Source organism: Protopterus annectens, chromosome 2.part2, assembly GCF_019279795.1.
Source record: "Protopterus annectens isolate FY-2018-M chromosome 2.part2, PAN1.0, whole genome shotgun sequence".
Taxonomy (NCBI): domain Eukaryota; kingdom Metazoa; phylum Chordata; order Ceratodontiformes; family Protopteridae; genus Protopterus; species Protopterus annectens.
In genome coordinates, this window is record NC_056730.1 from 416,795,474 (window position 1) to 416,867,562 (window position 72,089).

Consider the following 72,089-nt stretch of genomic DNA (forward strand, 5'->3'; position numbering starts at 1 on the left):
TTCATGAATCCATCCCTGAGTCCTCCCTGATCCAGTACGCAGATGACTCTACTATCATCTGCACGTCTGACCTGCAACTAAAGACCCAATCTGCTTTCACTAAAACAGAAAATTGGATGCAGAACAACCATCTTGTCCTGAATGCAAATAAAACAAAACTAATGATCTTTACTCCATCCAGACACTCAGCAATTGATAACACCTCCTTTTCAATAATTAGCCAAAATAACACCCCCATTGAGGCTGTGCCACACACCAAACTCCTTGGTATCATCATTGATGAACATCTGAAATTTTACATCCATATTCAAACTGCCATTAAAAAAAAAAAACATCAAAAGCTAGGACTCCTATACCGACACAACCGCTACCTGACTCCCTCCACCAGAAAGACCTTAGCCTCCACCTTCCTTCTCCCCTCTTTAATATATGGCACCCCCTTACTCACCAACCTCCATCTTGGCTTACAATCCAAACTGGACTCCTGCTACAATAAAATCTGCTAATTCGCCACCAACTCTAAAAACTCATCCCACCATTGCAACTCCCTCCAATCTCTACAGTGGCTAAAACTTCCTAACTACCTGGACTTTCTTAAGCTCACCACTGCCCATAAACTCGTGCTCAAGCCATCCTGTTGCCCCACTCTCTCCTCCTCCTTAACCCCCTACATACCTAACCACTCACTCCGATCAGGAAATCAAAATCTCCTACAAATCCACAAACCTTCCCAGCCCCCTGGACAACTTCTGCTATCATACTCCACAACCAAACTATGGAACTCCCTCCACTTTGTAATACCCCTAACCACACCAACTTCAAATCCCATCCACACTCCTACCTGTCCTCAAATTGGATATACTCCTGTTCATCTCCTACTTGAGTCCCCCCTCTACCATCCATTCAGCAGCCCTACCTCATCTCACCACCTAGCAACCTTCCACTCAACTTAACCACTAACTCCACTGCTAAACTACTATTTCTATTTTCCATTTATCCTTTTCCCATATTACACCTTCTTAGACAGTTGTACTTCGGAAATGGTTACTACCACATTTCTGTAAATAACAACTAGCCTTATTGCCACTCTAAAGCATACTTAAAGCCACTCTGTAACACAATAATTTCATCCTACATGCTTACCTACTATCTACTAGACATACTTATCTCCTGCTAAATCTTCCTCTGCTTCAATCTACTTCTGAAATGTTGAAATCCAAATGTTTAATTAGATACAGACTGAATGTGTAATGTTTTGCCGCTACAGCTACTCTGTATTCAATTGTAATTATTTTCACTCTTTTTCTCTGCATCTTACTATGTGTATATTGTATATACCATGCTTGATAGGGTCTATATTATATAGTCGAAGCTTTAGGTAATGGAATACCTAAAGCTCGACACCTAAACAGTGAAAGCTGTAAACATCGAATGACTACTTCTGCAAATGTTTTCGTAGGGAAAAAATTTGTTTGGCAGGAGAAAAAAAAATTCAAACCCTAATCGAGTGGGGGACTTCGCCCCACACACCCCCATGTGGAGAGCCGTGCCCTCCTAACTAAATATACCAACTCCAAGATTGCTCTACAGTGGAGAAAAGGGCAGATTCCAGATAACGGCCAAGCAAATTTTTTCCTGACGAAAAAAATTGCAGAAGTGGCCGTTCACTGTTTCGGTGTCGAGCTTTAGGTATTCGATTATCTAAAGTTTCGATTACCTAATATAGCTAAAAAAAGTTCAAAGCATATGCTGTGAAGCAGTAGGAAACACTTTCAGTCAGCCAAACTCTTCAGTCCAAGCTGTTTTTATTCTTCCAACATACAAAAACACAGATTGAGCGCTTTCATCCCCTGAAAGTGGGGACTTCATCAGAATCTAACTGCACTCCATAGTACAGCCTTTAAATACTGTTAAAAATGAGTGATGTCATCACCCTTCACAATCCTTTAAAGATGCAACTACCTTAATGCTCAAATGAAATGCACTACAAACACCTTTTGACACAAGAACATTTTAACAAACATCATTTATAAAAACGAACTTTTCAAATTCCAAGACATTCATCAAATGTAAACTTAAAAATTGTTTAAGAGAAAAAAGCAACCACATTTTATCCACTGACTTACTTTAAAACATATACATATCGTGTAGTTGAACTAATCCCCCCCCCCCACACACGCACACGCACAGACTAAAATACACAGTACTTATGAGGTAGCTTTCCTCACTAATACTGGTTTTAAGGATACCATTTCATTAAGACTTGGTGCATGGGTCGCAGCTAGTTTTATTTGCCACTTAATTTCCCTTTCCTCTATATAATTTCTGTAATCTCCCCCTCTAGGATTTGATCTTACTTGCTCCACAATACCAAAGAAAAACTGAACAAAATTTGCACATACTTCTGAATGTTTATATAGGGCATTATTTATATTTCTTGTAGCAATCTGGTACTGGTGCTCGTATATTCTGTCCCTAAGATGCCTTTCTGTCTTGCTTATGTAGTAAGGTGGACAGGTTTCACAAGCTGCCAAATACATCACCCCTGATGTTTGGCAGTTTTCTTTTTCAAAGAAAACCTTAGACTTCAACATGTTTTGCAGGGTTACCATGTTCTTAGCTTGTATGAACTTACATTGCGTACAAGCACCACATCTTGTTGTACCACTATTACCCACCACCTGACTTTTGTTAATAAGTTCAAATGCCCCTTTTAGATTGAGCCCAGTTTTATATACAAAAGTGGGTTCCTTCCCAACAACTGAAAATATTCTAGGGTTATTTTCAAGAATGGACCAATTGTTCTCAAAAATCTTTTTCATTTGTTTAACTTGTCCAAAAAAAGGAATAACCATACTCCGATGAAACTGTTTCTCCTCTTTTAAATTTTCTTTTTCCTGTAATACATCACCTAACAGTGGTTTACATTTTTTTACCACACTCACTTTTAACATATTCTACATTTTTCTCCACTATGTTAGCTCGATACCCTCTTTCATAAAATAGTTGTGCTACTTTTTGCAACTCTCTATGTACGGCTGCCTCATCAGAAGTCATATGGGCAACTCTAACTAGTTGACCTCTGACTATATTATTTTTCTGATGGTGGGGGTGATTACTAGTATACTCTAAATAGGAATTACTAAATGTGGGTTTTCTATAAACATTGGACTTAAATCTTTTACTGATTTTTTTTATAAATGTATCCAAATAGTTAATGCTTTCTACACTACTAGTGTATGTGAATTTCAAAAAAACTAGATGAATAATTCAAAAATTCCACAAATTCTCTCTTATTTTCTTCTATTCCTGTCCACAAAATTAATACATCATCCAAAATATGCACATACATTTTAATATATCTAAACCACTCACTAGGGAAAATTATAGTTTCTTCCCATTCTAAAAGCACCATATTAGTATAAATGGAGGCGCATGATGCCCCCATCACTACACACTTATTCTGTTTAAAATATTCTCCCTCATAATAAATGTAATTGTAATCTAATACAAGTTCCATAAATTCAGAAATCAAACTTATTTTGTTATCAGAAAGGTCTGTATGTTTTTTCATACTTTCTAAAAGAGCTCTATCCCTTCACCTTTTAGAATGGATGTATATAAGTCCACTACATCCACAGTAAGGAAATGTTTTCTTTCCAGGGATTATTTTGAAGCCTACCCAGGAAGTCCCAAGAATCTTTCAAAAGGTGGTCTACCTTGTTGTAAACATGTTTAAGCCACTTGTCTATTACCACCCCAAAAGGGTAGGTTTTAGAACCATGTCCTGCCACTATGGGCCTAAACTTAAGATGTTCCAAACCTTTATGAGTTTTGGGAATCCCAAAAATAGTTGCTGTCACTGGATGTCTAACTTTCAAAAAATTATAAATCTCTGGTGAAATTCTTTCATCTATCAAATATTCTTCAAAAAATAGTCAATGCGGCGGTGTGCTATATTTATTTCATTAAGGGAGGCATTGGAATATGCTTCTGTGTCATAAAACATCTCAAATATTTTCTGAGAATATTGCAATGCCCCATATAACACTATCTCCCCTCCCTTGTCTGGCAGCATGCCTCTGATAGAATGATCATTTCTCATCTGTTCTAATAATTCTTGTTCTTTTTTGGTCAAATTATGTGACATACTCTGTCTTTCTTTTTTACTTTTCAGTGCATATATATAATCTGTAATAGTTTTTTCTAGTACACTTAAAGTAGGTTCTAACGGTGGGTTAAAGGAACTTCTCATCTTGACTTCCTTTTCCTTTCTTCCATTTGTATTTTGGTTCTGAAAAATATATGCTAAAATGAGTTTCCTCATAAATATTTTTAACTCTAAAATAACATCAGTATAATTAAACTTTCTTGTTGGAACATATTTTAAACCTTTCATAAAAAGGGAAAAGTGCTCTTTAGTAAGCACAGTGTCGGTATAATTATAAATATGATATCCTTTACATGTTTATTATCCCTTCTTGGTGCATCTCATCTAAAACATCAGGGTGGTTCATCTTTACCAGTGTTCTCTGTCCCTGGTTCTCCACTGCTGTTGAGTCCTCTCTCCCGCTATCTTGTCTCCTATTTCCCCTTCGCCCCACTGATTCATTAAATAATTCGAATATAGACCCGCTTGATATTCATGACTATAATTGTCTATGAACTTATGTATTGTATTGTATTGTCTATGGAGCTTTTCTCCCTGGGCCGCCACTGAAAATGGGCTCTTCTTGGCCAAGTGGACTTCCCTGGTCATCAAACTTAAATAAATAAATAAATAAATAAAATACAGTGATTTTAAAGTGTTCTTGTACTACAAAGACTTATTTTGCAACGTGCAGCTGTTTCAAAGAGTCTGTTGTGCTATTACGCATAGTTACAAGTTCTGTCATAAACTTCTGGCAATATATGTGCGTATATTCGTACAATGATTTCAATGGTCTTTACTACTGTGCATTGATATAGTAGAGGCATTTTGCAGCCCAAGTCCACTTGTGTTTGATCATAATATTGCAGGAAATTGGAGAGTATTTGAGCAGGAATATGACATTTTCATACAAGCAGCTTTTTCTGACAAAGATGCACATACCAGGGCATTCATTTTGCTTAACTTAGCGGGGTCAGAGGCCATTGAAAGAGAGCATTTATTTGTGTATGCACCAGCAGTATATGTAGAAGAGGGGGAAACTGTAATTTTGTTGTACTGGCTGAATCAAAAGAGGATCCTGAGTGTTTGAAATGCAAATTAAGAGAAATGTGTACCCTCAGACAAATGTTACATTGGAGAGGCATCTGTTTTATACAAGACACCAAAAGCCAGGATAAAGCTTTGCAGCTTATATCACTAACTTGAGAAATTAAGCTAAAATGTGCAGCTATGGTGATTTGAAAGACTAGCTGATAAAGGACAGGCTTGTATGTGGTGTTAATAATGCTGCAGTGAGAAAGATTTTGTTTTGTGACAGTGATTTAACATTGAGCCAAGTTATAGAGATTTGTCAAATTCACAAGCTTACAGAAAGGCAGACAAGTATGCTTGCAAGTAATGAGCATGGTTTCAGCAGCCTCTAGAGCAAATGTAGACAGCATGCAGCATGTGGCTAGCAGAAATAGGCCTAAGCACATGGCAGCTGCAGCCCATGCGGGTCTTCCAGGGAGATCTCATAGGGTGGCCTAATGGTTAAGGTGTTTGCCTTAGAAACACAAGGTGCAGGGTTTGAATCTCACAAGGGATAATTGGCTAGGCTTAAAATGGCTCGCAAGGGCAGTTAGCTTAATACTAATCTATGAACCTATGTATATATTGTTGGGAGGGTGCCTAATGGTTAAGGTGTTTGCCTTACAAACACAAGGTGCAGGGTTTGAGTCTCACAAGGGATAATTGGCAAAGCTTAAAATTGCTCACAAGGGCAGTTAGCTTAGTAAGAATCTATCTATGAATCTATGAATCTTTCCAGCAAGTTTTAAGACTAGCTCAGTAAAACGGACATGCTCAGTGTAGTACAAGGGTGAGTCAGCAAAACCCAAGTCAAGTTTTATTGTTAACTGTCATAATTGTGGTACCAATCATGAGCCTAAAAGAGAGAAGTGCTTAGCATTTGGTCAGCAATGCCAGAAGTGTAAAAATGGAACCACTTTCAGTAGTGCTTTAATACTATTTGGCTGGGAAACAGTTACAGCTTGCAGTCCTATGTATTTACAAGATCTGTGCAGACATTATTAGGTCTCAGAGAAAGTCTAAGAATGAAACTGCTTTCTTTTACCAAAGAAGTCCATCATGTAAGCACATGCCCTAGCTCCAACTTCACTGATGCTATTTTCTCAGAGTATGCTGATGTTTTCGACAAGCTAGGCAAACTTCCAGTTGTATACTCCATGGAAAAAGACCCAGAGGTTAGCCCAGTGGTCAAACCAGTGAGGAAAGTTCCGATAGCTATGCAGGACAAATTCAAGGTCCAAATAAATAAGATGGTACAGCAAGCTGTGATTTGTCCAGTCACAGAACCAACTGAATGGGTGTCTTCAATGATATTTGCTCATAAGAAATACTCAGATGAACTCCAAAAATGTATTGACTCAAGAGACTTGAACAAAGCATTAAAGAGGCCGTATCATCCTATGCATACAGTTGAGGAAGTTGCTACCCTTATGCCAAATGCCACTGTTTTTTCTCAACTGGATCCAAAGAGTTCATTTTGGCAAGGAATGCTTGATCACAAATCTTCACTACTGTCTACATTCAGTACTCCATTTGGTAGATGCAGATTTCTCAGAATGCCTTTTGGAATAAATTCTGCCAGTGAAATCTTTCAGCGTGCAATGGAACAAATTTTTTCGGGTTATCCGTGTACTATAATAGTGGGTGATTTACTGGTTGGAGGTAATGGAGAAGCAGAGCATGACAGAAACCTCAAGAAAGTTCTGGACAGATGGGGTGAAGTGAACTTGAAGTTCAATCCTCTGAAATTTAAATTCAGGCTAACAGAAGTTACTTATGTAAGTCATTTATTTACCATTACAGGCTTATGACCAGACCTGTCCAAACAAGCAGCCATTCTTGAGATCCTAGCTCCAGACAATGTCCAAGCCCTACAGCATTTCCTTTGTATGGTTAAATATTTGGGCAAGTTTATAGCTGACTTCAGTGAGTTATCAGTGCTTTTAAGAGAGCTGACACACAAAAATGTTGCCTGGTCATGGTTGGAACAGCACCGGAGAGCATTTGATAACCTTAAGCAGAAAATTGCTGATCCACCTATATTGAGATACTATGATGTCCACAAACCAGTAATTCTTTCCTGTGATGCTTCAAAGTTCGGTCTAGGTACAGTTATTCTTCAAGAGGGCAGACCTGTAGCCTATGAGTCTAGAATTCTTACTCAACTGAAATGCATTATGCTCAGATTGAGAAGGAATATTTGGCAATTGTCCAACAGCAACAGACAGGAACCACAAGAAGAAACTAAAAAAAAATTTACTGTCTCTCTAGGGCTTCGGCAAGGCCTTCAAGGAGTATAACAACAGTCAATTGTGTTCGCATGTTTGAAGTTGCATGACTATATTTATGGTTGCACTATCTAGATCAAGACTGATCATCAACCTCTAGTCAGTATTTTAAAGAAGCCTATGCATACAGCTCTAGCAAGACTACAAAGAATGATGCTCAAATTACAAAAATACAACTTCAAAATGGTCTAGACAAAAGGCAAACTTCTTTATCTGGTTGATACCTTATCCAGATCACCTAGAAATACAACAGAATAGCTTGATGCAGAGAATTCTGACATCAATGTCATGGAGGTGTGTAATTTTTCCACCACGAGACTTGATGAGCTAAGAGATCATACAAAGACTGATCCAATTTTGCAAAAGCTGAAGCACTTCCTCAATGCTGGATGGCTGTCAAAGCAACCTTATGTACCACCAGAAGTGCAACCTTATTTTCCTTACAGAGATGAGATGCTGATGGAAGATGGTATCATTTTCAAAGGTATTAAAGTTGTTTTTCCTACTTCTTTACTACAGGAATATATTCAGATTTTGTATTGTGACCATCCAGGTTCAGAATCCACCAAAAGAAGGGCAAGAGGACTAGTGTTTTGGCCTTCTCTGTCAAAAGACATTGATAAAGTGCTTTCATCTTGTTCAGTATACAATGGTACTAAACCGCATCTGCAAAAAGAGCCGCTTCAGTTGAGCCAGATTCCTGAACTACCTTGGTCAACAGTAGCCACTGACATATTTGAGTGGAACAATCAGCATTACTTAGTGTTGGTAAACTCTTATTCAAATTGGTTTGAGATCGACTTGCTATCTAACCTAACATCCAGTACTGTTATTATTAAGCTGAAATGTCATTCTCAGTCCATGGTAGTCCACACAAAGTTATCTCTGACAACGGTACCCAGTTTATCAGTCAATTATTTCAGAAATTTGAAAAAGAGTAGAACTTTATCATTATTACTAGCAGTTCAGAATACCCACAGTCAAACAGCCTGGCTGAATGTGCAGTACAGAGTGCAAAGCAATTGCTAGAGATGTCAAAGAGTGACAATACTGATATCTTCTTGAATTTACTCAATCTCAGAGATATACCCGTGACAACTTACTTAGCTTGCTGCTCAAAAACCTCTATCTAGGCAAACCAGAACAACCTTGCCTATCAGTTCTAGCTTGTTGGTGCCTAATGCTAAAAACACCTGAGCAATCAAAGCTCAGCTATTTAAGAAGCGTTCCTTTTAGAAGTCTAGCTATGACAAAATGAGCAGATTTCTTCATCCGTTGAAAGAAGGAGAGACAGCAAGGATGCAAACAGTGAAAGGCTTTGATCGAATTGTTCAAGTAAGAGGTATATGTGCCAAGCCAAGATCCTACTTAGTGGAATCTGAGAGTATAGAATGCAGGAAAAACTGCAGGCATCTTCTTCCTTCAGAATCGATATCGCAGCATCATACCTGTGATTCAGACTTTAGATCTCAGAGCAACCCAGACAATGTTCCTGTTAAAGAACATGTCTCAGTACCTATTCCCATTCCTGATGATGTCCTAGATGTCCCTAAAGCTGAACATTCCTTAAAGACAGTCCCCATTGCTAGACCGAGTTCTAATTTTTATGTCATATGATCAGGTTATATATCTAGACCGAGTGTAAAATACACAGCAACCTGGACATGATTTTATCCTTTGTGTTTAGTTTTGTGTAATTGCATGTCAAAGAATTAGTTTTGTATAATTGCATGTGAAAAGATACTTTCTGTACAATTGCATGTCAATCAGTGTTGTCAGTTTGTGCATGAGCTATTTCTCAAAGATGGAGGATGTAGAACAGAGCATGTGTTGTATCTTTAAGAAGTATTTCCAAGTGTAGACACGTGCATATAAATAGTGAGCACGTGCAGGCAGCAGTGCCATTTTGAGAGAACAGTCAGCGGGTTAACATGTATGAGTGCAGTAGTCAGTCTGTCTGTAAGTTTATTTAAGTTACTAAGTCCTACTCCTAATGTGTTTGTATACAATAAAGCTGCTGGAACTGAACCCACAACTGTTTGTCTGTTTTATCCTGACCGAACAAGTGACAGTAAGGTATATTGTAGAAAATTAGTACTGAAAACAGCGCTGACATGTAGGGATAAAGTCCAAGCTATAAACCAATTTGCTCTTCCTGTCCTAACTTTCAGTTTTGGAGTGACTGACTGGCCCCCAAAGGTGCTGGATAGGTTGGACAGGAAAACAAGCAGGATGCTTCATGCTCATCAGATGATTTATAAAAATCAGTGTGTATACCAAGACTATATATTCCCCATTCTGAAGGAGGTATGGGCTTCCTTGAAATTGATTTCATGTACAGATGTGCAATCGTGGGACTGCAAACATATCTGCTCACCTCACAAGATCCAAATGTAGTGAAAGGTTTGAAATATGAGGAAAATACGTCTAAGATGACGTCCTTGCTTAGGTTAGCAGAAGCATATTGGCATCAAGTGGGAATGGAAATCAAACCAGAAGTAGATAAAAATCAGGCAGCAACTGAATTTGCCAAAAAACAAAAGAAAGAATATAAGGTGAATGATCAGATGAGAAGGCAAGAAATGTGGAAAATGCAAAAGTACAGTTGCAAGTACAGAAAACTGTTGGAACAACCTCATGTTGATCAGGACTGAACACAGGAATGGTTAACGGGAGGTGAATTAAAACCAAAAGACAAAAGGTTAATATTGGCAGCACAAGACAGTGGACTACATACATGTTGGTTTACAAAGCCCATTGTACATGTAGGAGAAACAGACAACTGTAGGTTTTGTAAAACAGAATTGGAAATGGTTGCACACCTTGTTGCTGGCTGTGACATACTAATGGCAGAAGGATTGTATACTGAAAGGCATAATAATGTGGGAAGACTGTTAAACTGGGGATTATGCAAACATAATATTGAAATAACTGAAAAACACTGGAAACATGAGCCACAAAGCATTATAGAAAATGATGAAGTTTATATCACACGGGATCGCCCATTACCAACAGTTCAAAAAATAGATGCGAGAAAGTCAGATATAGTGCTCCATGAAAAGAAGACAAAAGTAGCATTGATCAATGAAATTGCTCCACCCAGTGACTACAGTGTCTTATGTACAGGGAAACACAAAGTCATAAAATACTGGGATTTGCAGGCAGAAATGAGGGCAGTGTGGAAGAATACCCAGTCAGTTCCAACGGTAGTAGGAGCAATGGGTCGTATAAAAAATAATTTACGATCATACTTAGATATGTTACCGATACATGTAACTCCATATGAATTGCAGAAAGAGTCATTACTAGGCACATTGCAGATGCTGTGAAGAGCACTTTTAGCTAACATCAAAGATTGAAAATTCATGAACTTTAATCATACTTTGACTTAGGAATGGAGTCCATTCCTCTCATGGTATTAGACACCCAAAAGACATGGAGAAATTAAAAAAAAAGGAATGAATCAATCACCCAATGTACCATGTACACCAAAACCCAATAAACTTCAGATGAAGATGAGAGTGGAAGAGAGTGTGAAGGCCTGTCTTGCTGCTACTGAAAAGGATGGAACTAGGGAAGGCAGACCCAAAAATAAAATGAAACTAATGAAAGGGGTTTTATGCAAATGTGCATGCCTCACCTGAAGCACTGGCCTTATATACCGTAACTTGTCATTTTGGATGGGTAAACCAGTAAGGTCACAAATGGCTGATTTGATTCATATTTTGAGACTATGGTTATAACCAGATTTGAACAATGTAAAAAAATTTGTAAATTTCAAAATTCCAGTTGTAGATAAATTTAATAGGACACTTCCTATTATTTACAAGTGACCCTGAGTCTTCTGAAGAGATGCTTGTCTTAGTAAAATGTTTACTATTAATTGAAAGTGCAACCTTGATTTTCTTGCACTTAGGTCCAGTAATAAATCCTTGCATGTGTCAGTGCATGGAAACAAACAAACAAAATGTATCGTGATTTGAACTGTACAGCTAATGGTAGTGATGCAGTCAGCAAGCTGTTAAACAAAGTTTGTCTGAAATGATGTAAGTGGAATGTGATAATCCTGAGCTACTATCTTCTAGGAATGTACAGCCTGCATTTTGCCATTGTGCTGTCACCAAACCTATTAAGTGCACTACTGTAGTGGAAGGGAAAGAACTGCTAGGTTTGTTAGACTCAGGAAGCACGATTAATGATTAAACTGTTTAAATCAGAAAGCATAAAGCCATGAGAAAACTGAAGAAGTGAGTGCACATGTTAACAAAACTATAACTCAAGTACAAATACACTGTTATCAGCAAAGTACTACACTCCGCAACTTTAGTGCCTAATTTAACACATAACGTGATAACTGGTCAGGATTTTTCACATAATTGTTAATGTCTTCACCTCACAGACACACACTGCAGAGTTTGAGTCTGCCTTTGGGTTAATGGTTAGGCTTAAAATGGTTCTTTAGGACAGCTAGCATAGTATTCACCTATGAATCTATGGACCTTTGGAAGATATGTTGGGAGGAAGGGTACAACCTTAGGAGTTGTCAGAAAGGCACAAGTCCAACAAAGGCTAACCATGGAACTAGAATTCATTTATTTATTTGACATTTGTTGATGGGGAATGTCCGACTGAGCTAGAGCCCCTTTTCAGTGGAGTCCCAGGGAGAAATGCTCCACAAAAGTACATACATTGTTTACAAAAGTAGCATTTTATGAGAACATTACAGAGAAGATAGAGAGTGGTACACACTTGGTTACAAAAAGTTTGCTATTTGTTGAGAAGTGCAGAAGATGAAGAAAGCAGTTGTCAAACTATTTACAAGATACAATCATATATACAATAAAGGAAGAGAAGGTAAGATATGAAACTCATATTCAGGGGGGATAAAGAGTAAGTACTCAAGTTTGGAGAAGAAATTGAGAGAGAAGAAGTTAGGAGAAGAGAAACAAGGTGGGAAAGTGAGAGAGAACCAGAAGTAGTGCAGTTTAGTAGTTAGTGAGGTCCGAGGGAGAGAGGGATTGTAGGGTGTTGTTTGGGGAAGGAAGTTCAGATTGGGTTTTTACAGTGACATGTCCAGGTATTAAAGCTTTTTTGAATTCACATGCACGAGTTAATTTTCTGACTGCCAGTGGAAACTTGTTCCAGAATAGGGCAGGAGAGTAGCTGTATAGGTGTTGGCCTATAGATCTTTTGGCCTTATATATATAGGTTCATAGTTTGGTACTAGGCTATTGGCCCTAGGGCGTATACAAGCCTAGCCATAACAATTCCCTGGATATTTCTTCCCAAAATATTTACTTCCCTGGACCCCTGTCTAGCAGGGCGACTGATGTGATCCCCAGGGTGAATTTCCTATCTCCCATCCAATCGTCAAGGTTTTTGGTCAGAGTTCCTAAAGTTTATAGCTGGAGTATAAAGAGAGATAAGAGAGGAGATCTCTGAGCAGGAGGAGGGCTTATAGAGGATGGAATGAATGATATAACTGAGAGAATAGAAGTTGGTGGGGGAACTCTAACCAGTTTAAAGCCTTGAGTAAAAGACAGTGATGAGACTTCGAGGTCTTGTTAGCTGCAAACCTGGCTATTGTGTTGTAGGTGGTTTTGAGTTTAGTCAGTAGAGAGGACTGTAGCTTGGTTAAGATTTGTAAGCTGTAGGGGATGCTGGGGAGAAGGTAGGCATAGGCAAGAAAAATTCGAGAGCCCTTTGTAAGGATCTTTTTATTTCTGTAGAGTGATCCAAGTTTTTGTTGGCTTTTCTTTATGTAGTGGTGGACATGAAGGTCAGATTTGAGTTGATAAACTATGATGGCCCCAAGATGTTTAGTGTGAGTGTCAACATTGAATGACAGTGTTGTTAAGTGATGTTATAGAGAAGGTGGGTTTGAGGTGGGTGAGAGATTTTGGGAGAAATAGAAGTTTGGTCTTTTTGGGATTGAGTATAAGTTGGTTGTTAGAGAGCCAAGTTTTAATAGAGTTGAAAGAGTTTTAGGTGAGGGGGTGCAGGTCAGAGAGGGTATCAGCAGTGGAGATAATAGTAGAGTCATTGGCGTATTGAATGATAGAAGAGGGAGGATAAGATGTGCAGAGTTGATTAGTGAAGATGTTAAACAATAAGGGACCAAGAATTGACCCTTGAGGAACTCCAATCTTGATGGGGAGGATGGGAGATGGTATGGAAAGCCATTTAACATATTGCTGTCTGTTGAAGACGTAGCTGGTAAACCAGGAGATGTTTTAATTAGAGAGGGAGAAGTCGGAGAGTTTGGAAAGGAGAATGGGGTGAAAGACACTGTTGAAAGCTTTAGAGAGTTCTAGAAAGAGACAGAAAATGAGTCTGTTGTTATCTTTGGCTAGGGAGATAGACTAGGTAAAAGAAATGAGGGCAGTTGGGTTACTGTGATTTGGATGGAAATCATGTTGGGGAGTTGAGTAGATTTTCTATAAGTAGATAGTCCAGTATTTGCTTATGTACACATTTTTTTAGTATTTTAGAAAGGGGGCAGTATTGCTATAGGCTGGTAGTTAGATAGTTTAGTGGAGTTGTCACCTTTGTGGATAAGTATTGTAAAGAATGGGGACTGTGGATTCTGATACAGAGTGGTTAATGAGGATGGAAATGGGGTGTGCTGTGGAGTTTGCAGCTAGCTTAAGGAAGAGTGGAGCTAGGTTATCAAAAAAAGAGGACCATGGCTTGAGCTTGTGGAGGAGACATTTTATATAGCTAGTGCGAACAGGTTCAGAGAGAAGAAGTTGTTTTGGTTAGAGGTGGTGGTGGGGTAGATGGAGTTAGTGGAGTTAGAAGTCAGGTTTAGTTTACTGATAGTGTCAATAAGGTAGGAGTTAAATATGGTGACTGTTTCTTGGGAAGTCTGTTTGGACAGGGGTTTGGAGTTAAGGGGTTGCCAGGGTGGAGGATTTAGTTGATGGTGTTCCAGAATTTTTGGGTGTTGTTGAGATGAGTTGTCTGGTGGCTTAGGTAAATGTTTTTTCTTGTCATTGTTGACTTGCTTTTTGGTGAGGTTACAAAGTAGTTTATAGGTTTGATGGTGGGTGGAGGATTTAGTCTTAGTCCAGAATTTCCAGGCATTGTCTCTTTTGTGCATGAGAGAGCATGTAGACTAGGATAGCCAGGGGGAGCAGAGAGATTTAACTCTTATTGTTTGGAAGGGGATAAGAGAGTTGAGTATGTTTAGAAATATGGAGTTACATTTTTATACAGCTTCATCTAAAGGAAGGTAAGATAGGAAGCACCAGTTAATAGAGGAGAGCATGTTATTGAATAGGTCAGGGTGAAAGTTTGAGAGGCTATGGCAGTCTTTGAATTTGTGTGGCCTATGATCGTGAGTGGCAAATGTTTGTATGCACATTAGAGAGTGGTCACTAATAGAGTCTGGTAGAGTATCTGGGTGATGACATAGGTCAGGACTGGAATCTAATATCCTGTCAGTGATAGAACTGGAGTTAGTTGGCTTGTTGAAGTGGGTGTGAGTGGAGATTAGTTGTGTGAAGCCATGTAAGTTTATGAAGGAGCTGGGTGAATTGGAGATTAGGGATAACCAGTTGATGTAGACATCTCCTAGGAGAGTGGTTTCATTGGGTATGTTATGGTGAGCAAGGAGAGGGTTTGTTCTAATACAGGAATATTGTCACCAGGGGGTGTATATATTGCAGCTGTTGATAGTGTTTTATGGTCATTAACTTTGCAGTTAACGGCTAAGAGTTCTTCAGGGTGAAACATAGCGGGAGGGTTGATTAAAGGGGACAGGTTCAGGCAATCAGAGTATATTATGGCAACACCTCTACTTTTTTGTTAGATCAGCCTAGATGAAGGATATTGTAGCCAGAGAAGAGGAATTCATTGCTGGAAATGTGAGGTTTGAGCCAAGTTTCTGTGATAGTTATTATGTCAGGAGAATATTGGGCCATCAAAGCATGTAATTCACTTATATTGATTAAGTACAAGGTTAAATACTTAGTGGGTAGGTTTGAATGATGTGGTGCAGGTTGTATGGTTAGTTTTGTAGTGGAGGGGTTGGAGATTGTCCCTGGTTGGGGTGTATGTCACCAGAAAGGAGCAAGATATTATGGGGATAGAGTAAATTTGGGTGTGAAAGGTGATGGAAGTGATATGCTTAGTAATTAGGGAGAATGGGATGGGGGATGTTTTGATTTTGGGAAAGAGTGAGTTAGTAATAAGAAATAGTGGGGAGATATGGTGAATGAGTGATGTGTTTGAATGTCTAAGATAATTGGTAGAAGGTGCAGTGAGAGCAAATATCTTGACCTTTCCAAGGTGAGTGTTAGAAGAGATAGCTTAGGGTATTTTAGAGGAATTGTTTGATGAGGGAGACCTTGCCAAAGATAGTGATGAGAGAGGGGTTGTGTTCTTAAGTTCCTGCATCAAGTCCAAGTTTGTTTTAGTGCAGGAGAGCTGATGCAACTAGGGAGGAGTATAGCTTGGTAGTTAGACAAGATGGGGGTTGAGAAGGGTGGGAGAATAGAATGAGGAGACCGAGATTAGTGTGCACTCCACAACCAAGTTTAAACCTTAGACAGAAAACTTGATTACACTAATTGAGGATTATAATAGAAGGAGACATATGTTGAACATTCAGTGGTTTTAAGCACCACTCCTTGGGTCACTTGCTTGTCTAGATTATGATTTTTCAGCCAAAAACAATTCAATTTGGGTTTGGGTAAAAGAAATAGACCTAATTCTGAGACACTAACAGTAAAAATGTTGAAATACTTCAAAACAACAACTGCTATAGAAGGGCCTATAGTTAAATAAAGAAATAGGTGTAAGAACTCAGGAAACTGAAGATGGTCTTAAGCGTTTATCTGCTACACCAGAGCAGAAAGCTGAACAGATGCCAAAGTAAAAGTAAAAGGCTAGAACAATTAGGAATAATATTGAACTGGACAAAAAGAAAAGGCCGGTACCTTAAGTAGATTACTTTCATGAATTAACCATTTTAGACAATGAGTTAGATGAAGGGATAAAGCTGTAACTGTCTTTGTGGAAGAACAGGCTACACCGTCCAATTCACATCAGGATGTTGAGGAAAGGCACATTTACCTGGTAGATTTTCAGATCATATTCATTTTAAGAAAACTCAGTGCGACACTGATAAAAGAAACATTGATCTGAAAGACTTCCAGAAAAACTCATATTAATTTTGAGAAGGTCCTGTGAGAGAACAATATGCATGTGTTGACTGTGGAAGCCTGTCTGGGCACAAAGGTCACTTTTCACAGGAGACCCTGGGAGAAAAGCTCCAGTAAATGCAGTACAATCAAAATCTTTTAAGTTATATAATATCAACAATGCCGGGTACAGTACAATTAAAACAAATTTTATAATGTCAGAATAGATAAGTACATACAGTAGTATGGCTTCTTACACTAATTATATTCTGTACAGATATAGTTAAATAAATACAAATATAGCTAAATAAATAGGTATGCAGTAGGGTGATGTCACAGTACAGAGTACTGAGTTATTTACAAATATCGGATATCAAAAGGCTGATTTAATTGTGAGATATAAACACAATTAGCAGTAAAAGAGTTAAGACAGGCATAGATAAAAGGTGAGGGAGGTGAAGACGGAGTGATCGCTGGTAACAGAGTAGAGGAGAGCAGAAGTGTAGTAGAAGAGAAGGAGAAAAGCAAAGATATTATACTTACCCTGGAGAGGTGCAGCTACAGAACCAGGATATTGAGAGGTGTTTTCATAGATCTTTGGAATGCCTGTTGGTTTTCTAGAAGCCAAAGAGCAAGTGGGAGGGCATTCCAGGGAGTATCTACAAAGTTTGAGTATAAGGAGGCTCTCTATGCATTTTGGGCTTTAGTGAAGGAGAAGATGATTTTGTCTTTAGACTGAGGCGCTTTGGCAGTGTAGCAGTGTTGAAACATGCCTTTTAGTATGGGATACTTGTCAAAGTAGTATATTAACAGCATGTGCTAGTAGTAGCTGACTATAGTGGAGGTGGTGTGGCAGTTCAGTCCAGTTTAGTTGATTAGGTGCAGACCAGTGATGAATTCTGAAGGGTCAGTTTGTAACAAAGCAAGCTATTTTATTTTAACATTGTACTAGCTTTCTTTATGTGGAAGTTTGTAGTTTACTAAAGAATGGGAAGGCATACAGTAGGGTAGATGGTAGGTAGGATTTAACTATGGTTTCTCTAGTTCTGTCTGTTAGGTAGAGTTTTATTCTATATAACATGCTGAAATTCATGATGCTTGTTTTTTTAATAACAGTTTGAAAGTGTAGGTCAAATTTCAAGTTGTCATCAGTGGTGACTGCTAAGAGTTTGGTGTTAAGGACCTGTTCAAGCAGGGTGTTATTTAATGATTCTGACAAGAGTTTTTACTTTGGAAGAATGTTTTAGGCAGGGGCAGCTGGTGACTTCAAATCAAAGTGGGGCTGCAAGAGGCAGCTGAATGGGTGGGGGCCAATGGGAAGGGGGTGTGGCCAACTAGAAAGGGGCAGAGCTATGCTCAAAACCCAACAACTGGAACTTTAATTAAATACGCTGCCCTGGGTGCCAAACCGTCATTACAAGAGTCCAATAAAGACAAAATGAAGTGTAGAAGAAAAAAATATTTCAATGCATTGGCTACATGACAGCTTACTTAATATCTAGATCAAAGTACCATGCTGAAAGTAGCAATCTCTGTGATACCTCCACTTGTAAAAATGTTTCTTATCCAAAAAAAGGCCTGCTGCCTGACAACAACTATCTACTTGTTTCATGGGAAAAACATGATCAAAGTAAAAAAAACTGAACAGCAAACAAGAAACAAGCTCAAGATACATTGCTTAAAGGATTACTGCACAGATTATACACCACATGATAGACTGGCATTCTATTTAGTTTACAGGTAAAGCCTGCAAAGATGACTGCAACAAATGTAATGAGCTTCGGAAAATACTGTAATCCTGTCCTTTATTACAAATACTGTCATATGCATTTCAATACCTAAGGCTTATACGTTATCTAGTTATGTAAATATTCTCTGCATGGCAACAACAAAAAGGCTTTTTCAGTGTTGGTAATTCTTTAACAGTATGTGTATTAAAGCTTACTTGCATCTTACAAACTCAGACAAGCTTACCTGATAATCATTAAAGAATTACTACTTAAACAGGGCACTGTGACAGCATGCATTTTCTGAATAATGAGAAGCATAAATCAACAGTATAAAAATATGACAGAAAACCAGAATATTTTGCAAAATCAAGGACAGATGAAAAGCCACTGTCGTACTTGTGTCTACCTTGGACGGGGGAATACTCTGCACACTTACACTGCATAACTGCTCCTTGCCTTGCTTGGACACATCCAGAGTCACTGCATGGGGGAGTGGGGTGCAACAAGTATATCACAATTTGAAATGTCTCTGGCTGACAGTGATGGCTCTGACACATTTGTCATACCTTTCAACCTTAGAGCAAGAAATCTAGACAAAGCCATACATAGAAGTGGGACAAAGGCCCCAAAATAAGGACAATTGTTAAATATTGCTCTTATAAACTTAGAAAGATAATAGAATTGTAGTAGGTCCTGCATTAGTATGAATTTTCTGAAGGGTATGAAATCTGAAACTCAAATGTCTGTCATTAGTTTCTAACTTCAGTCTTTAATGATTTGCTACTAAATTGCCAGAAAACCTCAATTTTATGAATAACAGACCAAAAATGTGATGCAAAAATATAAAATTGCCACACAATACAGCTGGGACCCGTCAAAGGGACACTTTTTTTTAATATTAGTACTGTTAACTTGAACAGCTGACAAAATAAGAGAATCTACATGCATTTCTGAAATAAAAGTAATCTATAACTCTGATCACTACAGTTATTTATAATTGCAAACCCACCAAGTTTTCTTCCAAAATTGCTATTTTGCGGAGAGATTATTAGGTGGAGAGCAACATTTTGAGCCAAAATTGGGGACAGTTGCGAGGTCTGGATCTTCCTAATTATATAAAGTGATTTATTTGCACGTACCTTTCAACCTCTTAATGCAGGAAATCTGGACAAGGCCAAATATATTGGTGGAACATACAAACAGTACTAAAAATTTCTCTTGTATAAACTTAGTTGATAGAATAACAGGTCTTGGTTTAGCATGCATTTTTTGAAGGTTATCAAGTATGAAACTCAATGTCTGTCATTATTTAGTGACTTCATTCTTAAATGATTTGGCAGAAAACCACAAATTTTATGAGGAACAAACCAAAAATAAGCAAAAATCTATTCATTCTGCTGTCTTTGAGTTTGCCGCCCTTCCCCCCCCTCACAAAATCTTGGTCGAATGGAGCCTCCCCCCTGCAGCCATTCCAATGTCCCATTACTTGGCTATTTCACCCCATTTACTATAAACACTGTCATGTGCATACTGCTTTACTTCTGTGATGATTTGGATTTAATTTAAAAGTTTTATTTTGCATTTTACAGTACAAACACTAATAGACCTGCAAAACAAAGCAATGCAGTTTCACAATGAAAATAGACTTAGCATTAAAACTTCTCTGCCCTTGAAACTCACATTCATTGAAACAGCATTGAAACCCACATTCAAAGAAAATACATTTTGCCAGTAGCAGATAAAGATTAACTTTGGTCTGTTTTCAAATCATAGGCCCCTTGCACACGAAACATACATGTGTTCTTTGATACACCTTCCTGATTGTATTAAATAATATTCCTTGTATAATACAGTACAGTTGTTAGAGGGCATTTTAAATTTATTGTTTTGAACATTTTTCCAGTAAACAATGAAACAAAATGCATGCACCAATAATGACAAAACTGCCTAATTTAGAACATTTCCATCATAAAAGTGTACTCAAACTTCAACAATCCACCAGTGTCAGTAAATATGCACAATCTCTGAAGAAGTAAATGTCATCTAAATAATTCCACATTAAAGAAATCTGTAACTAATGAAAAGGCTGCTGCTAGCAAACAACTTTATATTTCATTGTTTCATCTACGAATAAAGTGCCTGTTGCCCTTGAATAAATTGCCTATGTTACATTAAAAAATGATAAGCTAGTAATATTGCAATAGGGAATTGATGGCAAACTGATAACAGCTTCATAGTTACTAGGTATCTTCACCAAACATGACTGCACCATCCACCCCCTTTACAACACAGTATCAGCAATGCATCTACATATTGTGGGAGTAAAACCCACAGTCTTCTGCAGCAAAAGCAAGTACACTACCTGTTGTGCTATTAAAGGACAACAATGAGATATTAAAGCAGACTGCTCAATCTGCTGTCTCTTTTAGTCCCTGTTCATTGATATAGCCTCAGAAAATCACCCATGCAGCTTTAAAAACTAATCCACTCAACTGTTTTCCCTGTTAGGCTTCCTACCTTTCCATACTGTTTTACATTCACTTTGAAAACCAAGTTGAAAAACCTCTAGCTGGCTCTGAAATGATGATGTCACATCTGCCAGAGCTCTTGCTCTAGCTACCGGGACGTTTCCTCCCCCAAAGTGATGTAATCTCCGCCTGATTTGCATGCTGTATAGAAGAACCAGTGGACCTCCCACATTGTGATGTCAGAGCTGCCTTGCCCAGCCCACTCTTAACCTAGCAAAAATGTCAAACTGTAATCTCACTTTTCTGAAGAGCCCTACCAATATGTGACAAAGTACAGGCAGAAGCACAGTAACAGCTGCAAAAACTAAGCACATAAATTTGCAATGACCATGCGTAGACATTAATTGCATGTTTTTACATAAGAAGCAGATGTCTGTCACAATTAATCGACAACACTACATCAGATTACAAGTAGTATGCAATACTGTAATTTTCTTAAATTACCACTTAAAAAAGCATGTGGGTGCTGTCATGCAAGTCTGTGAAATATTTTGTGTTTATAGTGCATCATTTGTTAGCTATTTAACCAAACAAGAAGGAAAAATAAGTGGGAGTTTGATGCTTTGCAAAAGAGTGATTATTCCCAGTGTTATGGAGCTTGGTTGTAAATTTGACAGGAGGAGTGCAACAAAAAAAGTCTCCCACTGTAAGGAAGGAAAGGCTGACAAGAAAACAGTGCATTAGTCTGGTCACCTGTTTTGAGCTGTCAATTACATGCAGATAATTGGTCAAATTACCCTTAGCTCTTTGACAGCTAGGGAAGGTAGGTGTGAAGGGGGAGGGGAGATACCTTGAAGAACTAGATTTCAGCCTTCACAAGAGAAATCAAGTTAGCATTTTTAAGAAGAAAGAACAATAAAATGCACTTTTCAGTTCTGTTCTGTAGCATTTGCACTACTTGTGTTTGAAGTAGTCATTGAAAAAGGATAACATTTTAACCAAAAGTAGGTGACTATAACACAGCAGTGAATGCCTGTAAAATCAGTGCACTGACAGGAGCTTTAGGGAAAACATGGCAGATCTGATGCAATGTTTTTGGAGACAAACAATGCATTCTGGGATACTTAGAGGCAGACTAAACAGTCAAAATTTCAAGATGCCAGACCCCATGTGGTCAGAGTCAGAAATTGCGTATAAAAATATCTAAAAAGCTCTAAATAGTCCCAGAGTGGTGTTAAAATGTAGGAAACACCAAACCATGATGAAATAAACATGTTTTTTGAGTCTGTGTGTGCGGTTGTCCTTTAACATTGCAAGCAGACTCACCATAAGCAGCACTAAACTTTTCTTCCCCTGCAGCTATCAGCCCCTTGTAAAATCTACTAGACACTCAGCTGTATCTCTCAACTTTGCAGCACAAGAAATCTGGAAAAAGCCAAAATTTATTGGGGGGTGGGGACAAAAGTGCAAAACCCGGGGACATATTTTAAACATTCCATGTATAATCTTGGAAAGTTGCTAGAATAAAACGCTGTGTTACTACCATGCATTTCACTGCCAAGTCTTGAACCCATTACCCTGTGCAAAACAGTCAGAGCAACATACCACTATGCCAAATCAGATGTTTTGTGAAAGAGAGAAAGACTGAAACTTAAATGGCTACCATTTGGTGAATTCAGTTCTCACTATAACTGTCAACCTCTTAGCAAAAAACATCTGGACAAAGCCAATAATGGGGGAATACAGCCCCCAAACATATTCACTGAATTCAGTTCTCACCATAGCTCTCAACCTTAGCACAAAAAACCTGGACGAAGCTAATAATGGGGGAATACAGTTTCAAAAATAGAGACAAATTTCAAATGTTCATCTTATAAACTTAGAAAATTGCTAGAATAAAAGGTTTTGTGTTACCATGTACTTTCTGAATAATATGAAGTCTGAAATTCAAATGCCTGTCATTTGTATTTCTTTAACATTTGTTAACCAGGAAAGTCTGACTTGGAACAAAATCCAATTTACAGTAGAGGCCCAGGGAGAAACACTCCAGACACATGCCTTTCTAACATGGGAGGACACCAGAACACCCAGAGGAAACCCACACAAACACAGGGAGGACATGCATACTCCACATAGAAGGCACCCCAGCCAGGAATCAAACCAGAGAACCTCTAGCTGTGAGGCACCAATGCAACTGCACCATCAACTATGTACTGAATTCAAAATCCACATATTTTATGAGGAACAGAACAGAACAAAAATATGAGGCAAAAATCTGCAAAGTTTTCACAGATGGTGGTGGGTAGGGAATTCAGGCTCTTACAGGGTTCAAGCCTGAGCCACCCTCTCTAGCCACCAGTATATATCAAGTGGGGCATTTTACACACACAGACACACACACACACACACACACACACACACACACACACACACACACACACACACACACACACACACACACACACACACACACACACACACACACACACACACACACACACTTCAATAGCACCTGGTGTCCCATGCTGTTCATCTGCATCAGCCAATAACACCTTCTGCCAGTAGCAGCAGCTTTAAGTCTGGTAAACAGCTGCAGCAACTTCATTAACACGTCCTTCCCTCAGAAGCAGCTTCAGGTCCGGTAAACACATCCTTCTCCCAAGTCTTGCATAAGCACGTCCTCCTTCCCTGTGAGAGAGCATGCATCAGGGCATCAGAGTACTGAGATGCCTTCTTCCTACTCCGGACTGCTGTTGCAGCAGTCTGGATCCTCTTTGAGTTACGCGATTGCCGAGTGTGCATGTGTGAAAGTTTGGAGATGTTCCGAGACTCACAGATTTCCACAGCTAGGGAGGCTGGAGTCCTATAGCATGAGCCGCCCCCTGGTTTTAGGGGTGAAAAGTAGTAGTTTCATTTTCTGGGGGTTAAGTAGGAGTTGTGAGTTGTCTGGCCACGATTCCACGGACATGAAAGTTTCTTGAGTAATTTCTTGAACTTGTTGAAGGTTAGAGGCTGTGCAAATGAGTGTAGAGTCATCTGCATATCTTACAAGAGTGGCATGTTTAGAGGCAGGTGTAGATAATTTATAAATATGTTCAACAGGAGGGGTACAAGTATGGAACCTTGTAGCACTCCTACAGTAATGGGTAGAAATGATGAGTATTCTTACTGCCATGTGACTGCTTGGAATCTATCTGTTAGGTAGGTAGCTAGTGTTAAACCTGGAGAGGGAAGAAGGGAAAGACCCAAGGAGGAGAGTTTTAGTAATAGTTTATGGTGAGAGATGGGGTCAAATGCTTTGGACAGGTCTAGGAATGAGGACGATACTAGGTTTCCGGTATTTCTATTTTTATTAATGGTGTCAGCAAAGTGAAGTGGGCAGTAATGGTGCTATTGTTGGGATGAAAACTACATTGTGTGGGGGAGAGATGATTGCTTATGGTTAGGTATTGCAGTAATTGGGAATGGAAATGCTTTTCTATTATGTTAGAAGATGGTGATGTAATAGCAATTGGTCTGAAGTTGGAGTAGTCAGCAGAGCGCCCTCCTTTATAAAAAGGAAATATGTATGCCTTCTTTTAAATGGCTGGGACATGAGATTCTGGAATGGATCTCTTATAGTTATTGGATATGACAGACCTTCATTATATCAATAATGGAAGGGGAAACAACTAACCAGAACAACCTCATTGCATATCCCTACTTTGAACTAAGAAATAATTTGCTGTACAAGGTGGCCAAAGAAAGGGGACAAATACTAAGCCAGTTGTTTGTATCAAAGTCTTGCAGAATAATTGTAATGAACCTGACAAAAAATTACACTCAGGGGTGGACAAGACAAAGGTTAGAATTCTAGACAGATTGTACTGACCTAATACTATGAAGAAAGTAGAAAATAGTTGTGCTGCCTGCCCATAATGTCAAAAGACAGCACCTAATTCAGGCTTTAGGAACCCTTTGATACCTCTCCCTATAACAAACATCCCAGTCAAGTGAATAGCAATGGGCATTATAGGTCCATTTCAAAGCCCAATAATGGTCACCTGCATATACTAGTCATCACAGGCTCTACAACCAAATTTCCTGGAGGAGTATCCCACCATACACAGAGTATATGCCAATGCGCTAGCAAAAGAAGTAATACTTCTATTTTCTGGGGTAGGAGTACCTCAAAGATGTTACTGATGAAGGTACCCCATTCATTTTTAAAGTAATGCATGAGCTGTACCAATTCTTCAAGGTGAAATGGCTGAGTACTTCATATGTTATTCTCTGAGAGATGAAATAGCTGAATGTTTTAATAAAACCTTAAATCTGTGTTGAAAAAAGCTATAGAACAGAATGGGAAAAGGATTGCAACCAACTGCTTTCCTGTCTTATTTTTGCTGTAAGTGAAGTATCACAAGTCTCAGGTTGATTCACTCCATATGAATTGGGGCATGGCAGACACCCCCAAGGCTTGCTAGTTATAATGAAAGAAACATGTAAAACACCCCCTGTGATAGAACACATAACTGACCTGCAGGAAGGGTTAAACACAACATTGGCTGTAATAAAGTATTACAATGAAAAAGCACAGGAGGCACAGCAGAAGGCATATAACAGAAATGCTGTTCTTAGTCATTTCACAGCAGGAGACAAAGTACTTTTCTTGGTGCCTACTGGTGGGAACAAGTTTCGAGCAAAGTGGGAAGGACTTGTCAGACAAGATAAGCTATGAATATAAAATGAGATAAAGTGGAAGAAGGCATTCAGAACAGGTTTACTACAAAAGTATTCTAAAGCCTTGGAAAGGAAATTAGATCTTTGCAGTAAGTTTTTCAACATGGATTTAAGGTTTTATTAAAACATTCAGCTATTCCATCTCTCAGCTGAGGCAGACACCAGAGCTCTGGATGAGGCAAGGCAGTTCATACAGCCTACCTCAATCTGGCCAAGGCCTTTGATACCATTCCCCACTCAGGAATAATTGATAGACTCACCAGACTAGGCATCAACCCTTATATCCCTAGGTGGGTTGCGAACTGGCTCACAGATAGAACTCACAGTGTGAAAGTAGCAGACTCCAAGTCAGACTGCTGACCAGTCATGAGTGGAGTCCCACAGGGTACAGTCCTGGATCCTCTCCTGTTTGGCATCTACTTCTCAGAAGTCCAGGCCAGCACGGAGGGACTCTGGCTGACAAAGTTTACTGACGATTGCAAGCTGGGTGCCATTATTAACTCCCCAAGTCATGCAGACATCCTACAGAAAGGCCTCACTGAGACCAGCAACTGGTGTCGAAACCATGGCCTTAAGCTTAATGCCAAAAAATGCGTTGTCATTCCTTTTGGGAAAAACTCAGTTCCCACTAATTACCACATTGATGATAGCCCATTGAACACTGAAGGCGTTATAAGAGATCTGGGGACACAGGTTGACAGCAACCTCTCTTTGACCACCATATTGCCACTGTGGTCAGAAAGTCCTTCTATGTGGCACATCTCATTACCAAGGGTTTTGCATCCAGGAAGAAAGAGGTCATCATCTCTCTCTACTCTTCCCTCACTAGACCAATCATCGAGTATAATGCCCCATTTGGCATGTACCTCACTAGACACCTGCAAGAGCTGGAAAGGCCAGAATAGTACCTCATGAAGAGAATTCTAGGCCTTAAACACATGCCCTACATGGACAGACTCAAAAAACCTCATCTTTTCTCTGTCTCATATCGTCTATTAAGAGGTGATCTCTACTTGACTTACAAAGCTATGTCTGACCCAGCCCTGTTAGAAATGTTACACCTAAAGAAATCCCAATCCCTCCACACCACACGTTCCAGAGACCTCAACCTCATTACCACAATCAACAGAACATGCTGAAGGGACAGGTTCATAACCCAGAGACTGCTCATGCTCTGGAATAGACTTCCCATACATGTCAAGCAGAGCACCTCACTGGCCCTTTTCAAGAGAAATCTTGATGAATGGATGGGAAATAGAAAGTTCACTCTGGGGATCACTCCAGTGCCTCTACTTGATAGAGGCACCGGGAACTAAAGGAGGCATGATGCCAGGGCACTTCTATGGGCTACAATTGTAAAGGCTCCAGGGCCATTGGCCTAGTACACACCTATGAACCTAGTATGCTTAGAGAAAAAGTAAAGGCTCCAGCAGCATGATTCAGAGTCAAAATAGGTAAAATCTTTTCAGTATAGCAAAAACAAGAAGTTAAAGAATTTGTACTTAAATACAAAGATATTTTATCTGCATACCACTAAACTGTCCCGATTTTTGCTTCATATTTTGGTCTGTTCCTCATAAAATTTGTGTTTTTCTGGATTTCTGTAGTAAATCACTGAGAATTGAATCCAGCCTTCATATCCTTCAGAAATTGCTTGGTAACACAAGACGCTTTATTGTAAGAACTTTCTAAGTTTCTGAAAGCAATATTTACAATTTGTCCCTACCCCCCATTATTTTTAGCTTTTTCCAGATGTTTTGTGCTAAGAGATTGAGAGGTATGTTTACCTGAGTTACTTGGCAGGAACAATTCAGTTCAGTATAATACTGGAACTCTGCCTGGTGAAAAAAGCAAATCTAAAGGCATGCAGTATACCAGAGCTGCAGTACTGAGCAGTTAAGGAAGAGGTACAGAAAAGGCTTGCATTCAGAATTAAACAAGAAGCATGGAGTGAGAAGAGTAACTCCATCCTGCTGGTCCTCAAGTGTGATGTGTAAGTGAGGTTTTGTAATGACTTCTGAAAACTCAGTAGCATTTTCAAATTTGACTCTTACCCTTTGCCTTGATTGGATGGACTAGTTGAAAGATTAGGTTTATTAAGATTTTTGTCTACTTTGGATTTAACAAAGGGCTATTGTCAAATCCCATCAGCTCTTGAAGCCAAGGAGAAAACAGCAATATCTACACAGCGTAGCCTTTTTCACTACTAAGTTATGCCATTTGGACTTCAGGGAGCACCGGTGACCTAACAGAGGCTAAAGGGTCCTTAAATTACACACCACTAGCTTCACTTCAGGGCACCAGATTGTGCCACAATGCAAATCACATAGCCTACCTTGATAGAAAAGATATCTTCTCAGAGGACTGGAATAGCCAACCCTTTGGGAAACTGGTGAAAAAGTAAATCTAATCCAGGCCATGTTGGGCTTATTACATAAGCCTTGACTGATGACCAACCTAGTCAAATATCTGGGTAACATAATACACAGAAGGATAGTAAATCACAGGCAGAGAAGATGGAAGTGGTACATAACTGCTAAGTACTACTACCAAGAGACAGGTCAAGACTTTGCTAAGATTAGCCATTCACTATCACATGGTTATCTCAGACTTTATCACCATAGCTTACCCCAGTGCATTTCACCAAGTGTGGGGTTCTGCTAAATGTCAAGTGGACAGATGCCACCATAGTAGCAAACTTTTAAGAAATTAAATTACTTATGGTATGAGCCAATATTAAAAGCCCTAGACTCTACTAAGCCATTTATTGTCATCACTTATGCCACAGAAGTGGGCATTGGTGCAGTTTTGTCACAAATTTTTGAGGGAGATGAACAGCCCATTTGTTAATTTAGTTATAAACATAGCAATGCTGAGAAGAAATGCTCTGTGACAGACAAGGAATGGCTAACAGTCAAGTGTGATCCCACGATGTTAAAATATTATCTGTTGGGCATAAATTTCACATATGTCATATACCATACCCCACTGCAATACTTACAAAGCTACACTTTTTAGATTGGCCTTTTCTATCCAAACCTTTAAAGTTACGTTTGTTCACCATCTTTGGCACAACCAGCTCATTGCAGCCTATACACCTTTCACGGAAACTGGTAGCTCTGTTCTGCTGGGCACGTAACCTGGGGACCTCACCTGGATGAAAACTAGTGATGATATTCAAAGCCTACAGAGTAACTAGGGTGGTGTTTTCCAGAATATATGTTACTGAAGAGAAATACAGAGCACATCCTACAGAAAGGATAGATCAGAAGGATTCAGGTCTCCCAGTTAACTAATTGAAAGACGTCAGAAGAAGCCAGATGTCTCAGCAGGGCCAGAGGAATAACTAACGACTGTATTCACCCTGCATACAGTCTGTTCCTGCATCTATCATCTGGAAAGTGCTTCCAATGCATACATTGCAGAACTCCGAGATTCAGGAACAGCTTCTTCCCTAATGCCATCAGGCTGCTGAACTCTAATAACCACTACCCTCCATGATGTCCAACTGGGTTAGTAGAAACTGTAGAAGTTTGTCTCAAATTGTGCATTAACCTGGTTACTAGTCTCATCTAATACTTAGTACAATATTCATCATGACTGTAACTTATACGCCATCTAGGGCAGTAGCAATACAGTAAAATCTCTCTTCTTTCAGTGTAATACATGTTGTGGATTTGTAAATTAACCACAGTGCAATAATCTAAGGTCCATAGTGCAATACACTAATGTTCACAGCAATACTCAAATGTCTCTTTCTGTGCAAGGATCAATGCAATGTCTTAACCAAGTACCTGTGCCATTCTAAAGTCTCATGCAAGTAAGTGTTCACTGCGAAAAGTGTTAAAATGTGTTTCTAATTATGTGCAGTATTAGTCTGTCTACCTGTATGTCCGTAATGTAATAGCTAGGTGAAACTAGTTTATATGTTGTCTGCACATTGAGTCTGGAGACATGGAATTTCATGCAGTTTTTGCACTTGTGTGATTTCTGAATGACAGTAAAGTTTACTTTGACCTTGCCATAATTATAATTTTTAGTGACTCAATAAATATTGTGTTTACCAGTGCAAATTTTAATCTGCTACTATGAAAATGAGTTTTTGTATACCAAACAGGGGACTGCAAATTGTGGACAGCAAAACCAACCAGATGAAATAATACTTGTTTAATGGTAAAGCTTTTTTTTCTTGCCACAAAGGGCATACTTCATTTCTTGGCAAAATGACTTGCAGTTTTAGGAGATGAAAAAGACACACTTGTGTTTTTCTATCTATTTACACTAGGGGGCAGCAAAATATTAATAATCAGCTTTGCACTCGCTATTGAACAAATTTACAGATAGTATTCTATTAGTGCATATCTAAGGGTAGTTTATATTAAAGTTGCAGCTGAGATTCTGAGTTTATAAAGGTACCATTGAAATGGATTACATTTCTTAAAGGGTCAACAGAAATTTGGACAAAGCCTAAAATAATGGGGGGGCAAAGGCTGAAAAATAGGGACACATTTTAAATATTACTCTTATAAACTTAGAGACTTGTTAGAATAATATGATTTGAGTTAGCATGCATCTTCTGAAGGATATGAAGTGTGACACTCAAATGTATGTTATTATTTAGTGACTTCAGGGATTTCACAGAAAAACACACATTTTATAAGGAACAGATCAAAATTATGAGGCAAACATCTGGACATTCTGTGAAGATCTGGTCAGTTGAGAGGCATCCCTGGACAAAAAGGGCAAGGGTAAATACAATGCACAGAACTTGTGGCATAATCATTCCTTGCCACTCAACATCTACTTATTTCATTAGCCACACTCTAGATTATATAATTAACAGCCTGTGTACAGAAGGCAATAGAGTCTGTTTAAATGTATGTCACAAGATCAGCAAGAAAGTGACATATGTTCTTTTATAGGGTTGTTGGAGTCTTAATTTCACCAGAAAAAGGAACTAAAAGCTGATAATCACTACAGTTATTTGGTGTCCCACGCAGGAGGAGTAGCCCCTCCCTATGACACTGTTCATAACTATCAGCTGTGATTTGTGCAGAGTGGATCAGTTCAGTATTTAATAAATACTACTTTGAATCAACTGCAGTGGCTGTCACTAATATGTAATTAAATCAAGATCACAACACTTACTAAAGCACGTGTAAGGCACTGTTCCAGTTCAGATGTATTGTAAATAGGGTTGCCACCTTCGTTCATGGCTAAAACCGGAGCAAAGCCACGCCCCTCGCGTCACCAGTAACCCCGCCCACCCCACCCCCTCTTCTGCCAACATACCGCCTGTTTTGTGATGTCACGACAGCATCACTCAACGGGAATGCCCTCTTTTTTCGTTCCCGCCGCCTGCTTTTGGCTGATTTGCTATGCTTTTCTGTAAAAAAAGCATAGTAAATCAGCCGATCAATGGGAACGCCCCCTTTTTTTGTTCCCGCCGCCTGCTTTTGGCTGATTTGCTATGCTTTTCTGTAAAAAAAGCATAGTAAATCAGCCGATTTACAAACTCCAATAGTCTGTTGTCCGGACTACCGGAGAATCAGTTTGATTTCCTGATAGTCCGGAAAAAAAACGGAGGGGTGGCAAGCCTAATTGTAAATATTTAGCAAACATCAGCAAAGCTGTTGCTATCAATGTGTTCTTGGAGTGCACCTGTGCTAGCAAAACATTCAAGGCAGCAAAGAATGATCCTCAAGAACAGAAAGAGCATATGCCAGGGTTCTTCATCATAGTTATTTATAGTCTTGAATCAGATTTCTGTTACATTTCTGTCCTTCTCTGCCTCCTTGCCTTATTCATCATGTATTCTTATTTCATAGTTTAGCTTCCTAGAGAGTGCATAAATACAAAATGTTTACTCAAAAGACTTACATTTTCTTACAGCTGAATGTTAAACCATCACATCTGTCCATTGCAAGAGTTCATTTATTCATCAAGTCTCTGATAACTCACTTAGTCTAGTTGAGGGCTGCAGGAGAACTTGAACTTGTCTCAGCACATAGTGAGAGCAAGGCAGTGAAACTAATCTTGAACAAGGTGCTAACTGATCACAACACATATGTACGCAGACCGACACACACACATACACATACACACGGTCATAAGTACAGACGTGCACACACACACACACACACACACACACACACACACACACACACACACACACACACACACACACACACACACACATGCACACGCAAACACACGCACATGTTTGGGAAGATTACAAGTACACCTGTCACACATCTTTGAGATGGAGGAAACCAGGAGAAGGAAAACTCATGCAGACACAGGATGAATGTGCAAAGTGCACATAGAAGGCACCCAGCCAAGAACTGAAATGGAAAACCAGCTGTGACGTAGCAATGCTAACTACTGTACCACTGTGACGACCAGAACTTAAACAGTCGAAGAGCTACCTGTCAAGTAGAATGGTGTTACTAGAGATCAGACAGGGCCAAGCATCTTATTTTCTGATTAAGACTCTAGCAACATTTGACTTGGTGCTACTTCTCAGGAAGCATCTTGGGATTAGTGCTACTTCTCATGAAGCATCTTGGGATTAGTGCTACTTCTCAGGAAGCAGTTTGGGATTAGTGCTACTTCTCAGGAAGCAGCTTGGGATTAGTGCTACTTCTCATGAAGCATCTTGGGATTAGTGCTATTTCTCAGGAAGCATTTTGGGATTAGTGCTACTTCTCAGGAAGCAGCTTGGGATTAGTGCTACTTTTTTGCAAGGAATGAAGAATCATTGATGTCTAGCTGCGTGCAGCTGTGTTGAGACCAGCACAGTCTCCATTACCAGACAGATAGCACCTCTGGTAATTAGAGAACACCTCCAGTAATCAACTCCAAACATTGTAGGGACTACTTCCCCTTCAGTCCACATTAGTATGCACCTGGGTCCATGGTTTTGCACTTTTTAACTATCTCTTTAGTCAGCTTGATTGAAATGAGCATTGTGAAACAATGTAGCAATTGTCTCAAGTTTACTGACAGCTTTCTACTACTTAACCTGACACAGTGTGTGACAAATGTGGTCATATGATGTTATTAGATGCAAAGCTCTTAGACAAAGCAACAACAAATAACGTACAGGTTGTCAGTACCACACAACACAACATTAAACCAATCACACAGGGTAGACCAAACACACAGACCTACATATATTGAGACTCTTAAGGTTAACTTACCTAAACTACAAACTCCTCCTAAATATAACCAAATAAAAAAAGTACTCTCACCAGCCTCACAAACACACACCACAGGCAGCACCCACCATGAAATATGCAAATAGGAGTCACACTGCATCAGTCCAAAAGCCCATAAGGCAAACATCCACAAATTCTTATATCCTAGACATAGGCAATTCCTAGTGTGACTCACTGATGCATCACTCACTAGGCTGTGCAAAAAGAGGGTCATGATCAGTTGTTTATCAGGTACCAGGATTAACCACATCATGCATGCACTCAAGTCCTTGCACTACAGGTACACATATGACACAGTCATAGTGCATTTGGGTATAAATGTCTTGAGACATATCTCCCTGGGCAATATGAATGGGATTGTGTGTAGATCTAGGGATGTGATTGTTCCCCTTTACTCAGCCATCATTAGGCCAATCATTGAATATAAAGCCCCCCTTGGTAAGTATGTGTCCAGAGACATGCAACAATTAAAACACACACAAAGATACCTTACGAAAAAAGTACACAAATTCTAAACAACACGTCCTACATGGACCGACCGAAAGCCCTGCTACTATACTCAGTATCCTACAGACTGTTAAGAGGTGACCTGTGTCTGGCATACAAGGCGTCCTCTGACCCATTACTGATGGATTTATTGCACATCAGCAAGTCAAATAGCATCAAAATACTTGGTCTAGGGATCTAAATCTCTTCTGCAGCATCAACAAAGTGGTTTGGAGGGACAGGTATAGTTCTTAGTGGATATCACTGCTGTAGAAGAGACTATCTGTCCACATAAAGCAGAGTTCATTCAGAGTGGTTTGGAGGGACAGGTATATTTCTTAGTGGATATCACTGCTGTAGAAGAGACTCTCTGTCCACATAAAGCAGAGTTCATTCCTGTCCATTTTCAAGCACAACTTAGATCTATGGCTGGGAAACAGAACATTTACCCCAGGACTGTCCCTGTACTACTAATGGACAGAGGTAACTCCTAAATGCTTTATCCCATGCAATGGTCCTCTCAAATTATCTATATTGTGATCCCAGTTATTCTTATTAGGGGTAATATATAATTGTCGACCATGGGATGGGTAAGGCCAATCTCTAAACAAATGGGATAGGTTGTTACAAGCACAAAAAAGGAAATTGGCCACCCTTAAAATAGCTCACGAGGGTAGCTAGCCTAGTACTTACCAATGAGCCTATGGACCAATGAAGAAAACATGATGAAGCTCTCAGAATATACGTCGGAGGCAAGTATGAACCTAGGCTTGAGCTGCATTCTATGATCACCAGGAATGATGCTGCAGTACAAACAAAAGATTATTGATGTCAACATTTGTTTACACTTCTGCTGTTATTTGAGGGGGTAAAGTATAAAGGGGGAGACGGTAGACAGCCCTGTTTTGCCAAGGATGGCCTGTACCTATCCCTCCAAGGCTTTTGTATAGTAGCTAAATCCTTGTCTAACCCCATAGTGCCTTTTTTAGGCAATGCCAGTCTTCTAAATCTACCAACATAACAAAACAGAATATAGATAACACAAAGACAATGCTGCTCATCTGCAAACCTTAAAGTATATTGGTCTTGTTCTGGATCTGGAGCAAGTGGAAATAACAAACCTTTGGAACCAGATATAACCACGTTACTATATACCATACTAAACAATAAACTTATTGATGCAAACAATATTTTGTTTTTGAGTGTTATTTTGTTGTTAAGGAAGGCCCTCCAATTTTTTCTTACAGCTGAAAATCCATGACATGACATAATGAAAGGCTGAACCCACATTGCCTTACTACTTAAATTAATGTACAGGCTATTCTATTTCTATGCTAATTCATCCATAGTGATTTTGTATTTCCAAGAAAGGCAAGTTGTCAAGTAATTCATGCAGGTGGAACACAAATACAATTGATGATGTAGTACTGAAACCACAACTTAAGTACAAGACTGTTCTTCTAAACAGGTAAGTTGTTTTTTGATTGCTTATGATGTTTTGCAGTATTACGCGGTGGTGGTGCTGTGGTAGCGTTGTCGCCTCACAGTAAGACTCTGTCCGGTTCGATTCTCAGCTAGAGCGTCTTCTGCATGGAGACATGCGTGAATGGGCATAACTTCGTTGAAGGTTGTGCGTCAGGGCTGGTAACTCAGCACGTAAAAATCAACTACCAATCATTAGCGGACCGGAGTTCCGCTGTGGCGACCCCTAACCGGGAAAAGCTGAAAGACACAACAACAACAACAAAAAAAATGTTTTGCAGTAATATGCAAATTATTGATCACCACCTACCATGACATCATTTTCTGGTGTGGTTATACAGAAAATGTGAGTTAACAGTGAAACTACAAAATCAACATGAGGTGTGCAAATGGGAAACGGAAGTAATTGTAAAACAAAGTGACCAATACACTTTAATTAAAAACTCCACTCCCTACAAGCACTTCTTGCCCTAGAAAACATCAATATATGTATTATCACACAGGCTTAGTTAAAGACCAATGAAAGCATTCCATCCATAAAGGGTTTTAAAGCCCACCACATGTTCAGACCCCCAGTATTAGATGAAGGCACTAAAGGCAGCTGTGTTCCCAAATCCATAACAAATTTCACCTTCAGACTAATTAGACAAGATGATGACCTAGAATTCCACTATGTCCAACTTACTATTACAAAACCCCTTATCATATTATAGCTAGCTATAGGACCCACTCTATGCCCCCCAGCACATAATTGTTATATAATAAGTATGGGGTACCTGTGTATTAAGCCATGCAACATTCCTCTAGGAGGCTTCAACTACCAGTCCATTACCTGGCAGATTTATACATCTTCAAACATGTATGCCCATAAATTCCTGAACTTCATCAATACAGACTCTCTGGATCAACCAGGGGTGATAAAATCCTGGACCTGTCTTTACCAATATGGGGCAGCTGTACTCTCCACCAACTGTAACTTCCACCTTTGTCAAATTTTAACACAAATCAGTCACATTCACCTCAAGTCTGAAGCTGGAATTATCTCAAAACTATACCAAGGCTAGTCTTCTAAAACTAAGTGATAACCTGGCTAAATTATTTTATCTTGATGGCCACACTGTTTATGCAGAATCCTGTACTGCTCAATTTTGTGCACATGTAAATAGCTGCATAGGCTCATCTGTTCCCCTCAGAAGTAAATTCAATGCCAAATTTAAAAATAAAATAGTTGTAATACCAATAGAAACATTCTCTGTAATAACAGAAAAACATCATTGCATGCAAATATAAATTAAACTCTCAGGATGCTAACAATATTTTTGCTAAACTTAGCAAGGAACTCTGGACCCTAATCAAATCAACCAAAGCAAGCTATGAGGTAAAGACAGCCACCCAGGTGAAGGATAATCACAGAGCCTTATGTAACTATGTTGCAAATCGCAGGAACAATGCCCAGCACTGTGCAGAGTTAATAGTAAGGGATATCAGATACGCAGACCCAGAGGGGATAGCCAATCTACTTGTGGATAAATTTAGTTCAAACTTCAATCTTGTTTCCCCTCCTGTATTTTCAGATCACAAACCTCCATCTAACCATTCTAAAATCTCCCAAGAACAAGTCTTCAAGAATTGAGGTACTGAATATTATAAAAGAGATAAAAGAACTGGAGGAGTGATCTTTAGAAAACAGAAGGAGCAAATTACACATGAGCAAATGGAAATTGTGAGAACAATGCATGCATAATAATGTTCAGGAGGAGGAGTGAGGTTTAAGGGAAGGCAAGAAATTAACATTTTTTGTAATGTTGGACTGATGATAGTAGCAAAGAAAATATTTGTCATGTATCTTGTATTTAAACAGAAAAAAATATTAAAATGGTTTGTTTACATTTCTGTTAATGTATGTTTGCCTATGTCTTGAGTGATAATTTAATAAAGGTGTATAAAACAAAAAAAGAACAATTCCTCAAGCTGCTATCATGGCCAAGAACACTAGTTCCATGAGGCTGGACAAGCTACCAGGATGCCTACTGAAGCATGACTTCTCAAACCACCTATGAAGGTTATTCGATATCAGACTCCAAACTGGTTTTATGCTGGATGAATAGAAGACAGCAACAGTTATCCCCTTTCACAAAGGTGGGGCATCAATAGACCTGTGTAATTATAGACCCACAAGCTTGACAAGCATCACCTGTAAGGCTATGGAAAGGATCATTACAGAGTTAATAAATAAGGACACAAGTAACCTACAAAATATCAACCCAAATCAGTTTGGATTCATCAGTGGTGGATCCTGTCATCTCAACCTGGTTGACTTCTTTGAGAAGTTTACTGAAACAATGGATGTAGACAAAAGAGTACACACTGCATATCTAAATCTCATAAAAGCATTGGTATCATAGATAAACTGTCCCATCTAAATTTAAGGGTGAGGTAAGTAAGGATGCCTGTAGTAGTTGTGGGCAACAATAGCTCAGAACATATGTACATTTAGCAATAAGAAGGATCAGAAATAAAGCATTTTATTGATACAGAAACATACCAACCTGGGATATTAGTACCTTAGATAAAAAAAATGTACTGATGTGGGATCCAGAAAGAAGCATCTTGTGAAATAAGCTGACATTGTTGCAATTTCTCCACTTCCTTCATTTGCCAAGAGGAGGCAGGTAAGGTTGCCACAGAAGTGGTAGGCTGTAACATGAGACAAGCTGGTCAAAAGAAAAGTAAATGATTGGCAGGCGGTAAGTAAGGGGAGGAGAGAACAATGATGACATCAGGCGGGCAGCTAGTCCAACCGACTCTATCCCTCCTAAAAGGTGGAGGAAGCAGTCAGTGACTTGCAGGCGAACAGAGGAATAGTGATGTTATAGAGCAGATAAGAGGCAGAATGAGTGGTGATGTTAGAAGATCAGAGCACAGGCTTTAAAGTACCTGCAACGGAGGATTCAGACTCATTTTGGGGCATGTGAAGACTTCCAAAAAATCCCACCCTTCCTCCATACTATCAAGAGTGCAGGATAGGGTCCAGTAAAGGGTCATCTTACACTCTGAATAATGTACACTGTGTGATAATGTTTGTATCGAATGGGATAAGGGTAAACTGCAGTGTTTTTTTTTTCAATTTTCCCACTGTTGTGTGATTTGCTGAGTTAGTATGTATAAGTAAGGAGTATGGATGAAAAGTCCCCGGAGTTCCGCTGTGGCGACCCCTAACCAGGAAAAGCCGAAATACACAACAACAACAACAACAACAACAACAACTGTATGACTGGTTGTCACTCAGCATGTTACAAATGCCCTACCTGTACAGTACCATGATACAATACATATCTAACATCACCCCCACTTATTCCATTTATCAATTTCCTCCATTTTAATGTATGTTTTAATTTTCCCCCAGTTTATGTGTAATTTTATTTATACTGTAGTATTATTACTGTAATTTTATACTGTAGTATTATTACTAGTTATTTAAAAGTTCCCTGAATGGTCTTAGTGCATAGGCATTCCCATTTGGGATACGCATTTTGAGTGGATAAAAAAAAAAAAAAAAAAAAAACAGTGTAAGAAACTTCTCTGTGTGGAAGATTTTCAATCCATATATATATATATATATATATATATATATTAGGTGAGTGTGCGGCAGTGTGGTAGACTTGGGGGGTGGGGTGTGTGTGTAAGTTAGGGGTAGTGCAGGTGTAGTGTGTCGGTGTTATGTGTTGATTTGTTTGGCGTTGTGGGGGTTTGTGTGTTGTCGGGTTCTAGGCATTATGTGATTTCACTGTGAATGCGGCGTATATATATATATATATATATATATATATATATATATATATATATAGTTAATCACTGCATATTAACCAGATCAGATAATAGTAGTAGAAGTTGTGAACTTAAACTCGTCCTAAGTCAAAAAATAATAAAAAATATATAATTTGAAATATTGTACAGAATTATTGAGTATTCAAAATTAATCCAAGCAGGGAAGGCAGTCTGTTTCCAGTCGAAAATCCTTTATTAAGTACACAAAGTCTGTGTACTCGAAATCCTTTATTAAGTACACAAAGTCTGTGTACTTAATAAAGGATTTTTGACTGGAAGCAGACTGCCTACCCTGCTTGGATTACTTTCGAATACTTAATAATTGTGTACAATATTTCAGATTATATATTTTTTAATTATTTTTTTGACTTAGGATGAGTTTAAGTACGCTACTTCTACTACCATTATCTGATCTGATTAATATACAGTGATTAACTAAATATATATGGATTGAAAATCTTCCACACAGAGATGTTTATTTATTTATTTATTTTACATTTGTTGACTGGGATAGTCCGACTGGATGCATGTCCATTTTCAGTGGAGGCCCCAGGAGAAAAGCTCCACACAGTAATGTGACATATACAATACAACAGACAGACAGTTTATAGAATGCATGTGACATACTGTTTATATACATTTTTTAAATCAGAAATGAGCACTATACACATGTAGGACAAAAAGATAGAAGATAGAATTAAGAAATTCTTCATTAGGACACTTAGTATGCATAATACAATTGTGGTAGAGTTCTTGAGACACAGAGATGATGCTAGGCAGAATTAGAGCAAGGGCAGTGCCAGTGTGATTTAAAATATTTTTTGAGATTTTCTTTGAATAGTATAAGTGAGGATTCAAGTGTAAGGTCAGCAGGGAGTTGATTCCAGGTTTTGCCAGCTGAGTTGGCAAACAAGGTAGCACCTGCTGTTTTGTTGGATTTGACTGCTTGGATCAAAAGTCTATTGGATGAATTAAGTTTTCTGTGATTACTATATGGGCTGACGATATTTTTGAGTGCTGGTGTATTATCAGGGTGGTAGAGCTACTATGAGCTGGTTAATCTGTAGTAGAGAAGGTAGTTCCAGCCACCCTAGAAGATTTAGATTACAACAGTGGTGAGTCCTATAGGTTGAACCAGTGGCAAATCTAGCTATATGGTTATAACAGTAGGATAATTTGTTAGTGTCAGTTATGCGCAGGTTTGTGAGTAAAGGGGAGGCGTGAAGGAGGGTAGATAGCAGATGAGAACGGGCAGTAGCAGTTCTAGCAAGAGGAATGAGGAAAGGTTTGAGGCTGTAAAGGGATCCAAGTTTTTTGTTTATGGTTTTGATGGTTTGATTGACATGTGCATCAAATGTAAGGTTATTGTCTACTATGATTCCCAGGAGTTTGGTTTGGGTGTCAGGGGAGATAGTGGTCCCATTATTAGATATGATGGTAATGGTTGGAGGGTTGGACCTATGAATGGGAGTGAACAGGAGCAACTTTGTTTTTTTAGGGTTTAGTAACAGACGGTGATTAGCGAGCCAGTTTTCAACACTACTGAAAGTATTCTAGGTTAAAGACTGTGGCTGAGCAGATCAACATGGAGTCATCTGCATATTGAATACATGTTGCTTTAGGAATAATGGTGTACGGGTCATTAATAAACATGGAGAACAGAAGGGGTCATAGTATTGAGCCCTGTGAGACTCCTAAGGTGATGGGTAGACAGGATGATAGCTTATTGTGCCATAGGATTGCCTGTTGATGTCCAAATAGATAGGACTGAAACCACTGGAGAGAGTGGAAGTCTAAGGAGAAGGCTTTCAGGGTATGGATGAGTAACTGATGGCTAACCACTCAAAAGCCTTGGCTAGCTCTAGAAAGAGAGCAGAGGAAAGTAGGTTGTTATTACGGTTATGGTTAATGACATTAGAGAAAGTAGAATGGCCTGAAGCCATGCTGAGAGTCAGCCAGGAGATTACCTTGAATTAGGTGGTGCATGAGTTGTTTACAGACACATTTTTCCATTATTTTAGCTAGTGGAGATAGAATGGCTATGGGTCTGAAGTTTGATAGTTCCATGGAGCTACCACCTTTATGTAGAGGTATAACATGGGATACTTTCCAAATTGAGGGGATGGAGGCTTCGGATATGATTCTATTTATCAAGATTGAGATTAGGTAGTCTATGATGTCAGCAGTCTTTTGTAAATACTATTCAGGGAGGAGGTCATCAGCGAGAGTGGTAGGCTTTAATTTCTTGATAAGACTTTGGAATAGAGTGATAGGAACAGGTTGAAAGCTAAAGGAGAGAGGGGTATTAGGTGTGTCATTATCTAAGATAGAGGAAGTGGGAGTGAATTGGCTGGCCAGGGAAGAAGCTATTTAAGGTATTTGCAGTGTCTACTGGTGAATCATGGGTTGAGACCAAAGGGGAGAGAGTAGAAGTATGTCCTGGGTGAAGTAGCTTATTTATGCCAGCCCAGAACTTTTGGGGTTTGTTATGGTTTTTCTGTTGCAGATGGTAAAAGAAGTTTTTTTTTTTGTCAAGGATAATAGATATTTTGGTATTGTTCCTTAATTGTCTATATACATGTTGGTGTTGTGGGTCTCTTGTAGCACGCCAAGTGACCCATGCTTTATTTCTAAGTATGATTTTAGATTTTGTGTCTTTTGAGAGCCAAGGTGCTGTTTTTGTTTTGGTCCTGATGGTACGGGTAGGGGCATGTGAGTTGAGGATGGCAAGGAATTTGTTATTGAAGTAATCCACTGCATCATCCAGTGGAAGTAGTTTTAGGAGAGACCAGTTGCATGCTCTGAGCTCATTTTGGAAGTTGGTAAGGTCAGAGTTTTTGTTAGATCTTATTGTTTTATAAGTGGGTAATTGGGGGTTGTCAGCTTTGAGCTTAATTATATAGGTGAAGCAGTGGTCACTTAGATCATTGGGCAGAGTCCCAAACTTGTATTACTGGGGTGGCCATTGATAAGTATCCAGTCTAAGGCACTTTCTTTGTTATTAGATTTATTAAGCTTGGAGGGAGTGGAAATGACCTGTGAAAACCCATATAGGTTAATGTGGGTAGTAGGAGATTCAGAGGAGCAGGAGCTCCAAACAATGTTAAAGTCTACAAGAACAATGGTTTCTTGGGGGGAGTTACTAGATAACCATTGTAGGATGTCTTCTAGAGTGCTAACATTTTTACCTGGGGGGAATGTAGACACAGACAATATAGCTAAATGTCTGTTTCTTACAATGTTTTGTTTTTGGACCCGCTATACTTGTTTAGTAAGTTGTTTGATATTTCGGAAATACTATGGTGATTGATTGTTTTTTTGATTGGATATTTAGTTACCTAGCAACGCACTTATTTTCTGGGATTTGGTTTTGATTTTTCCAGTATGTTTTTTTTTTTTTTTTTTGGTTGGATGTCTGGTTTTGTCTCAGAAACATGATTTTTATTCCTAGTAAGTGTTTATGTCATTTGAGGAGTCATGGTACATAGGAATATAGGAACATGGGACAATACTAGGGAGCCAAATCACAGGAACCATAAGCTGTCTAGCTATATACATATTTAAATAGACACACATACAACTTCTAGTCAGTGTGTTTGAAACAAAATATTGTACACCTCCCAAATCAAGCAGGGCCATGATTGATAACCCTAGGGTAAATTCATGTACATCTACCCAGTCATCAACACTAGCCATAATGACAGTCAAAGCATGACTTTGTTTGACCTGTAGTGGCTACTTAGTTCATATGGCGTGAGTACATTGAGTTGAGATTCTATCCCTCTAGTGAGTCTTGTCTATTTCCTGATGTAGATTTGTGTCCCCAGTGAAGGTATTTATAAACCACTTGTTTTGTGAAGAAGGGCTTATCTGAGCCAGACTTTCCTGGTAGTCAAAGACAAATAAAATAAATTAAAGTGAAACATGGGTCACCTCGGAACAGCTGGTAGTCGGCTGAGTATAATGAGAGTCATGTGATCTGTCTGGACAGTTGAAGGATTTAATACCTTCAATTTCTTGGTTAAAAATCTTTGGGATCTTTCCACTCAAGTGATAAGTTTGGATCTGAACATACCAAAGGTGGAACTGTATCTCAGGATGGGACTGATAAGGAAAGAGTTCAGCAGAAGAATAACTTTAATGGATCTTGAAGACATCCCCTTGGAAATTAACTGGACCAGATAGAAGGATTTCCCTACTGTGGTTGAAACATAATGATTGAATGAGGTGGGATCAGCATCTTTGTTATGTTGCACTTTTTTGGATTTAGCTTGAGACTATTTTCAGTACACCAGGTATATGCACATTTCAGCCCTTGCTGAAGATGCTTAGTTTCAGTGGATGAATGAATAACCGTGAACAGTTTGCAGTCATTAGCAAACTTGATCAGTTGCACTTATGGGATATTTGAAAGAATGTCTGCAAAATATATGCTGAAGGGTAGAGTGCCCAAAACTGGACCTAGTGGAACCCAACTACTTACAGTGATGAGTAGAGGGTGTGTAGGCTAGCATTTTGTATATACATATATTTAATAGGCTTTATTTAATTTGCTGTCTGCACAGAATGTTTTCTAGTCAATATATGCAGGTCATTACTACAGCAGTCATGCTTCTCAGTTTAATTGTTTTACAGGTAAGTGAACACGACATACAAAAATTGAACATAATGGTTCTAGCATATCTTGATTTCATCTGCAATATCAATGTCCCTGCGTTACTATAAATAGTTATTATTTTCTTATTTGTTATACTCCAAAATAGCCTGATGGTGAGTGCCATGCAGTTGTTTTACTGTTAAGGCTTTTGCCTGTCTAGTATAATTTTATGGGAACGCAGGTTGCTTTGTGTTGAGATGACCATTGGCTGTGGTGTTATTTCACCCTTGACTTACAGTAAATCCACTTTAATTTTCTATTTTTTACCCCTATATGAAAATCTTTTATCTTTTCACTTATTTTATTTCATGTTGATTAGTAACTGTTCCTTACTCAACAGTTTAAGTTAAATTTGAATATTAGACTTGAAAGAGTAAATAATGCAGCTGCTGCTCTTCTGACTCATATTTGTAGTTCCAAGTCACACTTTGTAGCTGAAGTGTGAAGCTGGTCATCTGCAACTAATAGTTTCAGATGTCATTCTTTACCTGGTGATGTCCTCATTTACATACGTTTATTAACGCTCCAGCTACAACTAGTGAAATTATTTGCAAATATGTTTGAAATAGTCACTCCTTCCCAACTTACTGACAGATTCTGTGACAAATTTTAGAAAGAATTAATGTGTCATTTTCATAGACAACCTAAAAGCAGTGTAGAAAGAGAGTGGAAAATTATAAACAGTTAGAATAAAGAGCAAATACTACATAAATCATGTTTTATATTTTTCACGTGGAACTCTAGAGAAAGCAGCTTCTTTGAGAAAAATGCCACATTTACGGAATTGTCAGGTAAATCTGGTTGAGACACTGTTCCATATGTAAGGGAATAATAGGAAAATACTAATTAAGCAACAACATACAATAATTCAAGGTGGGAGGCTACTTGCCTGTCCCAGTGAAGGCTACCAGTGGTGACCTCATGGTTGTGTACTGGGGAACACTTCATTTTGGACTATTCTGCTTACATACCAAAGAGGGAAATGAGATATGGATAAAGAAATATGTTGATGATTCCAAACTCGGTGACATAATTACTTTAATAAAAGATGCTGAAGTTCTACAAGACAGTCTGCAAAAATATACAACGGTGATGCAGTACTGAAAATATAAAACAGGTTTAGAAGTTCTAAAAATATGCACCTGGTGGAGCAGTACTAAACATATACAACGGTGGTGCAGTACTGAAAATATACACCAGGTGGAGAAGTACTGAAAATATACACCAGGTGGAGCAGTAATGAAAATATACACCAGGTGGAGTAGTAATGAAAATATACACTAGGTGGAGCAGTAATGAAAATATACACCAGGTGGAGTAGTAATGAAAATATACACTAGGTGGAGCAGTAAAGAAACTATACGCCAGGTGGAGTAGTAATGAAAATATACACTAGGTGGAGCAGTAATGAAAATATACACCAGGTGGCGTAGTAATGAAAATATACACTAGGTGGAGCAGTAATGAAAATATACACCAGGTGGCGTAGTAATGAAGATATACACCAGGTGGAGCAATAATGAAAATATACAACAGGTGGAGCAATACTGAAAATATACACCAGGTGGAGGAATACTGTCCTCACCTTTAATGCCAATAAATGTAGCATCAAGAGACTTGGCAAACAGGATGCAGAATGATTATAAAAGAAATAGTCAAAGGAAAAAAATAGCACTAACATTACATATGAAGGGTGAGAGTAGATACGTGTGTATCCTTAACCAGACTTGTCATGGAATCCTGCATTTTATAGCTTTCAAAGAGGCCACCTGAAAGAACTTTAAAGGGTTCACAGGTTTCATAAATAGGAAGATCTCAAGATTGTAAAACCTAAACTATTAAGAAAGACTTCTAGAAATGTCATTATATTATTTTTTATGGGTTATTATGAGCAAATTCTGTCTGATTAATAAAATGATAGATTATCCAGTTCTAGTCTATGCCTGGAAGACACTGATGGGAGAGCTAACCCAACTGGGGAATTTAATACTAAATCTAAATGTCAATAACAAAAAGGACAGATATGTTACAGAACACCTTTCAAGAATACAGAATAAGCTTTCTCTTACAATTTGAGGAAGTCACTGAATTCCTCCAAAAATAATTTTCATACTTATATGAGAAAGGGGTAATACAGTCAAGCTTCTTGAAGACCAGTAGGTGATAAGCTTGATAATCTAAGCTATGAATCAGTTAACCTGCTAGTGTCTGTCATCTTAAAACCGTTTCATGTACATATGATAACCTTGCAAACTGCAAAGTGTAGTTGTTTTTTTTCACAATGTGAATTGTAGCTGCAGGTCACTCTCCCTAGCTGAGTTGTGAAGATGGTCATCCATGACTTAATAACAAACACTTAAACTTAACACTAGAGATGGTCCTTTGAAACCTTGTATTGGCTGTGTAGCCAGAGTATTACAAATATAGTCAATTACCTTTATATTATTTTGCTTTTTTTTGTAATCATTAAGTGCCTGAGACATAGAGGAGCTCTGCATACCTCTCAACTGTTCAGATTTTTGCAGATTGTCCAGATTCTTGCTTCATATTTTTGGTCTGTTCCTCATAAAATTTGTGATTTTCTGGCAAATCAATTTGGATTTAAGTCACTAAATGATGTACATTTATGTTTCACACTTCATATCCTCCAGAAAATGCATGCTAACACAAATCATGTTATTCTAGCAACCTTCTAAGTTTCTAAGAGCAATAGTTAAAATCTTTCCCTATTTGTGGGCCTTTGTCCCTCCCCCATTATTTTAGGATTTGCCCTGACATTTTGGGCTAAGATGTTGAGAGGTATGACCCTACTGCCTGTCACTGGTCAGTTGATCAATAATTAAAATATTGGTCCTAAAAGATTGCCAGTGTCCTATAATGGTTATTAGACTTAGATAAGAGGCAGGAGGTGAGTATTACATTTTCGTCACTCTCTCACTCTTCTTCAAGTTTTTTTTTTTTCTTGGAGTTGGTATAATATGTATATATTTTTCAGAATGTCTTACAGCACATATATATTACTAAATGTCAGCTACTTTTCTCCCTTTTTAACTTAACTGCAAGACCCTGTCTATTTGATTAGCCATTCTCTGGTCCTATACTAAAAACTAAATCTTCTTAACAGGGGGAAACGTAATGCCATATTAAGTTTGAAAACTCAAGGCAGTAATGAGAGAGACTGTTTACCTCATGCATTGCTTCTTGTCTTGAAATAATCCTCTCAAAGACAGTCTTCTGTTCCAAAAATAAAAACAGAAGTTTATTTTAGATGAGTGCTTTCACCCTTATGAGGGCTTCTTCAGATCTATGTTTTCTTTTAAGTAATACAGAATTTATACTGGTTCTAATCCATAAAATTAGTTTTGAAATTAGCATGTGAATGTTTCAGTATTGGTGAGAAAGAGGTGTTATTGCTGATATTCTAAGCCCTGATTAGTTAAACAAGGGCACTGGTGATAGGTTAGGCAGGTGGGTGAGTGACCCAGTCACTTGACCTGCTGCAGTAGGGTGCTGATCGGTGGATGCAAGTGTTTCTGGTTTAGTTTGGATTGGTAGAAGGAATTCTACCTGACCTACCACAATTCAAAATTCAAGTACTCACCACAACCAATCAGGGCTAACATTTTTCTGCCAATCCCTACAAAAAACACATGCACACACCTAAACTGCCAGATTATGTAGAATGTCCACTTTGGCATGTATCTATCTAGAGACATCAAGCAACTAGAAAGGGTCTAGATGTTTATAACTAAAAATATTACTAATCTAAACATCCTTGGGTACTTGAAGGTGCCTGAAGCTCTTTCATTGTACTCAATCTCCTTCAGATGTTTACTTGAAGAACTATATCTTGCATTCTGTGCCATTAGGGACCCAGCCCTTCTTGATCTCTTTCATCTCTGCAAGATGAACAGCTCCACATGTACCAGAACTAAAGATTTAAATCTCTACCACACACACAAACACATAAAACACAATGGAGGGTCAAACTTATTACACAATGTTAATTCTACCTAGGGCATAACTCCCTCTGCAGGTTAAGTAAATTGACACACTTGCACCCTTCAAATTAAATCTTAGCAACTAGTTGGGTACCCATTCATTCATCCTCGGGCTAATCTGCTTTTCCATTGTAAGGATGGGGATATAACATGGGGGTGGGCATTGGCAATGTACAATTGTTTTTCTAAACTAACTTACCTTTTAATTCTTATAAATAATTCCTATGATCCCATGTCAGTTGCCCAAAATGATGCTCTGATGACACATTGAAATTATGTTTCTATTTCATTATAACCTTATTGGCTGTACTCTGCAGAGTAGATAGTAAGGTGATATCTTGAAGATTTCCATCAACTGACCTTGGTTCCCTTTATAAGGATGATGATATAAGATTAGCTTTGCTCAATATTTCTGTCAGTTCATTATTGTGCTGTCTCTGAATAAAGACTTGATGAAGCCTCAGAATGAACTATAAGCCCTTAGCCTTGTAAACTTCATCTGTTATGTCAGCTGGTCATGCAGTTTTGTTGCTTGTAGGATGCATGAGCAGGTCAGTTTTACATTTTCTCCCTTCAGTTCATCCACTATTTTTCAAACTGTCTCATTTCTCCAGTCCCTCTGTCCTTAACCTTATACCGTTTCCTGTTTCTTTCAGGTTTACTAAAAATCTAGTTATGAGCTAATATAGTTTGCTTCATTCGATATTTTTGATCATGGTAATGTTACAGTAATAATGTTAATAGGTAACTCTATTGTAAGGCCTATGGACATCATCCTCTCCAGTTTGGATGGATAAGAATAGTGTGACCTGTAGATCAGAGTGTGTGTTGTACCTTTAAGAGCTATTCCAGTCTATGGGCATTTGCATATAAGTACTGAGAACATGCAAGCAAGAGTGCCATTTTGAGTGATCAGCTGGAGTGAAAGCATGTATGTGTGTAGTAGTCAGTCAATTAGTTCATTTAAGTTTATTGTTAAAGTCATCCATCCTGATGTGTTTGTGTATAATAAACTACTTAAATGAACTCCCAAGCCTCATCATTTTATCTGAACACACAAGACGAGCGACATAGTGTCAGAATAGGATCTGAAATGAAACTTCTTCAAGACCATGAGGCATGCAGCCACAATTGGAGGAATAAACAGAAGTGAATCATCCTATGCTCAAACGACTTGCAAGCAGGTCAGAAAGACAAATCCAGGTACTAAAACTCATTTAAATGATATTTCATTCAATGAATATAAAACAAAGCATTCAAAACATTCAAAACGACTTTCTAATTAAAAAAATGTTTAAAACTACAATATCTTGATAAAATACTCAAAATGCTTACAAAAGAGCTTGAAATAACCTCCAAATCACATAAAATGTATGAAAAAGGAAAAAATGACAATATTTGTTGATTATGTGCTTCTTTTTCATATTAAGTAAATCTATTCAGAATATCCGAGGTGTGCAAAGTGTTTACAAGCGTGTGCAATATTACAGTACAGTTATTTCGCAAAATACAGTAATTTCGAAGAGACTGTTATGTAGTTGAATATTTTTCGAGTACCTGGTGTGTGTATGTGTGTGTGTGTGTGTGTGTGTGTGTGTGTGTGTGTGTGTGTGTGTGTGTGTGTGTGTATTTGAACAAAATTACAAAAGTATTTTGTTGGCATGGCAGAAGGATTTTGCAAACCTGCTCCACATGTATTTGATAATAATGTTGCTGAAAATTGAAGAATGCTTGAACAAGTGTACGCTATTTTCATACAGGCTGCTTTTTCTCACAAAGATGCACATACAAAGGCATTCATTCTGCTTAATTTAGCTGATTCAGAAGCCACTGAAATGGAGCATTTATTTGTGTATGCCCCAGCTGTGTATGCAGGGGCGGGGGAAGACTGCTATATTTTGGCACTGGCTGAAACGCGGGAAGACCCTGAGTGCTTAAAACATAAATTTAGAGAGATGTGTAACCCCCCCAATTAATATTACAGTGGAAGGACACATATTTTACACAAGAGATCAAAAGCCTGGTGAAACTTTTGCAGCATATATAACTGACTTGAGAAACAAGGCAAAAATGTGCAGATTTGGTGATTTAAGAGATAAGTTGATAAAAGACAGGCTGTGTGCAGTATTAAAGATGATGCAGTGAGAAAGATTTTGCTTCAAGACAGTGATTTAACTTTGAATAAGGCAATAGAGATTTGTCAAATATATGAGCTCACAGAAAAGCACACAAATATGCTTACAAATGAGAAAAGCATGCTTGTAGTGCCTTCCAATGCTAATGGTGATAGTAAGCAACATGAGGTTAAAAGACACAGGCCTAAGATTGTGACCACACCCTGGGCCTCCCAAGCAAAACTTAGAGCAGCTTCAGTAAAGCACAGAGGGCACTCAGTAAAGCAGAGGGGGTGAGTCATCAAAACTAGTGACAGGCCTCATAGTCAACTGTCATAGTTGTGGAGGTAGCCATGAGCCTAAACAAAAGAAGTGCTTAGCTTTTGGTCAGCAGTGCCACTCATGTAAAAAGAGGAATCATTTCAAAAGGTTCTGTAAATCAAAAGGTGCACATTCTTTTATTAAAAGAGAGCATCCAAAGAGGCAAATTGATCAGTTAGAAAGCTGCAACCCTACTTTTTTGTTGATGGTGTATCAGTGTTTGATAAAACAGTAAATACAGTAGATTTGTGGGCAAAGAATGAACTATTTTGTTCAGTTCTGATTAATGGAAGACCTGTAGTGCTCAAAGTTGATACTGGTTCAAAGTGCAATGTTATGTCAGCAGAAATGTTTGCCAAAGTAAAAGCTAGTGAGAAGCCTGATCTGGCAAAGTGTGCGAAGCTTGTTGCTTATGGTGGTGAAGAAATTGAAACTGAAGGCTTTGTAGTGTTTTCATGTTATTCTGCTGGGAACAGCTATGACTTGCAATTTTATGTAGTCATGAGACACTTGTAGTCATTGTTAGGCCTCAAAGACAGTTTGAAAATGGGACTACTTTCATTTAATGCAGAAGTCCACTATGTAAGCATGTGTAACAATGAAACTTCACACAGACTATTTTTTCTGATTATACTGATCTTTTCAAGACAAATTAGGCAAACTCCCAGTTGTGTATTCCATGAAGTTAGACCATGAGGTAAGCCCAGTTATCCCACCATCACAGCAAGTTCCAGTAGCCATGTAGGGCACAGTTAAAGCTGAGCTAGACAGAATGGTGCATCTAGGTGTAATTTTTCCAGTAGAAGAACCAACTGAATGGATATCTTCCATGGTGGTAGCTCATAAAAAAGCTCAGATGATATTAGAATATGTATTCTTCCAAGAGATTTGAATAAAGTACTAAAACAAACTCATCATCCAATATGTACAGTTGAGGAAGTTGTTGCTCTTATGCCAAATGTCACTGTTTTTTTTCTGTCTTATATGCAAAAAGTTCATTTTGGCAAATTTTCCTTGCCTGAAAATCTTCATTGCTAACCAGTTTCAGTACACAATTGGAAGGTACAGATTTTTGAGAATGCCATTTGGGATAAATTCTGCCAGTGAAGTCTTTCAATGTGCAATGGAGCGATTTTTTTCTGGCTATCCATTTGCTATTATAGCAGATGATACTCTTGTAGGAGGCTATGGGGAAGTCGAACATGATAGAAACCTCAGGAAAGTTCTGGAATGTGCTCATGAAGTGAATCTTAAGTTGGATCCTCAGAAATGTAAGTTCAGACTACAAGAAGTTACTTTTGTGGATCATTTGTTTACCATTGTAGGCTTAAGACCAGATCCCTCCAAGCAAATTGCAATTCTTGAGATGCCAGCTCTGGGCAATGTCACCTCCTTACAATGTTTTCTTGGCACGGTCAACTATTTGAGCAAGTTTATTCCAGATCTGAGTGACCTTTCAGCTCCACTAAGAGAGCTGACACACAAAGATGTAACTTGGTCCTGGTTGGAACAACACCAAAGAGCATTTGATGTCCTGAAACAGAGAATTTCCAGTCCACCCACTTTAAGATATTATGATGGTCACAAACCTGTAACTCTTTCTTGTGATGCTTCGAAGTTTGGTCATGGTGCAGTTATTCTTCAAAAGGGCAGACCAGTAGCCTATGCATCCAGAACTTTAACCCAAACCGAGATGCAGCATGCTCAGATAGAGAAAGAGCTCTTGGCAATTGTGTTTGCATGTTTGAAGTTCCATGATTATATTTATGGCTTACCTATTCAAACTGAGACAGACCACCAACCTTTGGTCACTATTTTAAAAAAAGCCAATGCACACAGCTCCTGCGAGATTGCAACGCATGATGTTAAAGTTACAAAAGTACAATTATTACTTGGTTTACACAAAAGGCAACCTTCTTTATCTTGTTGATACTTCATCCAGATCACCAGATAAAACATTGAACAGCATGAAAATGAGAAACCTGATTTTGAAGTCATAGAAGTGAGAAATTTTTCTTCCACACATCGTGATGAGCATAGAACTCACACAGCTTCATATACAGTTCTCCAGAAACTCAACCACTTTATCAGTCGAGGATGGCTGTCAAAGCAAGCTTGTTTACCACCAGATGTGCAGCAGTATTTTCCTTACAGAGACGAGATTTTGATGGAAGATGGTATCATCATGAAAGGTCCAAAAGTGACTGTTCCACAGTCATTGCAACAAGAGTATATTAAAATCTTGCATCATGGTCCCCCAGGAATTGATTCTTTAACAAAGAATGGTGGGAGGACTAGTATTTTGGCCTTCTATGTAAAAAGATGTGGAGAAAGAACTTTTAGCGTGTTCTGTTTCTAATAGTACTAAGCCACATCAGCAAAAAGAACCACTTCAGCTAAGCCATATTCCTGAACTACCTTGGTTGACAGTAGCTACAGATATTTTCAAATGGAATGGTCAGCATTACTTGGTGTTAGTAGACTCTTATTTAAATTGGTTCAAGATTGACCTACTTCCTAATCTGATGTCCAATACTGTCATTATGAAGTTGAAGAGACATTTGTCTGTCCATGGTAATCCGCACAAAGTCATTTCTGACAATGGTGCACAGTTTACAAGTCAGCAGTTTAAAATATTTGCTGAAATGTGGGACAGTATTCATATTACACGTAGTTCTGAATACCCACAATTGAATGGCATGGCTGAACGTGCAGTTCACAGTGCAAAACAGCTGTTGGAGAAATCTAAACGTGACAATACTGATGTGTGTCTTAATTTGCTTAATCTCAGAAACATTCCTCATGACAATCTTATTGGTTCACCTGCCCAGAGATTAATGTTGAGACAAACCAGAACCACACTACCAAGCAGTAAGAATTTGTAGGTTCCATGTGCTAAAAACAACAAAACAGTAAAAGCTCAACCCCTAAAGAAGCATTTGTCCCAAAAGTCCTACTATGAGATAAAACCAGCAAGCCTCTGAATCCATTAGAAGAAGGTGAGATAATGAAGATGCAGACAGAGAAAGGATTTGACTGAATAGGTCTTGTGAAACATTTGTGTGAGGAAGTGAGATCATACATCATTGAGTCACAAGGTATGGAATTCAGGCAGAATCGGAAACATATGTGGACAACAATACAGATTTCCATACCAGATCAGTCGAGGCCTGAGTTAACAACAACCACCACCAGTACTGTTAGCCAACAGGGTGCTGGTGGAAATTGGGCTACTGTTGGCCGAAGGAGAAGAAGAGGGGGAAGGCATGCCCAAAAGCAGAAAATGAGGAGGAAGGTTAGGAGTGTAGTAGTGAGGGTAGGAACTTTGAATGTTGGCAGTATGACTGGTATAGGGAGTGAGCTAGCTGATATGATGGAGAGAAGGAAGGATGATATCTTGTGTGTGCAAGAGACCAGATGGAAGGGGAGTAAGGCCAGGTGTATAGGAGGTGGGTTCAAATTGTTCTATCATGGTGTGAATGGGAGGAGAAATGGGGTAGGGGTTATCCTGAAGGAACAGTATGCCAAGAGTGTTTTGGAGGTGAAAAGAGTGTCGGATAGAGTAATGTTTACGAAGCTGGAAATTGATGGTGTAATGATGAATGTTGTTAGTGCATATGCTCCACAAGTTGGGTATGCAATGGATGAGAAAGAAAAATTTTGGAGTGAGTTGAAGGAAGTGGTGGTGAGTGTACCCAAGGGTGAGAGACTGGTGATTGGAGCAGATTTAAATGGGCATGTTGGTGAAGGGAACAGAGGGGATGAGGAAGTGATGGGCAGTTATGGTGTTAAGGAGAGGAATACAGAAGGTCAGATGGTAGTGGATTTTGCGAAAAGAATGGACATGGCTGTGGTGAATACATATTTTAAAAAGAGGAAGGAGCATAGGGTGACGTACAAGAGTGGAGGAGGATGCACACAGGTGGATTATATCCTATGTAGGAGGGCCAGTCTGAAGGAGATTGGAGACTGTAAAGTGGTGAAAGGGGAAAGTGCAGTTAGGCAGCATAGAATGGTGGATGATGTTGATGATCAAGAAGAGGAGGACAAGTGTGAGAGCAGTGCCAAGAATCAAATGGTGGAAGTTGAAAAAGGGTGATTGTGAGGTGGATTTCAGGGAAGAGTTAAAACAGGCACTGGGGGGGGGGGGGCAGTGAAGAGTTACCAAATAACTGGGTAACTACAGCAGAGATGGTAAGGGAGACAGCTAGAAAGGTGCTTGGTGTGACATCTGGACAGAGGAAGGAGGACAAGGAGAGCTGGTGGTGGAATGAGGAAGTACAGGAGAGTATACAGAGGAAGAGGCTGGCAAAGAAAAAGTGAGATTGTCAGAAAGATGAAGAAAGTAGGCAGGAGTATAAGGAGATGAGGAGCATGGCAAAGAGAGAGGTGGCGAAGGCTAAGGATAAGACATATGGAGAGCTGTATGAAAGGTTGGACACTAAGGAGGGAGAAAAGGACCTGTACCGATTGGCTAGACAGAGGGACCAAGCTGGGAAAGATGTACAGCAGGTAAGGGTGATAAAGGATAGTGAGGGAAATGTACTCACAAGCAAGGAGAGTGTGTTGAGCAGATGGAGATATTTTGAGGGGCTGATGAGTGAAGAGAATGAGAGAGGGAGAGAGAGAGAGAGAGAGAGAGAGAAGGTTGGATGATGTGGGGATAGTGAATCAGGAAGTGAAACAGATTAGCAAGGAAGAAGTACAGACAGCTATGAAGAGGATGAAAAATGGAAAGGCTGTTGGTCCAGATGACATACCAGTGAACGCATGGAGGTGCTTATGAGAAATGGCAGTGGAGTTTTTAACCAGATTGTTTAATGAAATCTTGGAAAGTCAGAGGATGCCTGAGGAGTGGAGAAAAAGTGTTCTGGTACCGATTTTTAAGAATAAGGGTGATGTGCAGAGCTGTAGTAACTACAGAGGGATAAAATTGATCAGTCACAGCTTGAAGTTATGGGAAAGAGTAGTGGAATCAAGGTTAAGAAGGGAGGTGATGATTAGTGATCAGCAGTATGGTTTCATGACAGGAAGGAGCACTACAGATGTGATGTTTGCTCTGAGTGTGTTGATGAAGAAATATAGAGAAGGTCAGAGGGAGTTGCATTGTATCTTTGTGGACTTGAAGAAAGCATATGACAGGATGCCTAGAGAGGAGTTGTGGTATTGTATGAGGAAGTCAGGAGTGGCAGAAAAGTATGTGAGAGTGGTACAGGATATGTACGAGGGTAGTGTGAGTTACAAAAGTACAATTATCACTTGGTTTACACAAAAGGCAACCTTCTTTATCTTGTTGATACTTCATCCAGATCACCCAGATAAAACACTGAACAGCATGAGAATGAGAAACCTGATTTTGAAGTCATGGAAGTGAGAAATGTTTCTTCCACACATCATAATGAGCTTAGAACTCACACAGCTTCATATCCAGTTCTCCAGAAACTCAACCACTTTATCAGTCGAGGATGGCTGTAAAAGCAAGCTTATTTACCACCAGATGTGCAGCAGTATTTTCCTTCAAGAGACGAGATTTTGATGGAAGATGGTATCATCATGAAAGGTCCTAAAGTGACTGTTCCACAGTCATTGCAACGAGTATATTAAAATCTTGCATCATGGCCACCCAGGAACTGATTCTTTAACAAAGAATGGTGAGAGGACTAGTATTTTGGCCTTCTATGTAAAAAGATATGGAGAAAGAACTTTTAGCTTGTTCTGTTTCTAATAGTACTGAGCCACATCAGCAAAAAGATCCACTTCAGCTAAGCCATATTCCTGAACTACCTTGGTTGACAGTAGCTACAGATATTTTCAAATGGAATGGTCAGAATTACTTGGTGTTAGTAGACTCTTATTCAAATTGGTTCATGATTGACCTACTTCCTAATCTGACATCCAATACTGTCATTATGAAGTTGAAGAGACATTTTTCTGTCCATGGTAGTCCGCACAAAGTCATTTCTGACAATGGTGCACAGTTTACAAGTCAGCAGTTTAAAAGATTTGCTGAAACATGGGACTTTATTCATATTACAAGTAGTCCTGAATACCCACAATTGAATTGCCTGGCTGAACGTGCAGTTCACAGTGCAAAACAGCTGTTGGAGAAATCTAAACGTGACAATACTGATGTGTGTCTTAATTTGCTTAATCTCAGAAACATTCCTCATGACAATCTTATTGGTTCACCTGTCCAGAGATTAATGTTGAGACAAACCAGAACCACACTACCAAGCAATAAGAATTTGTTGGTTCCATGTGCTAAAAACAACAAAACAGTAAAAGATCAACCCCTAAAGAAGCATTTGTCCCAAAAGTCCTACTATGAGATAAAACCAGCAAGCCTCTGAATCCATTAGAAGAAGGTGAGATACTGAGGATGCAGACAGAGAAAGGATTTGACTGAATAGGTCTTCTGAAACATTTGTGTGAGGAACTGAGATCATATATCATTGAGTCGTAAGGTATAGAATTCAGGCAGAATTGGAAACATATGCGGACAACAATACAGATTTCCATACCAGATCGGTCGAGGCCCGGGTTAACAACAACCACCACCAGTACTGTTAGCCAACAGGGTGCTGGCGGAAATTGGGCTACTGTTGGCCGAAGGAGAAGAAGAGGGGGAAGGCATGCCCAAAGGCAGGAAGAGAGGAGGAAGGTTAGGAGTGTAGTAGTGAGGGTAGGAACTTTGAATGTTGGCAGTATGACTGGTATAGGGAGACAGCTAGCTGATATGATGGAGAGAAGGAAGGTTGATATATTGTGTGTGCAAGAGACCAGATGGAAGGGGATTAAGGCCAGGTGTATAGGAGGTGGGTTCAAATTGTTCTATCATGGTGTGAATGGGAGGAGAAATGGGGTAGGGGTTGTCCTGAAGGAACAGAAAGCCAAGAGTGTTTTGGAGGTGAAAAGAGTGTCGGATAGAGTAATGTTTATGAAGCTGGAAATTGATGGTGTAATGATGAATGTTGTTAGTGCATACGCTCCACAAGTTGGGTGTGCAATGGATGAGAAAGAAAAATTTTGGAGTGAGTTGGATGAAGTGGTGGTGAGTGTACCCAAGGGTGAGAGACTGGTGATTGGAACAGATTTAAATGGGCATGTTGGTGAAGGGAACAGAGGGGATGAGGAAGTGATAGGCAGGTATGGTGTTAAGAAGACGAATTCAGAAGGTCAGATGGTAGTGGGTTTTGCTAAAAGAATGGACATGGCTGTGGTGAATATGTTTTTAAAAAGAGGAAGGAGCACAGGGTGATGTACAAGAGCAGAGGAAGATGCACACAGGTGGATTATATCCTATGCAGGAGGGCCAGTTTGAAGGAGATTGGAGACTGTAAAGTGGTGACAGGGGAAAGTGCAGTTAGGCAGGATAGAATGGTGGTCTGTAGGATTATGTTGGTGATCAAGAAGAGGAGGACAAGTGTGAGAGCATTGCCAAGGATCAAATGGTGGAAGATGAAAAAGGGTGATTGTGAGGTGGATTTCAGGGAAGAGTTAAAACAGGCACTGGGGGGGGGCAGTGAAGAGTTACCAAATAGCTGGGTAACTACAGCAGAGATGGTAAGGGAGACAGCTAGAAATGTGCTTGGTGTGACATTTGGACAGAGGAAGGAGGACAAGGAGAGCTGGTGGTGGAATGAGGAAGTAGAGGAGAGTATACAGAGGAAGAGGCTGGCGAAGAAGAAGTGGGATTGTCAGAAAGATGAAGAAAGTAGACAGGAGTATAAGGAGATGAGGTGCATGGCAAAGAGAGAGGTGGCGAAGGCTAAGGAAAAGGCATATGGAGAGCTGTATGAAAGGTTGGAAACTAAAGAGGGAGAAAAGGGCCTGAACCAATTGGCTAGACAGAGGGACCGAGCTGGGAAAGATGTGCAGCAGGTAAAAGTGATAAAGGATAATGAGGGAAATGTACTTACAAGTGAGGAGAGTGTGTTGAGCAGATGGAAATACTTTGAGGGGCTGATAAATGAAGAGAATGAGAGAGAGAGAGAGAGAGAGAGAGAAGGTTGGATGATGTGGTGCTAGTGAATCAGGAAGTGAAACAGATTAGCAAAGAGGAAGTACGGACAGCTATGAAGAGGATGAAGAATGGAAAGGCTGTTGGTCCAGATGACATACCAGTGAAAGCATGGAGGTGCTTAGGAGAAATGGCAGTGGAGTTTTTAACCATATTGTTTAATGAAATTTTGGAAAGTCAGAGGATGCCTGAGGAGTGGAGAAAAAGTGTTTTGGTACCTTATGTTTAGGAATAAAGGTGATGTGCAGAGCTGTAGTAACTACAGAGGGATAAAACTGATCAGTCACAGCTTGAAGTTATGGGAAAGAGTGGTGGAAGCTAGGTTAAGAAGGGAGGTGATGATTAGTGATCAGCAGTATGGTTTCATGCCAGAAAGGAGCACTACAGATGCGTTGTTGATAGAGAAATATAGAGAAGGTCAGAAGGAGTTGCATTGTGTCTTGTGGACTTGGAGAAAGCATATGATAGGGTGCCTAGAGAGAAGTTGTGGTATTGTATGAGGAAGTCAGGAGTGGCAGATGAGCATGTGAGAGTGGTACAGAATATGTACAAGGGTAGTGTGAAATTGGTGAAGTCTGCAGTGGGAGTGAAAGATGCATTTAAGGTGGAGGTGGGATTACATCAAGGATCAGCTCTGAGCCCTTTCTTATTTGTAATGGAGATGGACAAGTTGACAGACAAAATCAGACAGGAGGCCCCATGGAGTATGATGTTTGCAGATGACATTGTGATCTGTAGTGAGAGTAGAGACCAGGTTGAGGAGACCCTGGAGACGTGGAGATATGCTTTAGAGAGGAGAGGAATGAAGGTCAGCAGGACTAAGAATATGTGTGTTTGTGAATGAGTGGGAGAATAGAGGATGGTGAGGATGCAGGTAGTAGAGTTGGTGAAGGGGATGCGTTTAAGTTCTTGGGATCAACAGTTCAGTGTAATGGTGAGTGTGGAAGAGAGGTGAAGAAGAGAGTACAGGCAGGGTGGAATGGGTGGAGAAGAGTGTCAGGAGTGATTTGTGACAGATGGGTACCAGTAAGAGTGAAAGGGAAGGTCTACAAGAGAGTAGTGAGACCAGCTATGTTGTATGGGTTGGAGGCAGTGGCACTGACAAAAAGGAAGGAGTCAGAGCTGGAAGTGGCAGAGTTAAAGATGTTAAGATTTGCACTGGGTGTGACAAGGATGGACAGGATTAGGAATCAGTATATTAGCAGGTCAGCTCAGGTTGGACTGTTTGGAGACAAAGTCAGAGAGGTGATATTGCATTGGTTTGGACATGTGCTGAGGAGGGATGCTGGGTATATTGGGAAAAGGATGCTAAGGATGGAGCTGTCAGGTAAGAGGGAAAGAGGAAGGCCTAAGATAAGGTTTATGGATGTGATAAGAGAGGACATGCGGGTGGTTGGTGTGACAGAGTAATATGCAGAGGACAGGAAGAAATGGAATCAGATGATCTGCTGTGGTGACCCTTAATGGGAATAGCCGAAAGAGAAGAAGAAGTCTAAATCAGTGTTACAACATCTTGTCTGTAATAGAGACTCTAATTCTCAGAGTGATTTGTCAGTGTTTCTGTTCCAGAGAATATTTCATTGTCTGTTCCTGTTCCTGAAAGTATCCCTGAAAATCCTGAAAAAGAACATTCCCCAGGACTGTCCCTGTTTTCTAAACCCAGTTCTAATTATTACATTATAAAGTAAGGTCATAACTCAAGACCTAATCCTAAATATGCAGCAACCTGTACATGATTGTTATTGTTGGTATATATTTGTATAATTTGCATGCCTATTCAACTGTCATTTTTTTCATTGCAGAACAAAGTAGTCAAAGAGGGAGGATGTAGATCAGAGTGTGTGTTGTACCTTTAAGAGCTACTCCAGTTTATGGTCACGTGCATATAAGTACTGACCACGTGCAAGCAAGAGTGCCATTTTGAGTGAGCAGCCGGAGTGAAAGCATGTATGTGTGTAGTAGTCAGTCAGTTACTTTGTTTAAGTTTATTGTTCCAGTCATCCATCCTGATGTGTTTGTGTGTAATAAGCTACTTAAACAAACAGCCAGGCCTCATCATCTTATTTGAATACACAAGACGAGCGACATGATCATTGGCTATCTTTCTGAGGACAGGATCCAGAAAATAATAAGAGCTTTTAGATCCCATATAGTGATCCATGTGAGTGTGAATGAAATTAGACACTCTACCCAAAGGGAAATGCAGAAGAATATGTTTGAGGTTGCTATGCATGTGTCTGAAATAGGAAAGACAATGGTTTTAAGTGGTATTTTGCCATCACCCAGAATGATGAAATTCAAAGAAAAGATAGTTGGCTTTAATAATTGACTATGTAGCTGGTTTCATTCTAGGGGGCTCTAGTATGTGACAGTTTGGGATGAGATGGATGACATGCCTTCCTGCTTTGCTAGGGATGGTCTGCACCTCCCTTACCAAGGCTTTCACATTCTGGCTATAGTCTTTGTTGCAAACACATCTAATTCAAGTTCTAAGCAATCCAATACACTTTTATACGCCAAAAACATTTAATAAGAAGCAAAGCTTTCGGGTTAACCACCCTTCATCAGTACATAAAATTGAATGAATCTAAAAAAACATTTAAATAGGAACATGATTAAACCACATGATTCAGCCAGCCTAACAGAATCATCAAACAATTACATATTTAAAATACATCAAAATGACAATACACAGATATCTAAATTACTTTTAAATATCTGAAATTCTTATGAATATATAAAAACACATATACAACCATAAGATACGTATCAAGAAAATACACACACACACACACACACACACACACACACATATATATATATATATATATATATATATATATATATATATATATAAGGATATGTATAAGCATATAACATATGTATGAAAAATATATTAAAAAATTCATGCATATAAATATGAAAGATACAATAAAACACATAGAACATATTAAAAGCACAAAAGACATAAAACATAGAACATAAAAGATCATGCTTAATAAGTATTGGTATATTAATATAGAATCTAAATATTTTCTCTTTGTCTTTTAACAAGAACTGGTTTCAAACTAACCTCTACATTCAATCCAAGTTCTTGTTCTGCATCTAGTCTAATAATCCATTCAAGTTCTTTGAGATCTAGTGCATTATTAATATCACCCCCTCTCAAACCAAGATTAACTTCACAAATCACTCTAAACTTAAAAGCATGGCCTTCATTTTCCTTGATGTGCTTACTTAATGCATTTGTCATAATCTCCCTTCTAATTTCAGATTTGTGTTCTATCATGCGCTCTTTCAACTTTCTAATAGTCTTACCTACATAGAAACTTGTGCATTTAACACAAGTCGCAAGGTAGACTATTTGACAGGTATTACAATTAGCTGAGCAGTCAAATTCAAATTTTTTCTTTGTTATAGGATGTTCAAATATATTTGAAGTATCAAATATGTCAACACAACATGTACAATTATAACATTTCTGCATTTTTTCTTTAAATAATTACCCTTTCCTTCTTTTTCTCTAAAATCCTTGTAGCATAATTTCTGTTTTAAATTTTCCATGTTCCTAAAAGAGAACTTTGGTTTTGATCCTAATAGCTCTTTTACCTCTGGCATAGCCAGCATTATCAACCAGTTTCTTTCTATAATGCTACAAACATCTCTTGTATGAGCATTATATGTAGTTATATATCTTACTACATCATTTTTATTATCTGACACATTCACCGATCGTCTATTATGAGCACTAAAAACAGGTTTATATTCATTGCTTCTTTTCATTTTGACCTCATTGTATATACATTCAATAATTTGTGATGAATAGTCTAGCTTAATAAAGTCTTGCACCATTTCATCTGCCTGAATTATAAAGTTAACATCCTCTGTATTCAATTCACTTGCCCTGATTAATTGGGCTTTAAGTACACCCTTAAAAGTATGCTGTGGATGCATACTATCTTTCCTAATATATCTGTTGACACTCACTTCTTTCTTATAGATCATTGTTTGAATACTATGTTCTTTTTGATACAATCTAATATCTAAGAAAGTTATATCTTTTCCAGAGTAAGTCATTTTAAATTTTAAGAAGTTTGTAGTTATGTTTAAATAATTAACATAATTGTTCAGTTCAACTACATCACCATCCCAAATGAGGAAACAATCATCAACAAATCTTTTGTAAAATTTAACTTTGGTATTGAGTATGTTATAATTACTTAAGAGAAATTGTTTCTCCCATTGGTACAATACTAAATTAGCGTATGTGTTCGCTACTGGGGTAGGGATACAGGAGGTGACCTAGGACGGGTATGTATAAAAGAAGGGGGTAGAACTGATGCTATTTTATATTGACATCTGATGAACTGGGGTTACCCACAAAAGCGCTTGTGTCTATTAAACTTTTTGTACTGGATCCTGCAGCTGTCTCTGAGTCCTGTTATTTTTGTTGGAATTTTGGACATATATTCTATACAGAACCAGTGAGCTTGAGAGCTTTGGTGGCTATGTTGTGTTTTGACCCTTCAATAAAATGTTGATGCATGCACAAGCACCAGAATGAAAGATTTCCCCAAACTACCCTTCCTTAACACTTCGCAGTATGTGCATTTTTACATTTCCTTCATAACATGCCTTTGAACCAGGTACATGCCTTACCATTGTTGCTCTGTAAATTATTTCACAGGCTCTTACCCCACTCATTCTGGATCTCTTCTGCCTTTCTCTACTAATGCATTATAAGTCACCATAATTTTAATGTGTGGTGCAATCTCCTTTCTAGATTCTAGATTCAATCAGGAGCTGTACTTAATTATGCACAGCCAGAAGGGAATTGTCTGAGGGGGGTCTGAAGTCTGACACTCCAATGTCTGCTCATTATTGTCTAGCTTCATCAATACTTATTTGCTGCTTATTTGATACTTATTTGCCGGAAAACCAGAAGTTTCTAAAATATGTGACAAAAGGTTTGGGGCAAAAAATGGACATTCTGCGATTATTTGTACAGTCTTTAGCTATAGTATCGTTGCACAAAAAACCCCCAAAAAACGGAAGAAATAACAGAAAGTAGCAGAAACGACAAGTTACTTTTACAACCAGTCAGGCTGCTTGCTTCAATCAGCCGGACCTGATTGAGTGCAGTTTATCGACAAATGAGAAAAATAAAAGAAATTCCTGCCTGAATGATTCATACCCGCAGCTAGAACCTCATCATCAATAACTCATTGCTTTGGACTGTATGAACTTATGCCTTGCTGCTGTCAATACTACCTATCAGCAAAAAAATGTATTCATTAATTAATGTGTAATTTCTGAAAAACAGGAAATGTAGAATGCCACCCCCACACAGACATATGTACAGCTTACAAATGCATGTTGTGGCACAGCACGGCTGCTAAGTGTACATTGCAGCAGCAATATTATAAAGTAGAGTTCGATCTGCTAGGTTGGACCTTGTCCAAACAGCGTGCATAAAGTAAAACAAACATCTGGCATTTAAATATGCCTCCACTGTGCAGAACCGTTGAGCAGGAAAGCTTGACATAGGTACAGATATTGTTTTCCTTTGCTTTTACTTAAGTGTGACTGTTTTGCTTTGACGAGCATATATTTGGTTATTTGATTCATCTGTAGAGTAAAAAGAACAGGAAGGGGAAAGGAACACAATCTCTGTAGTCAGCAGAAGCTTTGCAGGAGACAAAAAGAGAATCATCATATCCTGCATCGGTCCTGCAGAGTGTACGGAGGGTATGTACTGAATCAATGAAGTCTGCTGGCAATTAGGGGCTGAATGAAATCAGCAAGAAAAACACTGCAAAATATGCAGTTTAACAAAAATGCTTTGGAAGCTGCTGGACAGAAATAAATATAAAGAATGCCGCAAGAAACAATATTGGTCTACAGTGGCAGAAATTGCTGTTCTGTGAAGATACCTACTGCTGCCGTGGCAGCTGCATTTTAGCAACAGTTGCTCTGGAACTTTTGGCACTTTACAGAAAATTCACTAAAATGCAGTTTACCTTGTGAAAACACGCAGATTGAAGTATGGAGCACCGTGGGAAGTTGAGAACTGAAGCTCTGAATGCCTTATTTTAGAGTGAAGTAAAACAGGACTGGAATTTAGGTATGCAGAAATTTATAAAGAATTTATAAAGAAATGTAATGCCATGGGTGGGACAGTTGGAAATTCATTAGGGATGTCACAAACAAGGGAGGTCATTTACTAGGTGGGGCATGAGTGTTTCAGATTCAGGACGAGGCATACAGGCCTTTTTAAAAAACAAGAGAGTGACCCTTTAAAATGCAATGCTGACAAAATCGGCCAGCTGTGAGAGGTTACAGCCACAGAAAGACGATTTTGTCTAAAAAAATCCTATATAAACTATCATCAACTCCACTGTGAAAATAAAGTTGAAAAGGTACTTAACAAAGTTTAGGCACCTTTTCAACTTAGTTTTCAGCAGTGGAGTTAAACTGTGCTTGTAAAGATAATCTCGCTACCACTCGGTACTCGGGTGTAATATACAAGGATAGCTATCGCCTCAGGGAGCACTTGGACTAACTTTAGATGCGCACTCTGAAGGTACTCAGGGTTAATGAGTTAAGGTGTGCCTACTTAAACAAGCCCAGTGTGTCTACAACTTAAGGTGTGCCTACTTAAACAAGCCCAGTGCATCTACAACTTAAGGTGTGCCTACTTAAACAAGCCCAGTGTGTCTACAACTTAAGGTGTGCCTACTTAAACAAGCCCAGTGCATCTACAACTTAAGGTGTGCCTACTTAAACAAGCCCAGTGCATCTACAACTTAAGGTGTGCCTACTTAAACAAGCCCAGTGAGTTTTCAACTTAAGGTGTGCCTACTTAAACAAGCCCAGTGCATCTACAACTTAAGGTGTGCCTACTTAAACAAGCCCAGTGCGTCTACAACTTAAGGTGTGCCTACTTAAACAAGCCCAGTGCATCTACAACTTAAGGTGTTCCTACTTAAGCCCAGTGCATCTACAACTTAAGGTATGCCTACTTAAACAAGCCCAGTGCGTTTTCGACTTAAGCTGTGCCTACTTAAACAAGCCCAGTGCGTTTTCAACTTAAGCTGCCCAGTGCGTTTGCAACTTAAGCTGTGCCTACTTAAACAAGCCCAGTGCGTTTGCAACTTAAGCTGTGCCTACTTAAACAAGCCCAGGCGTCTACACCCCCAATGGCCATGTCATCTGACATGCTACACATTTGACTTACTCTCATGCTCTCTCCTGATCATTTCCTTTGCAGTGACACTGTATTAATATATACAATATAATACTACTCATTTATTTATTTTATTAATGTAGTTATTATAATCTTTAGAATGTACTTGTTTCACAACAATGCAGTAATGTTTCAACTGCACTGCAGCTGAATCGGTGAAAATACTTTTGTTTTTTACCTGGGCTGTTCTTGCAATTGGTGCACTACTTCAGTAATAAAATATGTACATAGCTAGATAGATTAGATAACTAAGATAAGTTACTATGTTGTAACTCTAGACTTGACTGATTATGAGTTATTAAAATACAAATTTGCCTGTCTGTTGTTTCTGAAGTCAAAAATATAAAGCTATGTCAAAAGTGCACTAGGCTAGGCTAAACCTTTGCTGGACCATCCGCTTCAGCTAAGGCAGTTTAGAAGGACTAATGGCTGTTTGTGCATTAGACCAGTAGGTGCCACTGTTGTTACAGCCAAGACTTCTTACCTTGGCTTCTCATTTTACATGAGGTAGCTTTTGATGCAAGCATGTAATATATACTTGGCTTCAGATGTGCCATTAGTTGGTGCGCCATCATAAATGTGATTATATCTGTCAGACAGTAATGCTGTTAAAAGTAATAACTGCTTTACCTGGTTCTCTTCCTTGAGGATATACCTCTCAACCTGCAGATATTGGGTAGAAAGACACTTGAAAAGTAGGTACATCCTGCCGAAAATCTGAACGTCTAGTTGGCATAAAATTTGAATACCAAATACCACACAGGTCTTCACTCTTCCAGTAGGAATGTGAGATACTATATAGAAACATGTTTAAAAAACAGTGTGTTCAGTTTTATTAAAAAATATAAGCATATTATCAAAGAGGCAGTGTAAAATATGTAGACATTAATGAACAGTATTGCAAAATTCTTCCATACAAGGTCATTTATTTTTGCTTCTGAAAAAATGGAGGTGTGTGTCCTCATTCTTAAAATTATTGGTGCTACTAGTATGTTGGTCATGTAGTGTAGTCTTTGCATTAGACAGGTTGAAAAATTCTGTGTGATGAGAGGGATTCAGAAACTTATGTGAAGGATTAAAATCAAGCTAGAAAATAGAGACATATCTCCAAAAATAGGCACATAATGTCTGGGGTAAATTAGGCCTGAAAACAGGTATGTTCCTCTAAAATAGCAACAGCTGAGAGATATTATGGAGAAAATGCATGGGGTTACATTTAGCTTCATTACATTTGTGGTTGTTTTTATGTTTATTTCGATGTACTAGAAAGTAAACATCAGTTTTCATGTTGCTGGCAGGTTCTTTTTTATTCAGGTATGGTAGTAGTATTATTTCCTTATATTTACGACATGTGGTTTATGTAATCTGCCAATTTTGTAATGTCTTCTGAAAAAGGTGGGTCTACCACATATCTCAGCTTTGTATAGTGAGCTTTAGTGACTGATAGTTTTCCTTAACTTGAGGCATCATTTCTTTAAACTTTAGCATTCACAAGCTCCTTTGAATATTGTGTTGTTATCATGTTTAAGTAATGTTAGCATAGCCTACTGGGATGGCTGTACTGAAAGGGTAAAACAGAGCGGAATTTGGCTAAATATTTATGGTGGTTTACAGTGGAATGATGACAAATATGTTGCACCTGCAAACATGATATTTGTCTTTAACTCAGGTGGGTTATTGCTGTTATTTGTATTCTTGAGTAGGAAATCAGTATTATTTTCTGTCTATAAAATTGTAATGTGCTGCAAGGACAAGGCCTTATTAACCATAACTAAAACCCACAACTTTGCTGGTCTGTCTCTGTACTCAAATCAGAGGACTACAGCTATGGCTTGTTAATGGACCTCTTCCTGTGTCAAGGGTGCAGGGTTTGATTTTTTCCACCTTCATTTACCAACTGTGTGACCTTGAGCAAGTCACGTAACCAGTTAGTGCTGTGGGGTAATTGGGAGTTTGAGCTAGGCTCCTTAATCGTCTCCTGGACTGCAATGCCTAGTAACTAACTATGAACCTATAATTCAAAAATCTGGAATTCTATCCTTATCAACCTATCCAAATTCAGAAACTTGCTAAAACAATACTTTTAAAACACTTGTTCTTCACCTCCACAGGGCAGATTACCTTTATTGCCACTTCGACTGTCTCTCCTTGTTTCCCTGACAATTTGGTTCCTCCAGCAAAATTTCAGTTTGCAATCATTACCTTCTACACCTCCCTCAGATTCACTACATCTTTCTTTATCGCTAGATTAGGTAACACATGTACACAGTTCTGACTTATTCTTCACTCCTCCCTGCTTTCTACTCGTTTCCTACACCTCCTTTTTCATATTTCTCCTACCCTTAAATGTAAAATTGTAAATTACATTTTCAACCTCACTATGCATACTAATTTATCATGTACTATTATGTAATGACTCTATATTTTACTGATTGTAGATTTTCTCTAGCATGCCTGCCTTTCATTTATTGCATGTTCATTACATTTTTCAGTATTATATAAAACTGCCTGTGTAACTGAAGCTTTTCTTCCTGGGCCTCCACTGAAAAGGGGTTCTACAGCCTTGCCAGGCTACCACACTCATCAAAAGCAATAACGTTGTTAACAATGTTGATAATAATGTTGTTGACATTATTTGTTTTGCACCTTATCTGCCATGTTTGGCATACATAGGCGGACAGCTTTCCACATTTGTTTCTGAGTTAAGCCTATGTTTTTAAAGTGGCAAAACCAGCTTTCCTAGGGAGCCTTAGGCCTGTTTCAGGGGGAGCTAAAGCAAGTTTGAAAATGAGTTCTCAAAATGACAGTCAGTATTCAGTATTAATAGTATGCAGTACTAGGCTATACATAGAAGTGCAATCCTTGATGCATTTTTCTACCGGATTATAATGTGTGTGTGTGTGTGTGGGGGGTGGATGGGTAAGTGTATACACATTTTTCTGCTTTGCAAATACTTTTCATTTACAAAGAGATATTTTCAGTATGTTTATCTTATAATAGCAATTTTCAAATGTGTCTAATTAGGCATTCAGAATCTGCTTTACATGTACAAACTACATTTCCATCCTTATGTGTAACATAGTGTCAAACCTCTTATGCTATACAATTTGTACTGTTTTTTAAATGTAGATGGATAATAAGCTTAATATTTTTCTGGAAATGTCTACTGTTATACTATTTAATATAAAATGCCTCTGTAAATAAACACAAATGGACTATTTGACTGATTAAACTGAGTCTTTTTTGTAGTGATAAACTATGATTATCATCATAAATATTTCTGAGGAGCAGAAAGCTAAAACTATTCAAAGTGGCTGTCATTGAAACATTGGCAGTATGTTCATGAAACGGTCTAAGCAAAATAAATAAATAAATAAATAAATAAATAAATAAACAAACAAAAAAATCTACAGTTCTACACCAAAAGAGACTTTATATATTTGTATTTATATTTTTTCCATTTTCACTTTGTTGACTGGGTTAGTCTGATTGAGGCAATGGTTTCTTTACATAGGAGACATGAAGTGGTATTCATACTTTATATGTAGAACTTGCAAATAAAACTATTTATGCTGAGGTACTTACAGCGTTGTTGCCTCACAGCAAGAGGTTCTCCCATTCGATTCTTGGCTGGAGCACCTTCTGTGTGGAGACTGCATGTCCTCCCCACGGTCGAGTGGCATTTGAAAGACATGCATGAATGGGCGTGCCTTTGTTGAAGGTTGGGCATCGGGCTGGCACCTTGGCACCATAAAGATCGACTGCCAATCATTAGCAGACCGGAGTTCCACTGTGGTGACCCCCAATCGGGAAAATCCAAAAGAAAAACAAAACTTACAGGTAACCTTCTTAAAACTTTAAGACCTCCTGCACAGCACAATAAAAATAAGGGTCCTCACCCATCATGTAAACTCTCTGTTAAAATACCACACACAGCTACTCATAGTAACACTGTATCCATTGCCTCTACTGTTAAGCCCTTAAGGCAAATCAGTGCACAGACAAATTTCCTGGTCATTGGTGACTCTATAGTGAGGTACACGGATGTTCCCCTCACCAGAATGAGTATGCAGTGAGTCATGCCTTTCTGGGGGTAGGATCTGTCAAGTCACACAGGCATTCAGGTCACTGAACCACAGGTACCAATATGACTCTGTCATAGTCCACGTGGGTGTTAAAGACCTGAGATGTACCTTCCTTGACTATATGAAGTGAGACATGATCGAGTTCGCTGATTTTATGTCTCAGGCAGGTGAGAGTGTAGCACTGAGCAGCATACTACCTTCTCCAAGGATGATACCATGTTACTAACAGAAATTGATTGATTTTAACAATTGGGTTAGCTCCTGATATCAATCTAAGGTAGTACAATATTTGATGGCCTGGAAGGACATGGTTGACAGACCATGCTGCTTTGCCAGGTGGTATTCTGCATTTGTCCCCTATAGACTTTAGGATATTGGCAAAGACCTTTTCCACCCCATAGTGCCTTTTTTAGGCAATGCTAACTTGATAACCTCTCAGCTTAACTGAACCTATGAAGGAATATCTGAAGGTGGTACTTCTCAATGTTAGAAGTCTTAACAAGAAACTCATCTCCCTGCAAACCTTCCTTTCCCTGGAGAGTGTAGACATATGTGTAGTAATGGAGACATGGTTTAAAGTCACAGAGAGTACCTCAGAATTGTAAGATTATAATGTCTTTCCCACCTTTAGACCAGCTACTGCACAGGAGGAAACTAAAGGTGGAGGAGCTTAAGTCTATATTAAAACCAGCCTCACATCCATACTAGTTCAAGTGTATGACCCACTGGAACTCATACATGTGCAGCTCACCATAAACAGAGTCTTGTGCCATATCCTTGCAACCTATATGTCCCCCTCCATGTTGTAAGAAATACATACTGCCTATCTCAATGTACTAAAGTCCCTCACTGTTCAACCCAAAATTATATTCATGGGGATCTCAACTACCCCTCTATAGACTATTAATCCTACACCATTTCTAATGCACTAACCCAGCAACTCTTAAAGTTTGTTAATACCAACATCCTGGGACAGTTGACCCATTTTCCTACCAGGAGACCTTGTACTCATGAACATGGGAAGCTGATGTTCCTCACCCAGTGTAATGGCTTCAGTCATCAGATCTGAACATAAGGCAATGTTGCTTGAAATAAAAATTATATCTGTGGATCCAGTGAAGCTAAAAACCTTTAGGAGCTATTCCAAGGTTAACCTCTCTCTACTAAGTGACACCATGGCTAAATTCCAAGTACCCCCCAAACCCAGTAAATAACATAGCATGTACTGAACTATTTACAAAATCTCTTAACAGCCATATTGATAGCTGTATAGAGTGGGTTGTGTCCACTCATATTAAGAATAAGTCAAACTCAAAAGACAAGTCACCCTGGTGGAATCACATTATCAATCAGTTATACAGCAAAAGAAAAAAAATCTTGGTCAAGCTTAGGAGGAACAAAGCCATACATACCAAAAGCCCCCTGACCAATCTAAACAGGCATTAATTAATACTTCAAAGGCTAAATTTGAAGAAAGAATACCTTCTCGGGCAAAGGACAACCACAAAGCTTTCTACAGTTATACCCACAACCTCAGGCGAAATATGCAACAATGTGCAGAATTTATTGTAAATGCATCACCAACACTAAACTGGAGGCCATTACCAACCTTTTGGCTAAGTTCAGGGTCAAATCCCCCCAGCAGATCAAAAGAAATACTGCATACCACAATCCTCCAAATCATTACTAGGAAATAGGTCATCAATGCACTTTTCTAGGCCAAAATCACAGCACTGATGGGCCCTGATAACATCCTGGGATGCTTAATGAATAGCATGAAGCATGACCTCTTTAGTCTATTTGAATTACTTTTTAACTGTAGCCTACAGTCAGGTTTTGTGTCCAAAGAATGGAAGATGGCTGCAGTCATTCCCTTGCACTAAAGAGGTCCAACCACAGATCCAGGTAACTACTGGCCAATAAGTCTGACTAGCCTCATATGTAATTGCCATGGAAAGAATCATCATGGTCATGATAAATGAGGACATAGGTAACCTGCAATTGCTGGACTTATCATAGTTCAGCTCTGTTAAATGAAAGTCATACCTATTAAATCTAGTGGAATTTTCTGAGAGGTCACCAAAGCACTGGATGAAGGCAGGACTGTATGCACAGCTTACTTCGACCTAGCCAAGACTTTTGATACAATATTCCACATTATAGACAAGCTCACTGATTTAGTTATAAACCCTTGTATCACTCACTGGATAGCCAACTGGCTCAGTGGTAGGACCCAGAAGGTCAAAATAGGTGAGGCCACCTCCACCAAGAGGTCAATCACTAGTGGAGTTTTATGATTACATTGTGAGCTTGTGTACAGCCTAAACCATTTTTTTCTACAGAGATCAAACTCATTCATAAAGTATTGTCTCAAACAAGTCTATGAAAAATGTTGGGAGTGGTGGCATACAAAAGTCAACTGTATGCCTCACTGTCCACCTAATAAAAAATTATCACAGTTTCAGTTGGACTGACCCTTTCTGTCTGCTCCAGTACAGTTAAATAACCGTTGACCAGGTACAACTGGCAGATAAGTGTGTAACTGCAGAAATACAGGGATACCCCAAATATCCATACCTCCCACACAGTTACAGTCTGTTTCGGCCTCATTTCCTGTCTAACTTGAGGATATTCAGCATAATGTACCTTTTCAAGTACTGCCTTGATTGCAGTTGATCATTGCAAGCTTGCTTTATCTAATGATGCAGAAGGTTCTGCAGAGGATTCTGCTCTCACTGTGGCTTCTCAGAGTAAGCAAAGTCAAGCCAAGAAATTAAAGGGGATCTCACAACCTGATAAAGAAACTAGAAAAAGTAATGAATGTCCCACATAAGTATTTGTTCTTTGAATAGTAATAGCATACAGACATGTTTATGAAAGTGGTTATATCTTTCACATGTGACATATAAAGATTTTTGGATGTTTATCTTCAGCAGATAGTCATCTTAATGGCTTCTCATTCCTTTGGAAGTTATCCTTGTTACACACTAAAGGAAATGGTAGCTGTTTTGGGACTGTTTTTACCTTTCCATCTAGGCACTGGACATTCATTGG